The 72,089-nt window shown below is 41.2% G+C and overlaps 3 protein-coding genes across 4 annotated transcripts in view; 1 reads left to right on the top strand and 2 right to left on the bottom strand.

Moving 5' to 3' along the window:
- Window positions 1–23,494: 23,494 nt before the first annotated feature.
- On the bottom strand, window positions 23,495–36,383 carry LOC138982207 (heme A synthase COX15-like). Its single transcript, XM_070355430.1, has 10 exons — window positions 36,162–36,383; window positions 34,833–34,934; window positions 34,020–34,195; window positions 33,369–33,491; window positions 31,943–32,135; window positions 31,253–31,420; window positions 30,185–30,266; window positions 29,641–29,795; window positions 26,402–26,515; window positions 23,495–25,601 (listed from the first exon to the last, which is right to left on the bottom strand). The coding sequence occupies exons 1-10, from the start codon at window positions 36,243–36,245 to the stop codon at window positions 25,470–25,472; spliced, it is 1,329 nt and encodes a 442-aa protein (XP_070211531.1). The 5' UTR covers window positions 36,246–36,383; the 3' UTR covers window positions 23,495–25,469.
- Window positions 36,384–36,414: 31 nt separating this feature from the next.
- Window positions 36,415–50,011, top strand: LOC138982208 (copper homeostasis protein cutC homolog). Its single transcript, XM_070355431.1, has 8 exons — window positions 36,415–36,507; window positions 36,735–36,794; window positions 40,832–41,000; window positions 41,293–41,333; window positions 41,888–41,923; window positions 43,147–43,280; window positions 43,738–43,765; window positions 44,887–50,011. Exons 1-8 carry the CDS (start codon window positions 36,456–36,458, stop codon window positions 45,114–45,116), a joined length of 750 nt encoding a protein of 249 aa, XP_070211532.1. The 5' UTR covers window positions 36,415–36,455; the 3' UTR covers window positions 45,117–50,011.
- Window positions 50,012–71,243: 21,232 nt separating this feature from the next.
- Window positions 71,244–72,089, bottom strand: part of LOC138982212 (uncharacterized transporter HI_0519-like) — a 42,200-nt gene continuing 41,354 nt past the window's right edge. For both annotated transcript variants that reach the window (XM_070355437.1, XM_070355436.1), the window contains exon 14: window positions 71,244–72,089. This exon is cut by the window's right edge and continues 105 nt beyond it. The gene's annotated coding sequence lies outside the window, so the exon portion shown is untranslated.

The raw sequence follows: 72,089 nt of genomic DNA, 5'->3' as shown, positions 1-72,089 counted from the left end.
AGCAACTTACTGTGTGTGATTTGAGTTTATAATGTTGAGACAAGTATGTCAGGTTTGAGGATGCGAAGTTCTGTAGGTTCCGACAACAGAGTGGTGTGTGAAACCAACAGTAAGCGCCTTTGAGACGATAGTGCCCACATGTTGCATTCGAGCGATAGGATTGTCGTATTTCAAACGAGGTGATTTGCTTGCACAGTCAGCGTTGACCATCTCACAACAGATCTGTTATGTGGATTATCGTGCGACGTTCGAGTCGGGGGCAAGGAATCGCAGGAAGCAAAGATGAGTCTTTTTCCATTGTCACCTTTCTTTCCGGTTGTTGGTGCATATAATATTGTGCGGACAAAATGATGCGACGGCGAGTGTTTTTTGCCTCCAAGATTTTGTGGTGTGGGTATTGTTTTGCTCGTTTCATACCCACACCAACACCTGAAACACACCCCACCCCACCCTCCCCCTCCCTCACAATCAGTCGATGAACACAAACACTGACACACACAAATTAATGATCAAGTTACCCCCCCCCCCCCCCCCAACCCTTCACTTGCACACCTGCAACGCAGACGATCATATTATTGATTAAATATTCATATAGGTCAGTGTTGGGTTTGTTCTTGTTTGTGTTATTGCAGAATCGGTTTTCTCTTATTGCTACACGTGTCTCTTCATTACATTTCACCATCGCCCTACCACCCTGCCCCTCTCGGTATTCCACCCCTCGGTTTTCAGTGGTAAATATTAGTAATCGAATATTGAAGAGCTACGTTGAGTCAAAGGTCACAGAAGATTTGCATCCTGCAGCACTGCACGAATTGGGTCAAAGGACACAAACGATTTGCGTCGTGCCGCGAAGGAAAGATAATCGCGATCTTGTTTCTCATTGCCTCTCTGTTTTTCATTAGACTTGTCATTCTGCTTGCTCGGCTTTGTCAGATGTCTTCATTTCTTGTTGCTATGTTCTTTGCTTTTTTATTATTATTTTTTTATTTGCGCTTAGTTTATCGATACAACGTCTTGTGCACGGGTCAAAATGTGTGTGTCAGGGGTCAATTGGTTTGACTTGGATTTGACGTTCGTGTTTCTCCAAACAGAGATACACGCACTCCATGACTTTGTGAGAAGATAAAACATATCGATAGGTTTCATTTGTTTGCGATAAAGCATAAATGTATGACCTTTGATGAGGTAGTTTTGTTTTTTGTTTACATTTGCCAGTTTGCCAGTTCGTATTTGGAACTTGGCGAAGCAGTGTCGTCTGTTTAGGTCTGGGGAAACGCCAATGAAAAGAGCCGAAGAATCCTCGAGCGTTTCTATTGGGTTTGCTTTTGATTATCCATGTAATAGGGCTTCCTGCAACTATGGTAACCGGGGATTTATTCCCCGGGGAACATGACATTTATTTCCCAGGTGCTTGTGAATGAAAACTCGTGAAAATGATGACAACAAATGTTGTTATATATTAGGAATCTCGTTTGGCGTCGGCAGGCGGGAGACGCCGAAATAGACGATTTTTGGAAGTAACTCTGTCACTGCTACATGAACGTTCGGAAGAGTAATGCCACTTGCAGCTCCGACAAATATGCCGACTTCCGCTTCCGGCCACCACGTGTTCGAAGTAAACAAGCGAGGAGAGAAGAGAGAAATCGGTACAAACAGTATGCGATTCTGATAGTCGATACCCTGCGCGCGTATACATAACGTCTTCCCATTTGTGAAACGTGACATTACGTAGAGGTTACATGCCGAGTCTCAGTGATTATCAAAAATAATGGTCGAAGTTAGCGGATCATGAAAAATGCGAGCTTCAGCGAGCTTTTTCATGACCGCGAACTGAGACCATTATTTTTGATAATCACTGAGACGAGGTATGTAACCTCTTTATCCCTCCTTTCTTCAGTTATTCAAAGAAAAGAGGAGTTTTTGTGCGAAAGTTTGATCGAATCATATTCACCCAAACAGTCTACCTGCGCAGGCGATCGATTAATGCGCGGTCAGTATATAGTTCCGTGCAAATCATTCAATTTTGTTAACACTTCTTGTCAGTTTCCATGTTTTGAACTAAAATCAAGTACACAGTTATGTTGTCATTCTGCTGTGGCGGTAAAGGCAGATAGTGTGTGTTCTGTTCATGTTTTGGTATCGCTCAGGAAATGTTCTTTCCTCGAATGTGACTAGCAGACAAAGTTTTAACCCGTGTTCCAACGTTAAAAACTGTATGAAGTTTAGTTTTCTGGGGCAAACTAGTGTATGAAACCGCTGCATGTTCTTTAAGTTGATTAAATGTTTGCAATTGATTGCGTGTGATCTGTTTATAAAATGAAATATTGTTGAAAACTGACCGTCGGATTGCAGTCTCGTCGATGCAGCCGAAATCTGGAAGGGGAACTACTCGTGTCGGTAGACAAAGTATGAGAGTTACTTTTCCTTGGAATCTTGCCAGCGATAAACGATTGTGCACGGCAGATCTGAATTCAGAAAACAACCAAACTCATGGATTTTATATTGAGATTCATGTGTTCAAGCCTGTAGTTGCTGGTTTAAATGCGGCATGGTTGTATTGTTTGCTCCAGAAATGTATATTTTGTACATTAGAGTGTTCTGAACTTTTGAGTCGCAAAAAGTAGATCCACAATGTGTACAGTCTCTACCCATGAGCTATCGAGGATTCAGGCCCGTTGTTGGGTAAGTGATTTTGGTTGTTGGGTAAGTTACCGAAAAATAACTAGCCCTACAAGTTTACAGAGAGAAAGAAGCAGAGGGGGGGATAAACGCTGGTCACTAGCGAGAGGATGTATCTCAAACACGTGTACAGGAACCACGTGATATTTGCCAGTCTGAGTAAAGCATAGGTACTCACTCGAGTCTTTGAAGTCTGCAGTACAGCGAAGACTCTGCAGGGTGCCGAAGATCTTCTCCTGAACTGGTGTGTCAGCAGACCATGTTTCTGCTCGCAGTTTCTGGTGGATTGGACAGTGTTGGAGGAGGTGTTCCACTGTCATGTCTGCGATGCCACAGTGGCATACAGGCGTGTCCCCAATGTGGAATTTTGAGAACATGTGGTGCCTGAGTCTGCAGTGGCCGGTTCTCAGGCGCACAATGCAGACTTCATCAGAAGTTCCGGAGTCCCTGTCTGAGCGATCGAGAAGAAGAAGAAGAAGACTCGAGTCTTTCATAACCCATATAAACCCGATAGAGTTATTCCCGGAATTCGTCTATTTCTCCGTCGTTTCGGAAAACTTTCAAATCGCCGAAACTGAATGACTTCTCCGTCATTTCGAGAGGATTTCCGCCGAACGTTGTCAGAGCCGGTAGGGAAAAGGTGACGCAAATAGTGTCTCACATTTTCCGCGAAAATTGCGATTATTGTTTTCACCATTTCGGCAAATTTGCCGACAACAATAAGTTCTAGTAACATACTTGTTGGTATGATCTTTCGTTTCATGGTGATTGTCTGAATAGGAGTTTCAACATTTTAGCCTGTTTTTTTTGTTTTTGTATTTTTGTTTCTTACACAATTTATTCTATGAGGAAGGCCGGTGTATTAGGAAGAGGAGTGTGGGGTAAAGGAATCCAGCTTTTCCAAGGCAGCTTGGACTGTACGGCAGAGTTGGATACACTGTATGGCTTCCGATTGATATATAAGCCTACTTTAGTAAGTCATCAGGTACCGGTAGGAGGCATCCATCAAAGTTGGTTCTTTTCAGTTCAGCGTATCTACGAATGTCATCATAAATGTCATCTGTTGTTGTTGTTTACATTAAATGATATTCTGCTTTTCTTCGATAGTCTTACTTTTACATCTTTTTTTTCCTGTTCCTTTTTACATTTAGTCAAGTTTTGACTAAATGTTGCATTTCAGCTTGGTGGCTTAAAAATTAATTGAATGACTTTGGTCATTAAAAATCTGAAAATTGTAAAAAAGAAAATTTGTTTTTATAACGATCCAAATTTACGTTTATCTTATTCTTCGTCATTTTCTGATTCCAAAAACATATAAATATGTTATATTTGGATTAAAAACAAGCTCTGAAAATTAAAATTACAAAAATTATTATTAAAATAAAATTTCCGAAATCGATTTAAAAACAATTTCATCTTATTCCTTGTAGGTTCCTGATTCCAAAAACATATAGATGTGATATGTTTGGATTAAAAACACGCTCAGAAAGTTAAAAAGAATAGAGATAAAGAAAAGCGTGCTATCCTTCTCAGCGCAACTACTACCCCGCTCTTCTTGTCAATTTCACTGCCATTGCATCGAGCGGTGGACTGACGATGCTACGAGTATACGCTCTTGCTGTAAAAATGCAGTGAGTTCAGTTTCATTCTGTTAGTTCGACAGCTTGACTAAATGTTGTAATTTCGCCTTACGCGACTTGTGTAAAGTTTTACGCCATACCTATATAATTATGTCTCTTTAAATACTTTGTAAGGAGTGTCAGTCACTTCATCCGTATTTAAATTAAATGTTATTCTGCTTTCCTTCAATAGCCAATAAGTCTTACAAATAAACCAGTGTGTTTTCCCTTTTTTTTAGTTTTAGTTTTAAGCCATACCTATATATGTCTCTTTTAATCCTTTGTAAGGAGTGTCAGTCACTCCATTCGTTTTAAGTTACAGCTACATCCGGTGCGCAGAATTTTATTGTGGGCGCAATTTTATTTTCCGTCGTGCAGTAAAGTTGCATCGTTTGTCATACTTTGACAGCCGTAGCGAAAGAAAACCCACACACCGGTGAAGGGGGAAGTCTTATCCCCACGTGGTGCCGCATGCCTCAACAATGGTCCAACAAAAATCCTTCCGTACATTTGTCAAACGCTTACTGAGGTTTTGCGGTGACGGGGAAACGTGCTTTACATGTAAAGAAACCTTCGCAACATGTGCGTTTTTGTTGACAAATATATATGTTTGTTTTGAAATGACGAAGTATTTTTCTTCCTCAAACGGAACACATTGCTTAATCTATCAGGGGTAAGAGCAGCTCGCATTGTAAATCTTCACCACTCCCTATTATTCCATCGATTTAAATAACAGAAGATCTGGGTTTGTGGTGGGTTTTTTTTAAATGACAAAACAATTGTAAAAGAAAGAAAAAAACAAGTCGCGTAAGGCGAAAATACAATATTTTGTCAAGTAGCTGTCGAACTCACAGAATGAAACTGAACGCAATGCCATTTTTCAGCAAGACCGTATACTCGTAGCATCGTCAGTCCACCGCTCATGGCAAAGGCAGTGAAATTGACAAGAAGAGCGGGGTAGTAGTTGCGCTAAGAAGGATAGCACGCTTTTCTGTACCTCTCTTTGTTTTAACTTTCTGAGCGTGTTTTTAATCCAAACATATCATATTTATATGTTTTTGGAATCAGGAACCGACAAGGAATAAGATGAAAGTGTTTTTAAATTGATTTGGACAATTTAATTTTGATAATAATTTTTATATATTTAATTTTCAGAGCTTGTTTTTAATCCGAATATAACTTATTTATATGTTTTTGGAATCAGCAAATGATGGAGAATAAGATAAACGTAAATTTGGATCGTTTTATAAATTTTAATTTTTTTTTACAATTTTCAGATTTTTAATGACCAAAGTCATTAATTAATTTTTAAGCCACCAAGCTGAAATGCAATACCGAAGTCCGGGCTTCGTCGAAGATTACTTGACCAAAATTTCAACCAATTTGGTTGAAAAATGAGGGCGTGACAGTGCCGCCTCAACTTTCACGAAAAGCCGGATATGACGTCATCAAAGACATGTATCAAAAAAATGAAAAAAACGTATGGGGATTTCATACCCAGGAACTCTCATGTCAAATTTCATAAAGATCGGTCCAGTAGTTTAGTCTGAATCGCTCTACACACACACACAGACAGACAGACGCACATACACCACGACCCTCGTTTCGATTCCCCCTCGATGTTAAAATATTTAGTCAAAACTTGACTAAATATAACAAGAAAAGAACGAAGTAACGAACGAACAAACATACGAACAAATAAAAGAAATAAAGAGGTGTACATTGAAACGGAAAGGCAAACTCAAAAATGTCCACATCTTCCAGAAGTACATCTATGTGCAAATAAAAAAGATTAAAAAAAGAAAAGATTTCAATGTTTTGCCTACATAATGAGCCTTTGTCATTCTTTTTTTCAAAAATATGTGAACAGTTAAGTGGGCAAGTATCCTACTCGTAAGAAAGGTAGCGCTCCAAGTCTGTATGCCACCAACAGTTTATGTGGGAACAAATCTCAAAACCTTTTTAGGAAGCTGCTTTTCAATGTAGTGGGCGTGATAATGTTTTGTCAGTTTTGCGATCTAATGAGCTTTTAACAACAAACGCTGACAACCTTACCCTCCCAGTTACAATTCGGTGTGTGGATAGTTTTGTTTGAAAACTCTCCAACGACCCCAATGTGCTTTTTAAAGCAATGGACGCTTAGTGTTTAAAAGCCGCGACAGAATGAACGCTAGTCCCTAAAGACTTTTTTGAAGCGCCTCATTTCTTTATTGAAACGGAGAGCGGATAGAGAGAGTGAAAAGAGGTGATGAAAGGGAGAGGGGGAAGAGTACTAATCATGCCGTCATGTACCCGATACCGATGGACCACACAAAAAGAGTTTTCCTACATCATGTTTCTCTCAACGCTGTCCATTGTTATTTTCCTCTGACGCTTTTCGCAGTTATTTCCCTTTTACAATTTTTCATTGTAAGTTCCCGCAACACTTTTCACAGTCATTTCCATTATAACGCTTTTCATAGTTATCTCCCTTTACACTTTTCACAGTTGTTTGATGGATGAGCGCGTCTCGGGAGAATGGGAAATGGTTTGTTCCGTCTGTTTAATAAGGACGCCTTATCCTTTCCATTTTGTTTTCCTTTTTTATGTGCCACTAAGGACGAGTCCACCTAACATTGCGTTCAGAGAAGAAAAACAAGGCGCGTAAGGCGAAATTACTACATTTAGTCAAGCTGTGGAACTCACAGAATGAAACTGAACGCACTGCATTTTTTCACAATGACCGTAGTCCGCCGCTAGTGCAAAAGGCAGTGAAAGTGACGAGCCTGTTTAGCGCGGTAGCGGTTGCACTGTGCTGCATAGCATGCTTTATTGTACCTCTCTTCGTTTTAACTTTCTGAGCGTGTTTTTAATCCAAACATATCATATCTATATGTTTTTGGAATCAGGAACCGACAAGGAATAAGATGAAATTGTTTTTAAAACGATTTCGGAAATTTAATTTTAATCATCATTTTTATATTTTTAATTTTCAGAGCTTGTTTTTAATCTGAATATAACATATTTATATGTTTTTGGAATCAGAACATGATATAGAATAAAATAAAAGTAATTTTGGATCATTTTATAAAAAAATAATTTTAATTACAATTTTCCGATTTTTAATGACCAAAGTCATTAATCAATTTTTAAGCTTCCATGCTGAAATGCAATACCGGAGTCCGGCCTTCGTCGAAGATTGCTTGGCCAAAATTTCAATCAATTTGATTGAAAAATGAAGGTGTGACAGTGCCGCCTCAACTTTTACAAAAAGCCGGATATGACGTCATAAAAGACATTTATCGAAGAAAAGAAAAAAAATATCTGGGGATATCATACCCAGGAACTCTCATGTACAATTTCATAAAGATCGGTCCAGTAGTTTACTCTGAATCGCTCTACACACACACACGCACAGACTGACACACACACACACACACACACACACACACACACACACACACACACACACACACACACACACACATACACCACGACCCTCGTCTCGATTCCCCCTCTATGTTAAAACATTTAGTCAAAACTTGACTAAATGTAAAAAAAGAATTTGCTGTGCACTATATGGACGAGTTTGAAGGGCACTTTCAGTTTTTTATTTCTTATTTTTTTCCTTAAAATTTCGATAAAATATAATTCATTCTCTCCAAAAAAAATATAAAGACAAAATATCGCCTTTCAATAACTGTTTTATTGACTAATTGTTCTTGAAACGAGTGATATGTGCTGGTCTCACGGAAACGACAAAATATGAAGAGTTTATGAAGTTAATACTTACATTTGCTACGTTGTACAAGGGTTGTTTCAAAAGTCCTTTTTCCACAATCATTTTGCTGCTTGCGATTTCATAATGTTCGTTATTTTAGGCAGTGACAAGTAGACTACTTTGACAGTTGCTGACGTCATGATTATCATGACTACATACCTGATATTTTGTGTGTGACCTTCTACAAGGAGTTGCTAATGTGTGCCAAGTTTCATAGCAAATCTCCTTTATATGTAGATTACGAACTTTTGGAACAACCCTCGTATGTATTACCCAATTGAGAAAAATGAGAGCGTGACAAGGCCGCCTCAACTTTCACAAAAAGCCGGATATGACGTCATCAAAAATATTTATCCAAAAAACGAAGAAACGTCTAGAGATATCATACTCAGGAACTCTCATGTAAAGTTTCATGAAGATCGGTCCAGCAGTTTCTCTGAATCGCTCTATACACACACACACGTACACCCACCCACACACACACACCCACACACACATACACCACACCCATCCTGAACTCAGGTAAAATGAGTTAATTCCCTTCGGGTCTCATTTATCCCTGACATGATGCCTTTGTTTTCCTTCTCAGGAGAGGAAATCGATTTTTTTTAAATTTTTTTTTTTACATATTTAGAGCTTTTCGTAATGTGTTATTGATGTAAGCAGATTCGCGATCGTCGATAATGATTTTTCATGGTGTTGTGTAATTTTTAAATTACAAAGGAATTGTTATGTAAGACAGTTTCAAGCGAGCTATCTTTCGCGAATGTATTTACTGTGCAAACAACTCTAAATATGGCAAAAGTGTCACGTGATAATCAACTTTGTCACGTGATCATAACAAAATGGCTACGGAGCGGACGAAACTTTTTCCGTAACCAGTTGCAATTGGGAGTGATGCAACAATATCACGGTCTCCTTCCCACAGCAGTCTCAAAATTTCGACTTGTTTTGGCCTTAGAACGATGTCTTTATCATAACTGTGAAGAACAGAACGGAGATCACTGTCAAAGTTGGCCATTCTACAATCACGTTCGCCTTTCATCTTTTGATCAGAAACATTAGCGAAAAACATATGGGAGATAACTCTGTGTTCTTGTTTTGATAGATTTTGGCTTTTAGACACTTTCTTTCCCTGTACACCGCGTAGCAATGATCCATCCTGTCAGAGAGACATGAGCGATAGCGTGGACCGATGATTATCAGAATGACACCACACCCTCATCTCGATTCCCAGTCAACGTTAAAACATTTAGTCATAACTTGACTTAATGTAAAAAAGCAAAATGCTGCTTGCGATATTTGAAATGCACTTGGAGTGCTGCACGCAATACGTATTCAAAAATACACACTCTGCACAGTTTATACATTTTAAAGTTTACTGGCACGGGCCGGTAGATGAGCAGAGGCTGATTGGATATTGGTGATACAAAACTGCTGTACGTGCAAACGTATCGTGTCAAGTCGAGTCGGGTCCGTCTTATATTGCACTATAAATAAAACCATCGCAGCTTGGTATTAGCACCTACTCGCCAACATTGTTCACAATTAAAATGATAAACGGCTTCGCTCTCCCGAACAACAAAATAATGTTCAAAAGAGCAAGAAATGGAAAGGATGCAAAAGGGGGAGGTGGGGGGGTGGTTGGGGGTGAATAATAGGCAGGAGCGATGAAGAGCCATCGAAACTTCTCACAAAAAAGGACAAGTACCAACATGGACAGGAGTGTGTTTGATTTTTATTTTTTTAAGAATTTCTATGCTAGTGTAGCCAAGTTTGATCAAACCCGCACCTCACACGAATTCTCAAAAGCAATACAGCATACCACAAGGGCTGTTCAGTTCGCCGACCACCCGTGCAAGCAGACATTTTGTCGCCGTCTAGCTCTTCCTCATGTGTTGGTCTTATTCACCGTTGTCCTTTTGCCTTCACTTGAAATTCTTCAGCTTTAAATCTAACAGCATCTTCACGCACCCTCAAGAAGACAAAAACAACCACTTACCATATACCCTTCAGTGATTGCTCATAGAAACGTTTAAACGATTTCCGCAACGCTTTCCGGAAAATGAAGAATGCATGACGAGGCTACAAAGCGTGGCAGACAGTGACGAAAAAGAAAGCTCTTCGTTTTGTCATTATGTTTGTTGATTTATTCTCGAACTCTGTCTCCGATGGTACGAAGCGTAAAATAATTTCGCCAAAGACGTATAATCCAGTTAGTCTTACCAACCAAGATGTGGCTAATTTGAATGCCATTTGGCAATCCCTTAATTTAATCGGTATTGGTATCGGTATCATATCGTCTTTTTTGATGTTACCGTGTTGGAAATTCGGGCTGCTTTCTAAATAGGGAAATCGAGCTACCATACAGTACGGCGCTACCTATTTATTTTTCATTGTATCTGCATGCGTGTGGTCATGTTTCCGAGCCCTGAGACTTTCGCTGTGAACTCGGGATCTTTAATGGGTGTTGGGATGGAATTAGCACCATGGGACATCGTTGACGCTGGGAAATAAATCCCTTGCTGGACGTGGGGGTCGAACCTACGCCGACAGCGACAACTGGTTTCAAGCCAGCGCCGAGACCGACTGAGCTATCTCACTTCACCTGATTCGCAAGTGATGAGTACGGTATATAGTCATAGTTTTTTGCCCTGTTAGCGTCCCATGAGGTACAGTTCCACAGGACATAGTTTTTACCCTGTTAGAGGCGTTTTAAAGGCAGTGTCATGTTGGTCCTAGTTTTTGCCCTGGTAGAGTCCTTTCAAAGGCAGTGCTATTGGGCATAGTTGTTGCCTTACAAGCGTCCTTTTGAGACACAGTACCTTATAAAAGCAGTGTCACTTGACAATATCCTTGTCCTGATGTCGTCCTTTCAAGACCAGTGCCACTGAACGTATGTACGAGTATTACCGTCCTTCGAGACACAGTACCTTATAAAAGCAGTGTCACTTGACAATATCCTTGTCCTGATGTCGTCCTTTCAAGACCAGTGCCACTGAACGTATTGAAGAGAATTACCGTCCTTCGAGACACAGCATCTTATAAAAGCAGTCTCATTGGACATAGTTCTTGCCCTGTTATCATTCATGTTTAAGCAGTGCCAATGGACATATGATTTTCCTCATTAGCGTCCTTTGGATCACTGTAACTTGTATCTTATTACAACTGTACCATTGGACATAGTGTTCGCTCTGTCAGCGTCTCTGAAGTTCAGTCTCTCAGTACCAAAGGACACAGGTTTTGCCTCATTAACGCCCTTTGCAGCACTGTAATTTGTATCTTATTACAACAGTGCCATTGGACATAGTGTTCGCTCTGTCAGCGTCCTCTGAAGTACAGTCTCTTAGACAAGCAGTGCCATTGGACATAGTGTTTGCCTAGCTATCATCGTTCACTTTAAAGGAGTAGCAAAGGACACATGTTTTGCCTCCTTAACGCCCTTTGCATCACAGTAATGAGTATCTTATGAAAGCAGTGCCTTTGGGCATAGTGTTCGCCCTTTCATTGTCTGAAATAAAGTCTCTTAGAAAAGCCGTGCCATTTGACATATTTTGTGCCCTGGCCGCGTCCTATTTCCAAAAGTCTTTTACCTTTATAAGGCAGTGCCATTGGACATATTTATACTATTAGTATTAGCGTTCTTTGGGGTACAGTCTCACAGAAGAAAACTTCCATCGGACATAGTTGTTGCCCTCTAAGCGATCTTTGAGTTACAGTCACCAATAAAAGCAATGCATGCCACTCTACAAAGTGTTCTGAATTTGCTCTGTTAGAGTCTTTTGGGTTGCAGTCTCGCTTTTAGGCATTATTTTTCTGAGAAGTTGCATATGAATATCAGGGTATGACTTTATTTTAATCTGAAAATTAGAGAGAAAAAATACACTGGTGAAAAGCACTCCTACAAATCACGACGGGCTCACTTTTATTTTATTTTTTTTTATTTTTTATTTTTTGCACTATAGGCGACACATCACAGTTCTTCTTGTGTACACTCAACCTCGACATGCATTTCATAAAAACATACAAAAACGGGAATTTTTGGGTGAACCAATCTAGCTCATTGTTCAACTGCTGAAATGAAATTCTTCATTTCGTTTACTTGAGTCTGACGTCTCGTCTCGGTCAAAGCGTCACGAGAACACTCCGGTCTCGGCGAGCAATCCTCCAGGCGGGTGGGTCTCCCTAACTCGAGTCCCTCTGGTTCAATATCTAGTTTACACTTTTTATTGAATCGGCTGCCACGAGAGTCATGATTGTAAACGCACACGACACTTGTAAGTTTATACTGGATTAAAAAAAAAATGAATGAAAGAAAGAAAGCACAAGGGAGTAGTGGGAAGGTAAGGTAAGACAGGAGAGTATCGGGTAGAGACTGAGAAATGCACCCTTTTCTTGACACCGCCACGTTCTTTAGCGAAGCAAATTTTGTCACTAATCACATTATCTTCACACCGCTTACCGAACTGGTTTGAATGGACTCTTTCTCCCTGCGTCAGGACACGCTGAATGGGACCGCATTACACCTTCCTGTCAACCTCTGGGACACGGTACGATTTCACCCAGTGAAAATGTTTGCCCTCCGCGCGTCGTATGAATGTCTTCACAAAAACACACACGCGTGGAGCAGACAAAAAGAAAAGGTAAATGAAATATTCTCAGTTGTAACCCCATATTTTTTGTTAGAGAGCGAATACGCACGCATGTTTATCATGGCCTGCACTGGGTTCCCCGAATGATTTGAACAGAGTGAAGGTTCCGTGTGTAGTGATGCAAATAAAACGTTTCAATTAATTATTATTGTAGTTTACAGTTTTTCGGTTTTAAAGATGCCTTCCTTCTATTGTAAATTTAAGCTATTATATTTAACCACCATTATGTTTAGATTTGTCGAAGATTGTACAGGGGATAACAGCACCAAACAAAAGTGTTCTTCAATTTTAATACCGTAACATAATTATATACAATAATTATAGCATTTAAGATCCACACTCAAGCATAGTGCTTATGTTAGCTAATCCCTACATCATTTCACTTGGACACATACAAAATATCAAAAGCCTTGCTGTTTCTTGTGCGGAGTTCGATTTTCTTTTCTTTACTGAACTTATTTTGTACATGTGACACTAGACGTACCCGTTAAACAATATATCAGGAAGAAGTTCCCGCTGAGCACCAAAAACAGCCTGGCTGGTGATGATGTTGTATGTGTCAAAGTGAGCGGATGCTCTAATCGCACACACAAGCTTGCACGATTTATGGGGATTCACTTTACAAAACAGCAACAACAAACAAATAAATCGAAATAACTTGCAAGTCTCTGTCTTCAAACTTATTCTTTACAAAAATAGAATGCCCAACAACAAAGAGACAGAGGCAGGTAGAATCTTAAACATTCATAAAAAGAAGAAAAAAACAACAATAGTGTGTGCCTTAATAACGGTTTCTTTCCAGAAAGACACGAACATACAATTCAGAGATAAACTGTCGTCGTCGTCGTGTTTCAAGTCCGACAACAGTTACATCCAAGGGACGCAATATTTCACAGGGCCAACATTTTAAAGACAGCAAAATACGGGTATCATATAATACGACAATAAAGATATTTCTCAAAAGACAGCGAGACACCTTCGTGTCAGCAACCTGCTTACCAATAAATCTTCTATTTCATCAGATAACCGTGTAGAAGCGTAAGAGTTAGCGTTTATGATTGTCAGTGAGTGCTGTCCCTTTGTCTCGCGAGATGCGTGGCGAGATTAGGATCAGATACACGCGGAGTAAGCCATAGAGGCCATAGAGGTCAAAGGTCTTCCGGTACAACAAGTTAAAGGGGTTTGCTGAAACAGAGTTGAGACGTTCACTCAAAACGATAACTACTTTGAATACAGATTCTAAACCAAGCGTGTTACCATGTTCACAAAGATAGTCTCGGGGATCTGACACTGAGAAGGCGACCGAGGTTTAAAAAAACAACAACACATAAATGAATTCCAGAGTGGAGAAAAACAACTGCTATAATTTAAGCAGAGAAGAATTTACAAGGTATATATTCTACTGAGACTTTGCTCTGGGCAAAGCAGGCTGAAACAACACCTGGCCACCAATATGAAGTTTCTTCCTTCCCTCACTCTGCTCACTGGGCCAAGAAAAGCAGACGATATAACATACATAACACTTGGCGACGAACGATGGAAGGAAGACCCTGAACCATAATGGGCCGGGTACCATCCAGAGACTGGCCCAGACCAGCCGGGAGTGGAGGTCCTTCGTTGCTGCCCTACATGCCAACCAGCATAACGGGCAGTACGTAGGTAAGTAAGAACATACATAACTTCCAGAGATGTGGAAGCAAAACAACAAGCAAATACTCCAGATAGAGACAGGCATCGGTAAGAAAAGGCAGACAGCAGAGCGTATTCTCCAATTAAAGGGTGAAGAAGGTTCTTCAGACAGAGGCAGTCTTCAACCAAGACGAGCAGACGACAATATCACCCATAGGTGTGGACATGTCTCCAGAGAGAGGTAGCTAGACCATCTGGTCTGGGAGACCTCCCTGCTACTGCAGGCGGAGCAAACCGTATAGTACGGGCAGGATCTGAACTGCTAGCTGGATTGATGAAGTTTTGGTTATAGTTAATGCAGCTGTGTACACCACAAATAGCTCTTCTTCTTCTTCTTTTTCCCCCTCGTTTGCTGCTCTTATATGACAACTAAGCTCATGTGAGGGCCTTACCACCCCAACATTGATCTTTTTCAATCAGCCTTCAAGTGTTTAAGGTGTTTCTTTGTGCTTCAAGTCCACGCACGCAACAGGCTTTTTCTCCTTTGCCCCATTTCCTTCGTGCTGACAGTGCAAATTAACATGGCAAAAATCTGAATGAAATAATTAGTGTCGGACATCTGTATAAAAAGCTCATAAGTCTTCTTCACCTCCCAAGCATACCGCACATGCAAATCCAGGGAGACGAGCTTTATATTAGCATCTATTTGTCTTACTTAATGGACGCTCAGGTCGACCTGTAGTTTTGAACTAATTCCATGGTTATGAGTTTTGAAGCTTTGAAAACATTAGCTTATTCACTGGATCCGTTCCTTCACATAAGAAAGCGTGCGTAGTTTGCGTAATTTGTCACCGTCTACTAGTTGTTTGCTTTACGAAGCGAGCGAGCGTGGATGATTTCTCTCTCTCTCTCTCTCTCTCTCTCTCTCTCTCTCTCTCTCTCTCTCTCTCTCTCTCTCTCTCTCTCTCTCTCTCTCTCTCTCTCTCTCTCTCTCTTTGATAACATCCTGCACCACCCTCATCACCACCACCACCACCAACAACAACAACAACAACAACAACAACAACAACAACAAGGAGGAGAGTACGTTTGTAACAAACATGATTCTCACAATTGTGTGTGTGTGTGTGTGTGTGTGTGTGTGTGTACTCCGCTGTGTGTGTGTGTGTGTGTGTGTACTCCGCTGTGTGTGTGTGTGTGTGTGTGTGTGTGTGTACTCCGCTGTGTGTGTGTGTGTGTGTCAGTGTGAGTGCGTGTGTACCCGCGGACGCATCTCTGCACGTGGATTGTTACGTGCGCAGTACGAGCCTTGACGCACGCCACCAGAAGCTGAAAGACGAAATCAACATACCGTAGAAAGTGTGATTAGGCTACGTATATAGTCATTCGCATAAAAAAGCAATAACAAATTCCAATTTGGTCGCCTATTCCGGTGATGACCATACCATGTCAGCCATGCTGTCACCTGATGTCACACAGTGTCATAAAACGTCTGGCAAGCACGTGACGGCTGACAGGTGCTACTACCCCATGTGACAGAGAACTGCCAACATGGCGATCAGTAATCACTTTGTCGTGGAATGCTGTCTCATCCGAGAAAGAAAACGAAAACAATGTGCGCAGAGAGCAGGGCCGAGGTACACGAACCGAAAGTGGGTGCCACCCAAACAGGAGAGAACTAACCTTTGGGTCTGATTCGTTGAAATCACAACAAATCGCAATGTCAACCAATCCAACACCGCGGCTGGCTCCCACCCGTTTGGTAACTTTCTCGTGCACCACGGGCCAGATCACGGTTGATTCTGTTGTGTCAGACTAAGGTGTAAGCTATGTAGTAATTAAGTGTTATTGTTACTGAGAAATGCTGGCCATTTCCGTAAAAGATGAGTACCTCATCGACGTCATTGTTTTGATTTTGTTATGCAAGACAGTAAGTGTGCTGTCCAATTCTCGTCCAAGAAGAAAACAATCTGTAAGATCAAATAACTCTTGGTACTGTTATTTCGGTTAGTTCTCGTACTAGCTATGTGTGTGTGTTTGTCTGTCTGTCTGTGCGTGTGTGTGTCTGTCTGTCTGTCTGTCTGTGCGTGTGTGTGTGTGTCTGTCTGTGTGTGTGTCTGTCTGTCTGTGCGTGTGTGCATCTGTGTGTGTCTGTCTGTCTGTGCGTCTGTCTGTCTGTCTGTCTGTGCGTGTGTCTGTGTCTGTGCGTGTGTGTGTGTGTGCGCGTGTGTGTGTGCGATTTTTCTTTTGGAAAACCAAACGTACCGCTCTAAATTGACGTCTTCCGATATGCATGACTTGCAAGCACCACTCTGTTACTCTTATGATTGCCCATAGGCGCCTGACATTGAATTTAATATCCGGCGTCTACGGGCATCCATATAGCTAAATGCAGCAGCAAAAGCTTTGACTTGGGGGCGATCGAGGCCACTGGACCCAGTCATATTTCGTCGCCACTTCCGGTGTGGGTATTTAACACCTAATTATGAACTTCCCTCGCCAGTTAATGCTCAGTCTGATATGTGATGAGCTGCGAGGAAATGGGGGAGGACTAGTGGCCGGGCCCGGGTCGGGGTGGGGTAAGGATGGGCAATGCATGAGGGGTCAAGAGAACAGTCGTCACTGAAAGTAAAACACCGATTCCGGACAGATGCAGCAGGTCATCCCAGGAGGAGAAAACAGATGCAGAGCAAAAGCGCACAGAAATCAGATTACATGTGGAGGTGTAGGCTTATATACAACAGCAGACAAAACCTCCAGGAGAAAGATACCATACCAGTGGACCTTCTCCCTGTACGGTTCTTGTAACTCCGACCTGTGATTCTTATTTCCGTGTGCTGATATCGTCTGTCCTCTTAATTCTTTTTTTAGTGTGTGTGTGTGTGTGTGTGTGTGTGTGTGTGTGTGGCTGTTTTTTCTCTGAGTAACCTGAAGACGACCTCAGGGTCAAAACTGGCGTGTTGTCCAGCTGTGTTGTCACTTCGTATTGAATTGGGTACGTTCTTACGTCGTCTTAACTTTTTATCCGATAAAATGTACATTACAATCGAGTGACACAGACAAAAATGCGTACTTTTTTTGTTACACAGTACTCATTCAAATAGAATATTTCAACCCAGACAATAAGCGCGCGCGAAATAAGCAGCCGTATACGTATCAAAGGTAGCCTACACCACCCGCACCACCTCCAGCACCACCACCACTGTTCTATTCCCTCCTTCTTTTATGTTGTATCAGGTTATATCAGTACTCCCAACAGCAACATTCAACGTTTTCATTAAACACCAACATTCATGGGCCCATGTCAGGCCACGTAGCACCATAGTCTACGCAGGAAATCATTTGTGATCTGTAGAGCCGAAGATATGGCTTTTGAATAATCGTTAAAATTCATACTACGCTGGTATTTGGGTCATTATTAGAAGAACCCTAAAATTCGACTTTCAAGCGGTCGTCGACTAGGAGACCTAGACCATTTTAAATACTGGCCGAACACATTTCGAATCCACGGACCTATTTTTGTAATCACAGATTTCTCCAGGGTTTTACATTTAAACAGAACATTCTTCCGATTAACACAAACACTAAAACATCAACTGCCTGGCTGTTTTATGTGCGGGGTGGGAATTGTTGAGTTAATGTTGCAGATCATGTTGACAAAGGTGTCAATCACGACAGTTATTCATCACTAACAAATGCCCACTCCAGGGCCGGATCTGGGGGGGGGGGGGGGGGGGTTCCTGGTTTCCCGGCCATCCGATGTACCTCTCAGAGAAAAGAAAAAAAATATATGTGGACTTTTTAAGCTCTTCCCCCAACTCCCTTAGTTTATTTGGTCTTCTAAAACTTCTCCTTTGTATTCCAGATGTTGAAATCATTGCTTGTTTGCTTGAATTTAAGTATTCAAAGTAAAGAGTCCTGTCAGACTTATTTACTAGGCATATATGTCTTTGGGATTATTCCACTGAACCACTATGGTAAATGAATATCTGAAGTATTTTGTTACTGTTGAAAATGTGTAATTTTGATTCCCAGTTGCAAGGAAAGACCAAAAAATGACCTCACAAATGCAAAATTTTCTCGGCTTCTGGGAGGCTTTGCCCCTCCAGACCCCCCAGCGGGGCGTTGCCCCTGCACCCCACTGATCGGGGCCTCGGCGGCCCCTGGACTCCTGCCTTCAGTTGGAAACCCCCCCCCCCCCCCCCCCCTCTAACGAACTTGGTCCGGCCCTGCACTCCGCACACTGACTCCGGCTAATGCAGACAGGTTGTAGAATGTTGGTATGTGTAATGGAGGTAGGGTCGTATCATCCCATATGTAAAAGCCTCAACAGATCTGTGGTTGTGCACATGGCCGCTTACTAGCACCAGAAGGAATTCAATGAACCTTTAAAGATCTCTGACCTTTAAGGTGAGTACGCACTTGTGCTATGTTTCAGTAACGGCATACCATACAACATATATCAATTATCACTACGCTATTTCTGTATCGTGTGCTACACTGAATGGCTTTTAACTTGACCACATTTCTTTTTGCTGCTTTACAACTTTGGCTTTTTCTTCGTTTCATCTCCGTGTGAAAGACGGCCTTCAGTCGAAGGTCAGCGAGGGGAGGGAAATCTCGGACTTTTACCACAGTTTTGCATTAGTGGTTCAGATACATTTCTTTATGTTGTGGAGAATTCGTGTAATGCTTTAGAGATGTGTCAGCAGACTCCAATGTGGTACTAATGTACGTAATTGTACAGTTCTTTTTTTAAATATGTTATCTCTGATATAAGCTCACAAAAACAACGAAATATAACACACACACACACACACACAGCCACACACACACACACACGCACACACACACACCACACAGAGACACAGATGCACACACGCGCGTATACACACACACACACACACACACACACACACACACACACACACACACACACGCGCGTACATGTATACACACACACACACTCACACGCGCGCACGCGCACATACACACACACACATGCGCGCGCAATTTATGCTGATTAGTCTGCTCAAGACCACTGATAATTTTCGTTAAAAGGTTCCAGGACTCTCTCTCTCTCTCTCTCTCTCTCTCTCTCTCTCTCTCTCTCTCTCTCTCTCTCTCTCTCTATCGTCTCCCGGCCTCTCTGTCTCTTTCTTTTACTTTTCTCAGCTATTACAGGAGGGTTAAAAACTCAGCATCCCGAACTTTCGCTCTCCCCTTGACAAATCGGAGTTGGCCAAAATAGGCCATGCAAAGACATCCTGCCTGTTGTTCTCACGTGTAGTAGCTTGAGAGGGACATTGCGACATTTAACAGGTACATTAATCACTTCCTCTTCTTGATTCAGTTGTGACAGGGGAGGCTACAGCTCCTTTCACAGCAGACTCTGCACCCGAGTTGTAGGCCTTTAAGTCAACACCGGTGGATTGTGGAATTCTGTTTGTGATGGGGTCTGGTGGTTTCCGATTGTCTGTATGTTCATGGAAACCTTCGGGTTTGCATAACAGTTTTTATAGGGCTAAGAAATTAGCCCTAACATTTTCAATCCTGTTTGATTGCACTTCGCCTCCCGAGGTAATCGTAGTGTTACGGCGGCACTCGGTTACATCGTTAAAACGGATGTCGAGGCTAAACCCCAAACAGGCGGACTAAAGCTTTATTATTCTGTAAGTCTCTCACTGTCCTTACTCTCAGAGAATTCTGAACTTTATGAAGTGCCCTTCTTAATTCATTTCTTGTTGATGAAGGTCTCATCGACAGTGGTTGACTTGTCGGTTGGTTTCCTTACTTGTCTGCTTCGTTCGTTGTTGTTGTTGGTGTTAGTGTTAGTGTTGTTGTTGTTGTTGTTGTTGTTGTTGTTGTTGTTTGTTTGTTTGTTTGTTTGTTTGTTTGTTTTCGTGTGGTTTGTTTGGCTGGTCTGCACAACAGAAACCTGAAATGACAAATCCTTAACACACAAACAAACACACACACACACACACACACACACACACACACACACACACACACACACACGGCACAGATATAAGCCTACACACGCACAGACACAGACAGATAGAAACATAACGAAAGACACACAGACACACGCGCACGCTCAAGTATGAAACAAGGTAAGATACATGTACAAACTGAAGGTTGATAGCGCCTTTGGAAAGAAATGCAATGACACAATCACAATAAAACAAAGCAACAACTTGTTATTATCACACTGATTTACGTCGAGTGTAAGAGTCATTAGATCTTATAAACTGGTCAAATTTAACAATTCTAGCTACAGAAACGTTCAACTTTGATAAAACTTAAATGTTCACTGTTTTCGCCCCCGCTGTGACCTTGCGGAAAATCGACGAGGGTCAACCAAACTGACGTCGTATCTGGAGGTCATCAACCACAGGAAGTGTAATAATATCCGAGAAAACCGGCCTCAATGTTATTGATTTATTTCGGACGGGCGCAATGGCTTGGAGGATAAGACGCCGGTGTAACACGAGAAAATTACTCCCACGAGATTTTTTACTCCGGAGTAAACATTTTGTACGAAAAAGTTACTCCCTTTACGAAAAAAGCACTCCCCCATTACACGAGAAAATTACTCCCCAAGACAGGTGAGTTCCGAGTAAACATTTCGTACAAAAATGTTACTCCCCTGACGAATAAATAACGAATAAATTACTTCACCCAAACACAAGCAATTTAACTTCCCATGCCAGGTGTACGAAATGTTTACTCCCTTGTCCCCTGTTAATTTTGGTGGTGGAAGGAGGGTAGCGCGACATTCGTGTGCGCGATATCACTTATTGGCATTATCCCTTCGCCCGCATCCCATTTTTGCGTACGAGATTTTTACTGGAAGTAAAAAAAATGGGGAGTAAAAATTTCGTGGAGGGAGTAATTTTTTCGTGCCTTGGGGAGTTCTTTTCTCGTACGAAAAGTGTACTCGGAGTAAGAATTTCGTACGAAATATTTACTCCGGAGTAATTTTTTCGTGGAGTAAAAATTTCGTGTTACACCGGCCTCACAAGCGGGGTCGAATATCCAGGCCACTCCTAAGGGTGGAGATTTTTCCGATCTCCTAGATCAACTTATGTGCTGACCTGCTAGTGCCTTATCCCCCCGTTCGTGTGTACACCGGCGCAAGCGCAAGACCAAGTGCGAACGGAAAATATCCTGTAATCCATGTCAAGAGTTCGGTGGGTTATAGAAACATCAGTGAAAATACCAAGCATGCATCCTCTGAAAGCGGCTTATGACTGCCTAAATGGCGGTGCAAAAACGTGGGAGTTTCAGCCCATGAATGAAGACTGAGAACAAGAATTGATTTATTTCTTTATTTGTTGTGTATGCTCGGGTGAGAGGCACAAACCGAACATAAATCCAAACGAAACTGCAACTCAAACTGACTGCAACAAAAACGACTAAAAAATATATATTTCTTTCCAGGAAACAGACAAACAACCACGAAAACAAACAAACGAATAAACAAAATAGCGGTGTGTACCAACTAAGGCCCTGCCAACGATGTCAACAGCTAAAGCTGACATTTTTCTTTCCTCTTCACAAAAATTAATCCTCGTTACTTAATCTAATTTACTACCACGTGCTGCGCGTGAAACGAGGCGGCCCCGTGGATTATGAATGTCTGAAAAAGGTCTTCGCACACTGTAGTCGTTTATTCTGCCATGAAAAATGTCTTTTTCTCCATCTGGGTCGGGCTGTCACTTGCGCTCAGACAAATTATTTTATTCCGGGAGCTGGGAAAATATAATTAAAAAGGTTTCTGCATGCTCAGTTGAGCAACAGCGAAGTCGCAGTTAGTGTGTAGATTTTAATAAGTTTGCCAGTAGGTGTTGCGGTTCAGTTTCCGTTTGACAGAAGAGAAAGAGAGAGATTGAGAGAGAGACAGAGAGAGTGTGTGTGTGTTTGTGTGTGTGTGTGTGTGAGCGCCCTGTCAGTGTACCCGTGTTTGTAGACTATCAATCAATATGAGGCTTATATCGCGCGTATTCCGTGGGTGCAGTTCCAAGCGCAGGGATTTATTTATTGTTTTTATTTTTATTTTTATGCAATTTATATTTATGCCGTGTGAGATGGAATTTTTTTACACAATACATCACGCATTCACATCGGCCAGCAGATCGCAGCCATTTCGGCGCATATCCTACTTTTCACGGCCTATTATTCCAAGTCACACGGGTATTTTGGTGGACATTTTTATCTATGCCTATACAATTTTGCCAGGAAAGACCCTTTTGTCAATCGTGGGATCTTTAACGTGCACACCCCAATGTAGTGTACACGAAGGGACCTCGGTTTTTCGTCTCATCCGAAAGACTAGCACTTGAACCCACCACCTAGGTTAGGAAAGGGGGGAGAAAATTGCTAACGCCCTGACCCAGGGTCGAACTCGCAACCTCTCGCTTCCGAGCGCAAGTGCGTTACCACTCGGCCACCTAAGCTGTGTTACATGAAAACATTGAACTTGTCGACTCTCGGTGTTATAAAGAAAACACACGAGGAACCATTGTCTCGATATTTCTTCCCTTAAATGTCGCCAGCTGTTGATAGCTGATTTCTTCATGATGGCATGAAAAAGGACGAACGACCTACGTTTTGCCAGCTTTTGATAGCTCACTTCTTCATGACATGGAAACGGTAGAACGACCTAAGTTTTGTCAGTTGTTGATAGCTCACTTCTTCAGGATGATATCGAAAAGGAATGACCTATATTGGCGTCAGGTGTAGATAGCTCACTTCTTCACGATGACATGGAAAACTGAGGAATGAGCTTCTTGCTCCTATGGTCCCGAGTCCCACACCAACAACCGTTTATACTGAGATATTATGGCAGCACCCAGCACCTCGATCAGTCTCACCCAACTCCCAAGAAAGAAAGCAACTAAAGAGATATTTCAGAAGACTGGTTGAACTTTCTCAATTTAATTTGCACGCCCTTATTTAGTTCTGACACACTTTCCCACCTACACCACCAGTATAAGGCGGAACAGTCAACACACGCTGAAAGGGCATATCCGTAATCCAAGGGAGAGAACACCGATCTTCACAAAAAATATCAGCCACAGAAATGTGTTTATCTCCCCTTCTAACTCTTGTTGCTACAAGCACACCACACACACACACACACACACTGAGATTACTTCAAGTTTTATTCTTCAACCTCAAGTTAAGTTAGACATTTGTTGGTCGTTTATAATTAAACTTAAAACACATTTTGTTCAAAGCAAACACATCAGTCAAAATTACAACAACATCACATATTCACATCATTAAGAAAATGAAAGCATAGGCAGTAACTAAATTAGGCATTATACAAGAGCAACACTGAATGGACACAAATTTAGAATACAGTGGAATCCAGCTATAACGAACCTGGGTATAAAGAAATCCCTCTTTTAACAAACTGCCATTGATTTCCCGGCAGACAGCCTTCTATTTCTTATTTGTTACTTTCCGGCTACATCGAACCTTTTGAACTCATTTGCATAACGAACCCCTCTTTTAACAAACACGTTTTCATCGCCCCAGAGCCGTTTTGTCTAAAAGTCACAAGGCTACAACGAACTGATGTCAATAATTGTCTCCAAAGACAAAAATACACAAACACAAGTGCACATCGCGTGATGAGTGAACTCTGAACAAACAGCGGGAGGTGCACGGAACAGCCACCGCCGCTGTGTTTTCACTATTCCAATCAGACCCAGAACCGCTCCCAACACCAAGTGCCACAGAAGCACGTGTTGCTGCCAATACCCTACGTCGCTACTTGCAGGCAAAGTGCAGCGATGTCTGTGACTTGGATATGATCTCCAAATTGGAGTGTACAGTGGAGAAGTGTGCCAGTTCTGAGCAGCGTCAGACAAACATTCTGGACTTTTTCAAAACAGCTTAGTACGTGTGTCGCGGCAGTGTCAGTGTGTGCAGTGTCTTTTTTGACGGACACGGAGATTGATCAGAATGTACATGTACATGCTTTTACACGACTTTTTAAATTTTACTTCTAAAATTGTGACAGTAAAGTGAACATTTGAACTATGCCTCTCTCTATGGATTATATTATGAAGCTGTTGAAAACATGCAGAGATTGTACTCTCCAAGGAAAGATCGATGGGACGATCATTTGAAGGTGAGTGGGAAAACTTGTCTTAAGGCCATTTAGGGTTGAAAACTCTACAGCGAATTGCTGATATAACAAACTAAAATGTATCTCCCTTGAGATTCGTTGTACCCGGACTCCACTGTAGTTCATGATTCTCGAAAACGTTACAGTGACAAAGTAATTTTTCCCTTGACCCAACTAATTGTCTTAAATGGCGAAACACAATGTGTATTTTGTTCAACAATTTTTACATCAGCACTGTTATTGGGCTGCCAGACCCTTACTATTGTGTGAAATAAGGTTAAATCACACCATAAAAGCCAACTGTCACTCACCATGTCAGCATTGTGATACCAGAACATTGAGAATGAACTTGACAGCTGTCCCTCACAAATTGATTAGGGATGCGCAGACGGTAATTAAATAGAAAAAATTTGTTTAAATTCATGCATCCGAAAAGACAATTATGGGAGCATCAGACCTGGGAACCCCTGTTTTGCACTTAGAGTATTCTCAAACAAACTTGGTGTATTTTCAGAAAAATTAGCGTACTCCACACAGCATTTGAACATCCATGATTCAAACATGCTTCACACGCGTCCGCCACATCGTTAATTAAGTTTACCTATACATGTACATTTAAAACAAATCCTTTTTTCAATTTTTACTGACAAAAACTGTAATCATGTGTCAAAATAGTGGATCGGCTTCAAGATGGGTTTGTGAATAAAAGTAGTCTAGGAATTTTTCTCGTCGTATTTTTTCCCACTGACCGTACTGATCGTATTCTCGACAATCATGCGTACAGAATACGGCGAAATCGTATGGGTTCCCTGGTCTGGAGCATGTTGGTGACCTTTCCAAATTAATTTCAAACTGTGTGCTTTGCAGTTGTATGCAAGACAGGCCACGGTTAACAAGCTCCACTTCACACAACAGCAAACCATTGATATTTACAAGAGGTGGGGAGCATTTTTCCACTGTTGTTCAGTAAAAGAGGGATGCAGTTTTCACTTGGGCAGGCGTCGGAGCTCATGGGCAAACCACACGGCAAAGCTGAGCAGTACGAGGGACCCCGACTGGTGAGTGGCTGCCAAATGGACGGGAACATACGTCAGCAGAGTCGTTATGCCCAGAGTAGCCTGCAAATGAAAGAAAAAGATTCATCAGAGATCGTCACTGCTCTGTGTCTGCAACAGGCGTGTACTTACATCAGCAGAGCTGTTTATTATACCCAAGGTGCCCTGAAAATTTAACAACTGTTGAATGTATAGTGAACCCGATTGGTGAGCACATGGTAGCCTGCAAATGAAAGAAAAAGATTCATCAGAGATCGTCACTGCTCTGTGTCTGCAACAGGCGTGTACTTACATCAGCAGAGCTGTTTATTATACCCAAGGTGCCCTGAAAATTTAACAACTGTTGAATGTATAGTGAACCCGATTGGTGAGCACATGGCCACCACGCCGACGGGTAGATACTACAGCAGCGTCGTTATACCCAGAGCAAATGAAACAAAAATGTGTTCACTCTATTTTCACTGAACTCTGATTAACTCTTAAACTGTTTGCTGCCAGATATGTATATACAAAGCATAATACCTGTATTTACCTGAATTGACAACTTACAATCAAACAAAGATTGTTGACTCTATTTTCACTGACAAACTCTTAAACTGTTCGCTGATAGTAAATATTTGTATACAAAGCATTATACCTGTATTTATCTGAATTGACAACTTACCATATGCCCTTAATTTATAAATGAATACACCAAACACGCAACTCGTTTTTGCTTGTTGTTGTTCTTTGTTTATTGGACGCCCGTTAAAGCAATTAAGTTAACAGGGTCAACAGCTGACGTCCTATATGCAGCGAAAGGCTTCATACAGAGGATCTAAATAATCCAGAATCAACAAATTGGCAAGTGCATGGACACATACCTGAAGGATGGCCATTCCCATCATGCAGTTGACGGCCAGGCGAGCTCTGCGAGGGATCGGAGCTTTGCGACACATCCACCAGAAGCCAGCGATCACAAGCACTGTAGACTCAGCCTGTACACACAAGCAACACATTCAATTCATGAAACCTATAGCTTCTAGCCTGCGCCATGAAAGGAACTATATGTACACACAAGCAACACATTATATTCATTCCTTTCATGAAACCTATTGGTGCTTTACTGGCCTGCGCCATGAAAGGAACTATATGTACACACAAGCAACATTCTATTCCATTCCTTTCATGAAACCTTAATAGCTGCTCTACTGGCCTGCCCCATGAAAGGAACTATGTCTATGAAAAATAACCAAGCAAGACAGCTCCAATGATGAGATCTTAAGAAAACAAGAAGAGCAAACGCTCGATCGAGTCACTTTCGCAGTTCTGAATATTATATGAGGCATCAGATGGACAGGAAGAAATTGCTATTCACAACACAATGAGTCACGTTCACATAAAATTTGAGCCCGGTCACTTTTATAGTTTCCGAGAAAAGCCCAACGTTAAGTTGTGTGTTGCCGAACAGAAAAGGCTAGTTATCTCCCTTGTTTTTCTGATAACGTTCGTAAAAGGCTACAGATGTAAATACTTTGATGTAAAGAATAATCCTACAAAGTTTCAATCACATCCGATGAACTTTGACAAAGATATAAAATGTCTAATTTTTCCTTTGACGCTGACCTGTGACCTTGAAAAAGGTCAAAGGTCAACGAAACCATCGTTAAAGTGTAGAGGTCATTGGAGGTCACGACTAAACAAAATATGAGCCCGATCGCTTTGATAGTTTCCGAGAAAAGTTTGTCAAAGATATAAAATGTCTAATTTTTCCTTTGACGCTGACCTGTGACCTTGAAAAAGGTCAAAGGTCAACGAAACCATCGTTAAAGTGTAGAGGTCATTGGAGGTCACGACTAAACAAAATATGAGCCCGATCGCTTTGATAGTTTCCGAGAAAAGTCCAAAGTTAAGGTGGTGTCTACGGACGGCCGGCCGGACGGCCGGCCGGCCGGCCGGACAGACTAACACTGACCGATTACATAGAGTCACTTTTTCTCAAGTGACTCAAAAAGGGAAGTAAGAGCTCTAAATATATACAGTCGAACTCGCTTAAGACGAATCACTGGGGATCGGAAAAAAAGTTCGTCTTAACCAAAATTCGTATTAAGAAAATTGATTGATTTTTTTTAAAATTTTTTTTTTTTAAGTCTTGTAGTTGTACATTTTATGGTGTTTCAATTTGTTTATTTCGCAACTTTCATGCTGCTTCACGTTTGGACAATAAAGTGACATATTCAGTTACATGTTCATGTGTGTCTCATGTTGAGTGATGATTGTTGAGTTTGAGTGAGAGTGAGCACACAGATGTTTCATCCAGTTGTTACGTTTTTGGTCACACACACGCACACACTGACACTGTCCACATTCGCGGTGTTCCTATCATTTGTCCGGAATCACTTACCTTGGCGACGGGTAGCAAACCTTGGCCAATTTAGTTTTTTTTGTTGTTGTTGCAACATGATGTTCAAATCCAAATCGAAAGCACTGACTGACTGATAAACTATCGCGAACCGGCGAACGCAAACGTTGAGAGTGTGGTTTCCCTTGTCCAAGGGAAACCACTCTGGCATCTATATTTTTTGGCAATGGCTCCCGTTCAAAACATTGATGTTTCGTTTTTGGTATACTCGAAGGAAATAAACGTCAGTCAGTCATTCATGTTCAGTGTCTGAGCTATCAATCACTTTGATTCTAAATTTGAAATTGTTTTGTGAGTACAGTGTAATCAGTTTAACTTTATTCAGTGATCGGTTGAGCAATGGTTCAAGCAGTCGACGCAAGGGAAGACTTTGACACATGTATTCAAACTTCTCAAATTCCCATGATATGTCGATCTCGGGACGAGTTTAAAGATTTCGTCATAAGCGTGAGTAAATTACAGACATTATGCATGCTTGGGAATCCAAAAAGTGCTCGTTATAAGCATAAATTCGTTATAAAGAATTCGTTTTAAGCATTTTTTTTAAGCATGAAGAAAGAGGTATTCAGTTGGGAACTTAAAACTAATACGTTATAAGTCAAAATTCGTAAATAGCGTGTTCGTTTTAAGTGGGTTCGACTGTACTTTAAAAACAATTAATTTGTGAAAGTTATGCACAATCAGTTTCCTGTCACCTGAGAGAATAAGAAGCACTAAAATGAACAAACAACTATCATCATCCTCAACACTCTCACAGTTGTTGTATATTCAGAGCGCTTGCATGCTTCCCTTCATATGTCTATATGGTTTTGAAATGGACTTAAATTTTGATTGCCACCACAATATTCACCACATCTAAAGCCTCTATACTCCCCTGACACCTATCAGCCCATTACCACCCAAATCCTTCCTTGTTTCCAGTCTCCCTAGATCTAGACCTCCCAGACCTTTATCAGCACCATGGGATAGGAAAAGGGTTTAATTGGAGCTCTACAAATTAATTCACTTAATTATATTAGAAAATAGCTGATTTAGGTGGGGGATATAAATAACCCTTTTTCTGGCATCAAATTTACGCTGAACGCAGGGCCATCACTTCAAATTCGCGTGGTTTACTCACTCACTACGAACCACTGCTATCCCATGCACACCACTTCCCCACGAACCACTGCGATAGCAGTGTTTCAGCACGTGTACTGGTAGATGCCATTGTTGTTTTGCAAATTTGCACAAAGCCAGCGAGTACGAAACCTCGCGTCATCGTTCTACAGCAGACAGAAGTGAAACTAGCTTGGTAATTTGCAGACGATTGGTTAAACTTGAGAGCCAGCCTCTCTATTTTTGTACAAAAATTGACGTCATTGAGCTAAAAAAATCCAAAGGTCAAACACTGCTATCGCAGTGGTTCGTGGGGAAGTGGTGTGCATGGGACCACTGCGATAGCAGTGGTTCGTAGCGAGTGAGTTAAACGCACACAAACATGCACTTTTTTGTTGTCTCGGCTGGCCGCCTGAATAAGAAGCTTTCTCTGCCTCTGACGTCACATGGCTCAAAGCAGAAAAATCCAGTGTTCAATCAATACACTGCAGTTTGACAGGAAAGAAGCGACAAAGTATATAACCACAAGATATCTAGCTCCTCATACACAAGCCATGAATAATTCCCTCATCACCATCAAACTTTGTTTTCCAATATAATTACCAGATGCCTGTGACTGAACTGTACAGTGGTGGGATTTTCAAAGACATTCTTCCACTTGGGGTCAAAGGCCACAAGGTCATCTGGCACCCACTTGTCCGCCATCTTGGGCCAGGAGTTGTAGACCAGACCTGCGTCCAGTCCAGCAACAAATGCACCTGTGCAAGATAAAAAGATAGTTATAGACATTAATTTTCATAACCTCTTCTTTTCTGCTTTGCATTAACGCACACAAGTCATAAAGCTGTGCACTGTGACCTACCTGCACTCACACACAAACACACACACACACGCACACCAACACACACACACTCAAATATCTTTAACACCATTCTCCCACGAGGGAACACATATAAATGTACAAACATTTTATCTCTCAACAAGTAACATTTTATGTTTTATCAAGTAATACGATCCTCTCTCAAGAACTGTCATATCTGCTAACCTTCTCACATAAAGGCACAGTAAAAGTTTAATCTAAAGACAATATCAGACTGGTACTGCACACAAAAAAGTTAGTCAAGAGAACTACAGAAGAAATCCTCACCAGAGAGTGCAGTAACAAAGACCAGAGTCATCACGCCGTGTGACATTCCTCTCAGCATCGATATCTGTTTTGTGCTTGGCAGCTGAAAAAAAAAAGCTGTCTGTTATTTTTACATTTCCACAAAACTCTTCCATTCTAGCAGCTTATTAACACCAAACTTCAGCTTGTGTAGAACCCCCCACCCCCCCCAAAAAACAACAAAAAAAAATTAAAAAAGAGGACTAGAGCATTAAAATTCAAAGTGCATGTATCTATTCTATCAAAGACTCAACGGAAAAAAGGATTAACAGCATTCGGATCTGAACACAAAAGAAACAGAGATGATAACACCCAGAATGTATTACCACAAAACACCAATAAGATAAGACATGCGTGTAAGCAATTAATGAAACTTAGTGTACATTGCAATTTCATGTACTCCCGAACTTTAGATATATTTTTTTCTAAGACAGAGCCTGCTTGAACATTTATCATGCTGCTGGAAATCCGGCTTCAGACAAAGCCACATGCATGCACCAATGACTGTTTTTCAAGGTTAGTAATCTCTACACTATAATGACACTGCAAACACATGACAGAGATCGAATTTCATCTGACACCATAACAACTTCTTGACTCTCCAAAGTACCCATTCGCTATAGCAACATGGACCCAAAAAGCAATACAGACAAGGGAGACAACGGCTGTAAATCACACAATGATTACTTCCCCTGGAGACCCTTTCCTTGGATTTTGGCTGGTGGCTGGTGTGTAAAAAAACTAAATTCTTATCCGATTATTAATAATAATAATAATATGGGAGATTTATAGAGCGCTTTACGTTCTCTAAGCGCTTTACAATGAAAAAAACAAAAACATACATATACATACAAAGCAAAGCAAAAAAGCATGTGCAGCAGCATTCAGCACACACTTTGAACTACAAAACACTACATCAATACAAGCTGCAAGCATACTAACACAGGCAAAACATTCCAACATTATTCTTTTTAATGTACTTAATTCGGGTAGTCCAAGGGTTACAAGCCAAAACTTGCGCTGCATGAGGACATGAGAAAAAGAACTCACAGCCTGTGGCCTGGTGAGGTGGGAGAGGCCTTGCCACAGGAAGAGAGTGTAGAGCAGGAAGGCCGAGCCCAGGTGTGACGCCAGGCGGTACTGGGACACCCTGGGGATGTCGTTGGGTCCTGGCTGCTCCTGCAGGCCGCTCTTCACCATGTACCAGCCCAGGAAACCCTGTGGTTAAAGTCAACAGTGATATTGAAACAATGTCCAATCATTTGCTTTGTATTAAGCTACATATATGCAAAATGATAGCAGTTTCTTCATAAGCTTCATGCATATCTTGCATGTGTGTTGAATATTATCAAGAACTCTCTCAAAACTTCAAATGTCGTTAGGTCATGGCTATACCTGGTCCTGTAAGCGGCTCTTCATCATGCACTAACCCAAGAAACTCTAGCTGTAGTTAAAATCAGCAGTGGTATTAAACAATGGAGGAATGTCTGCACAAAGTTGACTCTTCAAAATAAATTCCTCGCCAAGACCCGTGTTTGAACCCAGACCAATAGCATCAAAGTGACAAAGCCAGCGCTCTACCGACTGAGCTATATGTCCCTGTCACCTCAAGATTGACACATAATGCTTATCTGACGCAGTGGCTGCATCATGCCAACGTAAATGCAAACCCTTCTGCCAACCAATCCTCATGACAAAGACAAATACACTTAATTAAAAAGTGAACAATATCCTGCATACCTGAAATCCTAACAAGCCTGCAAAAACAGCAAGACGAGGCTTCAGAGCCTTGGAAATCCATCCCTTGCGAAGGAAATACAGGGCAGGCAGAATGAAGGCCAGACCAACACCTCGCCCCCACATGCGATGACCCCATTCCATGTAGTAAATAAACTTGAAGTCTGCCAGTGTCACCTCTTTCTGGCTGGCTTGGCTGAAAAAAATGATAAGGTCTTCAGTTAGGATAGACAATATTTTAGTCAAGTGTATAAGCTTATGTCGCCCCTTACATTTGTCTGAGGTGATCAACCAAACTAAACGCAAAACTGCAAGATCAGCACACACTCGGCACACATATGCAGCTATGATCGGCTCAGGCACATCACTCATTCTTTGGCTTGCAGGGGTGATTTTCAAAAAAAATTCCAATACTGAACCTTTTTTTTTAACCTAGCCAGCACCTATCCTCAACCTCGGTCCACCGTATCACGACTAACAAACAGATTGATTTAAATGCAACTTGACAACAAAAAAAGAAGTCAATACGGAATTCCGTACAATACGGAAGGAAAATCACCCATGGGCTTTCTATAAACACAATTTACACAATCAATTTGCTTCTCTTGTTTTCACGTTCAATGCTTAATTTTTCTTCTGCATTTCGGGCAGAATGACCAGCCTGGCCTTTTACATTCAACAGTGCATGGTCAAACAGGCCTGGAACATGCATGGGCGACGTCTTCACATTAGGTTGACCCATGTCTGTCCCAGCCTGGATTCGCACCTGTGACCTGATAGAGAATCACGAGTCCAGTGCTCTTCCAATTGAGCTACATAACTTTCTTTGGCTTCTCACATTGTGTTAAATTGTATTTGTAACTGATGGAAAGACAAATTTAAGCAACACTGCATGGACTGTTACCACATGTACTTGTATTCTGTGAATGTCTTATAATTGAAGTGTTCAAACTCTGCCTGCCATTCAGTCTCTGTGCGGGGCGGCTTCAGTTGGTAGCGCGCTGGATTTGTATTCAGTTGGCCGCTGTCAGCGCGAGTTCGATCCCAGGTTCGGCGGAAATTTATTTCACAGAGTCAACTTTGTGTGCAGACTCTCTTCGGTGTCCGAACCACCCTCCGTGTATACTACATTGGGTGTGCACGTTAAAGATCCCACGATTGACAAAAGGGTCTTTCCTGGCAAAATTGCTTAGGCACAGTTAATAATTGTCTACCATACCCGTGTGACTTGGAATAAGGCCGTGAAAGGTAAATATGCGCCGACATGGCTGCAATCTACTGGCCGTATAAAATTTCATCTCACACGGCATCACTGCAGAGCGCCTAGAACTGTACCCACGGAATATGCGCGATATAAGCCTCATTGATTGATTGATGTCTTTCAATAGCCTCTGGTCTACCATAGAGAGATGACACTTCAATGACTTACTACTTGTACTCTGGAAATGTTTTGTAGCGTTCAAACTCTGCCTCCCATTCAGCTTCTGTTTGGGGTGGCTTCATGTCTTTCAGCAGTTTCCAGTCCACCATAGAGAGGCCTGACTCGGTCAGCCTGAAATATACAAGTTTCAGCCAAAGTCTTATGCAGAACAAACAGAGGAAGCAATAATAAACATCAAACAGAAAAATAACACTACCTCAGAATTAAATTTAAAAATAACTGGTTTGAACACTGATTTTATAATATATATGATACTTTCCTAATTTCAAGATGAATATTTAGTAACTACAAAAATGCACTCAAAGGTTGGCACAAAAACAAAAAAAACACACATAGACTCAAATACATAACACACACTCATGCCTGCACATGGCACACACACAGCGACGTTGATGGAATCTAAACAGATTGCGCCAGCAAGTCGCGGCTTCCAGCAATGTTGTTGTGATCATTGCGGGTTACACAGCAAGATCGCAGCAACATATATATATATATATATAAAATGGGACCGATTTATCAACTGCCAAAATCTGGGGGGGGGGGGTGGGGGGGGGGGGTGGTGTGTGAGGGGAAGGGGGGGGGTGGTGTGAGGGGAGAGGGGGGGGGAGGGGCTGTTACTTTATTTGTTTGCTTACTAACCTTGTAACACCCCCCAGAATGACAGCCCCGAAGACCATGGCAGAGCAGCCGATCAGCCAGCCGCCCACAATCTTCTGTCCGTACAGGGGGATGGTTTTGGCCACTCCTGCCTTGCTTTCCACTGCATGCGTTGCTGACTGCCTCAAAGACTGCAGGCTTCGCACCACACTTGGACTCTGCAAGTTACATCAAAGAAGTTTTACAAAATTCAATGTGCAGCTTGAAACTTCAAGATGATGAAGCTGAGGTGCTTCTCTGCTATTTTACATGAAGATAAGTCTCAATTATTGTGATAATTAAAGCTGGAGCCAATAGACGAATTCCGTAAATGATTCTGTCGGGTTTGTATGGGTTCTGAAAGAGTGCTAGAACCCTTGCATTTGCGCAGACAAACATTGCCATGTGCTTCCTGTACACGTGTTTGATACACGTACGCCCTCTCGCTAGTGACAGGCCTGTAATGTCACGTGGGAAAGTTTCCCTATGTGACATTATTTTCCACGTGACATTACAGGCCAGTCGAACACTAGAGAGAAGGCTCAAACACAGGTACTACTGGAAGCACATGGCAATGTTTGTCTGTGCAAATGTAAGGGTCCTCCTCTTTCCGAACCCAGAAAACAGAAAACACAATATCAACCTTCTGATCTTCAATACAAGCTCATTGTATCACTCTGTTGATCATTTAATGATGAAGCACATGCATTATGCACATGGAAGACTTGGAACCAAACGAAAGTTCTAGGGTCGTTTGGGGAACAAGAAGCTCTAATTAATCTTTTCTTTTTTTTCTCTCTTTTTTGTCCACCTTACCCATTTGCCAGTGTGGGTTTTTGCTCCAGTTTTCAGCACTTGACTGAATGGTGTAAATGCTCTGGCAAGTGGCACAACTTTTTGGCAGTTAGGACATGTCACCTGCAAGACAGAAAAACTCTGTTTCACTTTCAGGAATGTAAATTATTCAAATTCTGAGAGGGCATATATATATATATAATATAATGCGAGTAAATGTTAGAACTGACCACAAACAATAAGCAGATCTGCAGTTGGCATAAAAGCAACAAACACCTACCGACAATGGTACATCTTCATCTATCTATCTATCTTCTATCTATATATGGTCAGGAATCTGTCAAGGTGTCCAAATGCAAAAATCCTGTTCTGGATACTTTTATTACTTTGTATTTTATTCTGTTTTTAAATGACTACAAGTACAATATAAACAATACAGTTATGAAGTATTCCTAATGCAGATTGTATCCATACCAAATTTATGTCTGTCAGTCGTCTGGATGCTGAGAAAATTGACTTTGTTCAAGAAAAAAAGCACCTTTTTGGGCACACAAGGCGTTACGCGAAACGCATGGTACATTGGGCATTCAATAACCAAGTTACTGATAAGGGTATCATCTCAATCTCATTTTTAATAGGTCCAGAAATGGATGGAGAAACATGTTAGATTAATGAAAGTTTGATCTGAACATAGGTTTTGGATTTTGAACGTTCTTTTTTAGCTGGTCAGTACGTTACATTTGGTGTAAATAATCATGAAAAAAGGGAAACTATCTTAAAAAAATGTTTCTGGTCAAATTTACTTAAAAATCATTGCAGAGGAAAGTCATTAGGTAGGATGATTGTATTTTTTTTTAAATTGAGCGAAAAAGTTGTGTTTGATGTGATTTAATTGTACTTCTAAGTTAAAAATATGCGTCTTTAAATAATGCCATAATAGTTAATACACAAAAGTGTGTTTTCTTATACCTCAGACACCTGGTATAGTTAAACTATGGTCACAGGATTCCTAGTGCTTGCACCTGTTGGCTTGTAGAGAGACTTAAGTGAGGCCATCTGACAAGGGTGTAAATGTAACGTACATACTGAGAATACTTGAAAATGACAATGAATTTGTTTTAGAGACAGAAGATAACTTATCAGCAACCAGCAAGACCAAACCTTTGTTTCAACATGAAAACAACCCACTGAATGACAAAATTTACCTCAGAAGGACCACTGTTGGGACAATTTTGGTGTAAATGTAACATACATCACCTTGTTTTTTTACTGAGACCATATGCAGCACATAATAATGCTAAAAACAACCTGCGCAGAACAAGTTTTAAGTGAATACTAAACATGACGTACGTGACGAAGGCCATGTCTTGTAGCAGACGACAAAGGCTGGAGAGCACGAACTAGCTGTTGCCTTGCAAAAAGCATGGAAAACATTTTTTTGAGACTGTTCTTCCGTCCACAAACGGAAGAGTTCGAAATGATGATAACGACACTGGTGTACGTGCACGCAAGTTGTGTATTCACAGAGCTTACTCTCGTAACAGGTTATCACGCATTACGAAAGTTTCCAACAGGAAGTCAACGCAGAGTTGTCTCGCCGGGAAGTAAAGGGAGGGAATCGCCACACAGTCGCTCAACTTCAACATGGAAGTGTGTGTGGAATCTGTAACTTCTGCGGTAAATGCTGAAAAAGGAGGTGTGCTAGAATTTATCTGTTGCATTTTAATTGTTCTTAGTAGTATTTGATTGTCTTTCTGTTAGCGGAGGAATGATAATGGGTAATAGTGTCGGTGTCACAGGTGTATTTTCTATGTTGCAGTTTCACATGGCGCAAGGTGTTGACTGTTGTTTATTTTTTTATTTCCCAGTTATTCGGTTTATTAACTGTGCTTTTGTTTTAAAATGTGGTGTTGTTTTTTCTAGGTGCGAACAGGTTGGAACTATGTTCAAATTTGTTGGAAGGAGGCACTACACCCTCAATCGGTGAGAATAAAAAGAGTGCGTGCGTGCCGGCGTGCGTGTGTGTGTGCGTGCTTGTCAATGTGTGGCTGGGGGGGGGGGGGGGGGGGGGGAGCGGGGGCAGGAGACAGAGCCAGTCAGATGCGTGTTAATAAAAATTATATATATAGTGAATTAAGGTTGCTTTTAAAAGTGCTTTAGTCAGTCAGCTGTCTGAGAATCTTTATATTTCATTTTAATATAGGCCTAGGCTTTATCAGTTTATGTCCCAAATTTAAGAAAGCTTTCAATTTCATAGTGTCCAAACTTTTCAAAGCAGTTAAACCCCAGTCTGCCTCAAATGGTTTACAGAATGATTTAAATCTTCTCATGAAAAAAGCAGTTCTAACCTTATGGAACACATACAGTGATTGCAATAGCTGCTTATAGCATTTTAACAGCATTAAATGACACAGTTCGTTTGAATGGCTATTTAGCTTGAGTAAACCACACACCAGATTTCATGGTTTATTTTACCCCTGAGCCATCGTGGACCCGTGTCACACTTTCCTTTTTCACAATTTCGTCGTCAGTTCGTGATTTCTATGCGATTCGCTGTATCTGCAATAGCACATTATTGTGTACCTCTGAATCTAAAATGTAACAAACGACTGCGAGTCATACAAACTTATCTGCGGTGGTTGGTTTCAAAGAAGTAAACGATATGCAAAAAAATTATCTGCTTGGGGAAACACGACCTTTTGTGACCTGCTTCCGGGTTCCCTTTTTTCAAACTTTCAAAACTTTGAATTTTACTGATCTTGTCTTGATGAAAAAACAAATCTTTTATGATAAAAGAATGCTTGTGTAACAAGCTGACAATTTATTATTTACATCTTAAAAGTTAGTTCTAGCGTCCGATTGTGGTACTAAAAAATCCGGCTTGCCACTCAAAACAAAATTCTTTGAAAAATGCTCGCTCTTTAAGGAGGGCACCTAGGAATAGGATGTTCTCAAGCGGTGAATGTTTAAACGAAAAGGTGTTTGTACTGTGTGTAAAAGCCTGACAGTGTCTGTGACCAGAAACTGATGGTTTACTTGAAGCTGAGTGTGCCTTTAAGCTGAAGCACCCTAGCTATGCTGCCAGTTTGTTGCACTGGAGGTCGACCATTGTCGAAAGCAGTTAATATCTATATATAGATTTGAAGCTGCATGAAGTTTATACAGTGGAGTCCAGGTACAACGAATCTCAAGGGAGATACAATTTAGTTCGTTATATATCAGTAATTCGCTGTAGAGTTTTCAACCCTAAAATAATGGCCTCAAGACATTAGTTTTCCCAATCACCTTCAAATGATCGTCCCATCGATCTTTCCTTGGAGAGTACAATCTCTGCATGTTTTCAACAGCTTCATAATATAATCCATAGAGAGAGGCAGTCAAGCGGCTATAGCCGCAAATAGAAGGGTGAATTTACTAGGGAAGGAAAGGAGAAGCATGCAGACAGGCAAATGTGAATGTCATTACCTGCTATTCCGACTTGGTTGTGTGACAGACGTTTTCTTCCACACGAGATTACGTCGATTGTCTAACGAAGCCGTCGGGCTGAGTTAGACATCAGCTAATCGAGTGTGGAAGAAAACTCTGTCACACGACCAAGTCGGAATAGCATTTATGTCTCACAGCTTCAACAGAGGAGAGAACAAACACGTTTTGTATACTCAAGCTTGACAAACCTAAACACAGGAGCAGCCATTGTGGAGAGATCTACTTTTTGACGGAAGTGACCGAACAACTGTGAATGACGTCTCGGTATAAGTGAATGACGTCATCGTCACAGTCTGTATCTTTTGAAGCATCACATTCTTCATGACGTCTTTCTGTGTCTGCATCCGCGAAATGTTTGTTCATTCTGGAATCTTTGTCATCTATGTTCAGAACTCTGTCCTTATAGTGCAGGCATGGTACTCTTCCGCCGATCGGCGGAAATCCGCCAAAAACGAAAATCCAAAAAAAAAATAAATAAAAAAATAAAAAAATCTGCTGATTGACTTGAGATTATTATTTTTTCTTACTCAAGCCTTGTTATCTTTCACTTATATCCCTCTCAGCTTCAAGGAGAGGGCACTAAACACATTTGAATTACTAGTAAAAAGTCGTCAGCTTCAGGGGGCGTTGCCCCTTGACCCCGCAAGGGGGCCTGAGGGGCCCCCTGCACCCCCGGCTTTATTTCAGCTGAAATTGCCATTCCTTCAGTACCATGCCTGTAGTGTCAGACTAACACTAACAGGCCTCCTGAGCGAGCTACTTTCCAAGGGCAGCTATATTCGCGTATGGAAACAGTACTGTCGTCTGGGATGCCGTTTTCAGTATTCTGAGCGTTGAAGAATTTGTAAAGAGAAGAAACGATAACAGCAGGAGAAATAAAAGTCGTGTGTGCATTTTGGGGCTTTTGGAGGGACGAGTTCGAGTTTCAATCCGTTCTTGCACATGCTCCAAAGCGTGTAACATACAATCTTGCACACGTTTGCTTTAGTAGTGGCAAAGAAGGAAAGCGTGTGACATATATATATATGCCATACATGTACATACTTAAACACACACGCATGCATATTCACACACACACACACACACACACAGTGACACATGCACACACACTACACACTAAGAACACAGACAGATGTATAGGGCCAAAAAAAAAAATAGGTGTGGTTACGGTAACATAGCCCAAAAAAATAGGGTAGGTAGGTAGGCAATCACTTTTTTTTTTTTTTTACTTTTTTTTCTAATGTGTAACAAATTAAACCTACTTGACAGGGAAATAAGTGTGCGACTCGGGCGCTTTCGCTTTCATTGCGTGTTTTGCACTCGTTTTTTTTTTGTTTTTTGTTTTGGTGGCAAATGTAATAAAAAGTTATAGGGTCGGCCCCTAAAAATAGGGTAGGTCGGGTTACCGTAACCACACCTATTTTTTTTTTAGGCCTAGAGGGAAAGGCAAATAATGCAAATACCAATTACAATAGCAATGTCTTTTTTGCAAGGCTCAGGCATGAAAATTCTCCGTATTTTCCGTATTTTCCGTATTTTTGAAAAAAATAAACCGTATTTTTTTTTAATTTCCGTATTTTTCCTTTTTTTTTTTTTTTTTTTTAATTTTTTTTTTTTTTTTTTTTTTATTTTTTTTTTTTTTCCTAGTCATAGTTATAGTAAAATAGTTTTGGGGCCATGTTTGAATCCAATTTTAAGGCTCAGATAGCCCCAGATTGCACCAAATTGCACCCTTGAAAAAAAATTTTTCCGGGGGAGCATGCCCCCGGACCCCCCTAGAAGTCTTGGCGCTTCGCGCCTGCGAAACTTGGCGCTACGCGCCTGCAAAACTTGGCGCTATGCGCCTTCGAATTTTTTTTCAGTATTTTTTTTTCTTTCAGTTTTCATGCCTGAAGGCTTAATTAACTGCAGCTGCATTGCACATGTTTCTATGCTATAAATAGTAACAAGAACATGACTGTATTATGATTTGCTACTACTTTTGTTAGTCCCCCTTTTCTCAACCTTTCCATCTCGTTTTTTGCTGCTGCATTTTATGTGTGCATTCAGATTTCAGTTCTTCCTTTGCTGAATGTGGCAGTCCCTCCCTTAATCTTTCTCTACACACCTGTTCTTGATAAAGACATCACACATTTTCCAGCATTTTATTGTGAGTCAGTAATTTACCTTATATTACAAACCCATTTCCTTGGAACTTATGGAAGATGGATCAATTGAGAGATAGACTGGGACACAAATACGAGAACGTGGGAGACTCTTCAAGATCTTTTCGTCTTTTCAAACCTGCACTTTTCCCAACTACCAACTGTTTCTTTTTTTCTTTTGTTCTTTCTCTTTCTTTTTTTCCCCCTCTCTTTCTTTCTGTTATTCTGTCTTTCCTTCCTTCTTTCTTTGTTTCTTTTCTCTGTTCTCCCAATTACTCAATACTGGGTGCATGCAGGCAGATGGCAATGAATATAATTATAAGGGGAATTTTCATGTATTATTTGTTTGTTATCATTACTCATCAAGTTTGTTTTCTTTTGAATTTTTAGGTTTACTGACGGTGGTAAAGTCACGAGTTCAGATTCCCATCATGGTAATGATCAGACCTCGAGGGGGCGACTTCCTGTACACAGATGCTGAGATAGAGGTCATGAAGACAGACCTTAAACTTCTCAAACAGGCTGGCGCTGATGGATTCGTGTTTGGATTTCTTGACATGTGAGTTCTTTTTTCTTGGAAATGTACACAGTTTGACAGAGATCTGTTTTCCTTCATTGCAGTGTTAATTTAAAGGTGGAATGATATGATGGTTGACACTTAAATGTATGATATACTCATAGAAAGTGATCGACACCTGCCATCGCATTTCTTGTGTGTCTGATATTGTGATGTGTGTGGGACTGCATGTGTAAGACTATATATAAAGACTCACATAGAGAGGGAGAGAGAGACTGTGTATATTTAAATCTTGACTGCTAACACATTAAACAAATCCTTTTTCTGTGTTTAGAGACGGGTGCATTGATGTCGAGAAATGCAAAGACTTTAAAGGTAACCAAACTCGTAGTTTCTTGTTCTATTTTTGTTGCTTTCAGTTTCATGGGCTGCAACTCCCCTTGTTTTGCATGAGAGGGCTTTTACATGACCATGGTTTTCCTGCCATTAAGCCAGTCATGCTCCGCTTTGCAGGGATGTGTGCTGGGTATAGTTGCGTTTCTGAAATGAATACAGGATCTTGTCCATGCCTACTTCGTCTTGGGCTTGCGTGTACACACAATAAATTACTAGCAGGTTAGTTAGCTTTTGCTTTTCGGGTCCAGCGGACCATAATAGGCCAAATCAGGGCCCCTTTCTGCACGCAAGTTGACCTGGGAGATCACAAAAATGTCAACCCAAAAATCTCAACCAAATAATGATCACACTCACAGCCAACTCAGTCGAATTCTTCTTCTTCTCGTTTTCCGAACCTTTCATGCAGAAGGCTGGCGTCGTGACCACTTACACATGTACTTGTAGGCTATTGCGCCTGTTGAATTGTAGTTTGATTTGAATTTGTTTTGTGGTATAAAAATAAAACATTCACAGTTTTTCCTCTTGCTTTGCAGAACTGGCATCACCTCTTCCAGTCACTTTTAGTAGAGGTAAGATCTAAACTACTGTATTTGACCGATTACAAGACGCACGCACCGTTTTATAAGCCGCACCCCTGACTTTTAACAAAAAAATTGGAACGAGCCATGTATAGGCCGCATCACTATATTAGCTGCCGTCGAAAAAATTATAATCAGATCGTGTCAATCAATCAAAACAACCAGGCTAACGAAAGTACGGTGTTTGTCGAAATCGGCTCTGAGAATAAACAAGTGAAACAAAGAAGAAAAGTGACAAAGTTTGAAGAAAAATATCACACACACAATTTGTAACCAACACACACATGTAGTCCCGCCCGGAATAAGCTTTTTTGGGATGATTTACGACTTTTGCGCACATTTCGAGCAGACGAAACCACAACATGGCGGCTCTCACTCCTCCAACTATCGCGGGACACAAAAAAACGAAATCTCGCACGCGCGAGATCCTGATACATCCGGTGTTTCTCTGTACGCTATCTTGTCACGACGACTTGTTGACAAACGAAGATTCGCAAAAGAAAGAGAAAAGCGCCGAGTCTTGAGTATAGAGCTAATAAAGTACCGGTAATCGCTAATCGAGCGAAATGAAAATCCGCGGCGACTTCCATTAGGTGAATGCTATTCAAGTTTAGGTAACGTTTTAGCCGCATCTTTTTATAAGCCGCTATGCGATATTTTTTTTTTTTAAAGTCGCGGCTTGTAGTTCGTCAAATACGGTACATGTACAATCGTTTACAAGAGAAAGTCTCATGTTTTATTCTGCTCTTTTTTTCCAAGTGAATGAAAGAAGCCTCTGTGTGTGTGCGCATTTTTCAGACTGAAGGGATCTCCTTGGATCAGCAATTTTCTAGAAAAAATGCTTGAGAAAATGTTCATTGAAGAAATATCTAATATGAGCAACCATTCTGGCATTCACTTCCACATCCACTTTTCAGTTTTTTGGCTACAAGGGGAGCTGGCAATCAAATTGCGCTTAAAATTGCTAGTTTATGTGGATGATTATTAAGGTTCATGAGGATGCCATTCATTGTGACAATATGGGTGGGGAGGTATTTTTGTGAAGTTCATGATGATGGTATAATGACAGCTCTGACGTTTAAAAAAAATGAGGATTGTTGTTGGTTTAAACAGTATTTCATTCAAGAATTTAGGGATATAATTATATAAGAAGCATGTTTTGAATCAACAACAAGCTATAAGCTTATAAGGATTTTTGTTGTTCTTTTTTACAGCTGTTGACATGAGCAGCAACATATTCTCTTCGCTGCACACTCTGATTGAGCTGAAGATTGAACGCGTCCTCACAAGTGGAGGGTCAGCCACAGCTCTGGATGGTGCTCCTATCATAGAGAAAATGGTCAAAGAGGTAATGCATGGAAACAGTATTTTTCAGTCCAGCTCTTTTCTCTGATTCTTTTTTGTTTGAACATTGGGCCTCTTTCTTTCTTTCTGTCTTGCTTCCTTTCGTTTCCTGTAAATGTAAATGTAAAATTATACTTTCCACAGACTGAGAGATTTATGTGTTTGTTATTTTGCATAGATTTTTATTGGTTTCTTTTGACCAGATAATGGGAGTGATTGCATTTGTGTGTGTGTGTGTGCACATTTAGTGCTCTATTATTCAAGCATCGGTTTGTATGGGTGCTAGCTTGTGTGTGGGTGTATGTGCGTACTTGTGTGCGCTCACTTGGTTTTATTTTGGACAACATTATGCTTATGTCTTTATTACTGTTAGTAGATTTTTTGCGGTTGATGAAAGAATATCAGTGATTTGTCTTGTGACCTAGAAGTTTTTTTAAGAGTGTGTTTTATTTTTCTTCCAGTCACGTGGACTCATCACAGTCATTCCAGGTTTGTTAAATTTACCTCGATAATGTTTACCTCATTGCAAATAAACTACAATATTAATCATGTACGATTACATTTAGTGTTACGATGAAATTATTATTTGTGTGATTATTGATATGGGTTTGAATAATTTGCTGAAGTGAGTGCACTTTATCGAAGCTGTACTTACTGATGCATAACATAGATGAATCGAAACTCTATAGAGTCTAGTAGTCTTTTGAAATTGATTTACAGGCATACTTAGAGAGCGCTTATTAGTGAAACACGTACAGCATGTGTGTCTTCAGTAAGGTACAAAGAACACTGCATATTGTTTTCAAGCTTGAATATAACATATATAACTTTGCCAGACAGTACTAAATAAAACCTCAAGACAATAGCAAGTGGGAATTATCTGGAACCATTATTTGTTTGTTTGCTTAACGCCCAGTCCACCACGAAGGGTGATATCAGGGTGGTGCTGCTTTGACATTTTAACGTGCGCCACACACAAGACAGAAGTCGCAGCACAGGCTTCATGTCTCACCCAGTCACATTATTCTGACACCGGACCAACTAGTCCTAGCACTAATCCCATAATGCCAGACGCCAGGCGGAGCAGCCACTAGATTGCCAATTTTAAAGTCTTAGGTATGACCCGGCCGGGGTTCGAACCCACGACCTCCCGCTCACTGGACGGACGCCTTACCACTAGGCCACCGTGTTGCGGTCTGGAACCATTAGCACCTTGAGGAGCGAGGAGCATTTTATGAACAAGTAACTTTCATTGTCTAACTCAGAGATTGAAAATGGACTGTTTTCAGAAATAACTCTGTCGGGTTTGTATGTGTTGTGGAAGAGTGAATACCCTTGCCAAAACCTCTGACAAACATTGGAGGGGCCAATCAGTAGCGAGGGGTGTGTTTGAAACATGCGTTTACTTGTTTTTGACATGCCTTTCGTTAGTGATTGCAGGCCTCTCCAATGTTTGTCAGATGTTTTGGCAAGAGGATTCACTTTTCCACAACCCATATTTATTACAAACCCGAACGAGTTATTTTCAGAATTCGTCTTTTATCACATCAGTTTCCTAAAGCCTCTTGCCAGCATGGAATCTTTATGATAGCATTTTGTTGTGCATCCAGGTGGTGGCATCAACGAAGACAACCTGGAGAGAATCCTGGCGCTGGGTGTCAGGGAATTTCACTGCTCTGCTCGCATCCAGCAGGACTCGGAAATGCTCTACCAAAGATCTGGAATCGCGCTCGGGGGTACCCTCTCCCCGCCTCAATTCGGCCGCAAGATCGCCAGTGTGATGAAAGTGCGGAACATGGTGAACAAAGCGGGCATGCACTGGGACTCCAGCTGTCCATGATGATGTGGGAAGATTAGTATATTGGATGGCATTCTGAAGGTTTTGATTCATGATCATGGTTATTGTGATTTTTCTCTATCTTTCAAATTTTCTCTCGTTCCTGTGCCTGTCTGTCCCTGTGTGTCTCTCTCTCTCTCTCTCTCTCTCTCTCTCTCTCTCTCTCTCTCTCTCTCTCTCTCTCTCTCTCTCTCTCTCTCTCTCTCTCTCTCTCTCTCTCTCTCTCTCTCTCTCTCTCTTTATTTATTTGTATGCATATCTGCACTGTACATTTTGGCACTGCAGCACCAATGTGCTTGTCTTTGTTGAATACAATACTGTAAAAGTGATGATGAAATGTGGAGCGGAAAGTACAGGGCAGAATGTTACCCATTTGTTGTGATCACGGAACTTGATGGGTAGATGTTAAAGTAAGTGTCTCTTCTGTGGTATAGGTGGTATTGGAGTCATCTTAATGACAGATTGTGACAAGCTGGGGTTATTCGAAAGTGTTCTTATTCAATCATTGTCTCATACATAGTGTGCATAAAATTGTATGTCCTAAAGTTAACTACTTTCTCATATGTAAGAAATCATGGCACACAGATGTGTATACGCGATAACCTTGGATAAGAGCACCCTTCCACGTGTTCACATACATGTACCAGAAATCAACAGTCTGGTTAATTTCTGCGCAGAGTGGATTTTTTTAGTTTTTTTGTTACTGCATTAATTTTACATTGATTATAATAGGTGTCAGTTACGAATTTAATTCAGCGCCTCATCCCTGCAATCTCCACTGAAAGCAGCCAACCTGTAGATTTTGGGTATGTGTCAGAGTGAAAGGAATGCTAGCTCTTACCCCATTTAAAAGCTTTGATTGATTGTGATTTACAAGATGCTCTACAAGGGGTGAAAAGTACCTTTGACCAATCCTTTCAGCTAGTTATTGTTAGGCCTTTTACTCTTAGGCTCGTGTACACTAAAGCAATTTAGAAAATATGTTATTGACTGATGTTTTGACATTTAAATTGGCTGATTTTGTAACTTTGCTGTGTGTTTTTTACGGGAAGAATATGTGCAACCTCTTTACCATCCTTCAGAAAATGTTTTTCTCTCAAACTTTCTTCTTTCTTTCATTTTTGCATCAGTTTTTCCTCTCCTTTCTCATACATGTTTTAAACCTCCCAGAAGGATGTCATGCATTTTAGTGCTTATTTATTCAATGAAATTCCAACATGTTTTGCTAAACAGTTTCAGAAACAAACAAAATTCTGCTGAATGCATGTGATTGTTAAACTTTAAATATCTTTAAACAATTTGGTAACTGTTTTTTGACGAGTGTTATTGCACTGGTTATGTCTACAATTCAATCTGTCATATGTGCTTCTTTTTGATTACTTTTCATTAATGCCTGCATAATTTATTCTCACAGCAATTTGCCTTATTCTGTTTTTACAATCACCTTTTAAAGGCATCTGCTACAATTGTTGCTGGAGGTTGTTTTGAAAGGAAGAGCAAATACTGAACAGAGTTCAGGTTAGAAAGATCTCTTTAATGAGCACATGTGTAATATATTTCATCTGCACAATATAACGATATATCTGTCATAAGAGGACAGGAGAGAGCGTCCCTTTAATTGCACTGGCTTCTGCTCATAATAGTGAGACTGTTGTTAGTGATGAGGTGTTCTCTCGTCAGGAGGGACTTGCATTGCAAATATGATGGTGTTAAACACTGATTTGATTAAATTGAGAGAGAAAAATATTTATCACAATTAATCCCTCTTCAGGCATGATGTTTACAGTGCCGTGTGCCGGGCTTGTGAGCAGTGCCCGCCAATGTTTAGCTCAGGCACCGTCGCTGAAGACGCGCCTTAGTTATATGCAAGAAAATGCAGCGCGCTATTCTGGCCATCTGGCAAACTTTCGTCCTCATCTCTAAGGCAGACTGATACCAAGAGGTGTAAGTTACACCCGCCTTCGGGCTCAGGCATTTTCAAACTCTCGACTCAAGACTATCTTCTGATTTCTTTGGTTGCATTTACTCTCTTTGCTGCAATAATTGTTAATATTTTTTCTACATTTTGAATGCTTGAATTGTCTACAATTAATATGTGTGGATCAACTATATATAGCTGTTTCATTGTTGTATTTTGTATGGGATTTCTTGTTACCCTTATATGACCTTTCAAATTGACTGGATGCCTTTGATGACACTGTTGATTTTGGTCACTGTTGGTTTGTTTAACCTTCACCATGCTTCGTGGGTTGTGGACGACCCATAGCCTTACAAAATCGTCTTTATCTCTAAAACTCTTTGGAGTTTTCAATTGAGACTTCATGTAATCTCTAATCACAATACGACTTTTCCATCACCCAATTTTTGAAAGATTATCTTTTTAAACAAACAAATAAACGATGACGTAATTTGAACTACACAGTCCGGATGATGTGGGTCGTGGACGACCCGTATGGAATTACATAAGGAATTTTACGGTGTTTATCCTTATTCGGATGGCATGGGTCGTGTACGACCCATACTCTGCAAAGAGGCGGCAAAATATTTAACCCTATTCGGATGGCGTGGGTCGTATACGACCCATACTTTTTACGTTGAATCCTTCTTTGGAAACTATGGGTCGTACACGACCCACATCATCCAGACTGTGTAGTTCAACGCGTGATCCGGTGAAGGTTAATTAATAAGCTCCTGTCCTGTTGCTCATATAAAAATAATAAGGAACATAAAAACAACAGGCAGTCCAGGACAGTTAATGTTAATTGTGCCTTGTGAAATCCAAAGAACTGTTCATTTATTTTATGGGCCTGATGGAAAGTGTGTACTGACCATTAGACAATTTTATTTTTTATTTATTTTTTGCCATCTACTGACTGTGCTATATGACAACTGCTAGATGAGCTCAACTGATGCAGGACTTTTCTTGGATAGATACGGCCTTATGGAAGTGTTTTAGAATTTCTTAAGGACGGTAGCCATATTTTTGGTAATTGTAGGTCTGGTTCAGAATTTCTGTTGCCATGCATGCATGCATGCTCACCAGCTGTTTCAGGAACCTAAATCATTGCATCTGATCATGACAATCCACCCGCTGGTTACTTAATCTTTAGTACTCGATAAAAGTGAGGTTTACAATGCAACATTTTTCTCTCTCCAAGTTTGCAGTCAAGGGATAATGGTCAAGTCAAAGCCATGGGAAAGGCTAAGTACTTAATTTTTGCCAACAAATTGAATTTGAGCCAAATCCACCGTGTGACCTTCAAGTTTTTTCTCTTGTCAACCTTTTTTTATACAGTGATGGTCATGCATGCTTATCAGAGTATTCCCTGAATTTCTAAAAATACACTACCTAGATAATATAAATGGTTCTGCTAGCAACAGGTGTTTTTTCTCCAGCCTGTAATAATTACTTGAATGGCTCTTACGTGTATCTCTGTTTACTTTTATCAAACTATGTTATTCCTCACACTTTGTTGAGAGATAGCACTAACATATCAAAAGCAATGGAACATTTGTGCCACCAACATTTATAATTCACTTTCCTTGCTATGATGACAGTGGACTCTCCCTTTTGAGATCTCCACAAATCTTAGAAAATCAAGTCTTCAAAGGCAGAAAGTTTTAAAATGGGGTTAAATTACAGAGGTTATAAACACAAACTCTGGAAAACTAGGTCCTGAAGGGGGGGGGGGGGGGGGTGTCTTAAGAGGTTAGGTTCCAGTGAGTATAATTGTCCCCAAGGTCTTAATTTCGTGAGTGACAATCAAGTGACATTATGGTGTTTCAGAAAAAGGCATACAAGCATCAACGTGACCTTATCATTATGTGTGTTGATCCGCTGCATTATAATTACATTTTTTGTTATAGCTGGATATCAATATGTAGACGATTATGTTAAACTGCAAGCATGTTTCCCTTTTGGGAATGCCTTCGTACGTTTTACACAGTGCAGTCTTGTAAAATGATATTATGTATTATTAACCAGATGTTTCTCAAACCTTTTCCATATTTTGATCTCGTTGGTTGTAATGTTAACTAGTACTCACCTGTGCATTCTTTGTTCCATTCTATCTTTCTCTCTTTGTTGTTGTGGTTGTTGTTGTTTTCTTCTCTTTTTTTTTTTAAGGTACATGTAATGATCTATCAAACTCACCGTGCATGCAAAAAAAGATATGGACAGTGTGATCTTTGTCATTGACAGGTTATGAATAAATCAGTGTCTGTCTTTGCAGCTTTCATTGGGAAAGGAGACAGGATCATAAGTTGCAAATAAAAAAACTGACTTTTCAGCAGGGATAAATAATAGTTTCAATGTTTAATAGTTTTAAAAAAACTTTGTTTTTTGTGGGTTTTTCTCCAGTGGAGGACTAATGATGGTCATGAGAATAATACATGTACCTGTTCTCCAAAGGAAGACACCTTATCACATGCAATTATCTTTCTAATGGATAAGTAGGACTGGCTTTCAGATTTAAATCTGTAGATTCCAGATTGTATCCCCTGCGGGTTAGGAGAAAGAATCTACCCGATGCTCCCCAGGATTATTATTTCTGTATGCACCCAAGATTCCAGACCTTCTACAGGTTCTTCCATGAAATATCAATTGTGACTCAGGTTCACTTTTTTTTTTATAATAGTCTGAATTTGTAGGGTTATGCATTTGTTTCATACATGTTAACTCTACTGCAGCCTTTTATTTTTTTGTATGTTGGTGTCATTTTACTGTCCCATGTTCGTTGAATAACATGTGCATTCAACAACAGTTCTTCAACATGGCTGTGCATTTTTGATACATGTACGTAATTTACAGTGTAATTTGTTTGTTTGTGAAAGTACACAGTTGATTGATAATACAGCTGAAAGAATTGTCTTGGAGTAAACAATGATCAAAGTCAGAATCTGAGTCATGGGTTTGAGATGTCATCATTGATCAGAGATAAGACTGATTTTATTTATACCTTTGAGGGCATTTCAGTTTGCAGCTGTTGTGTGTGTGGGTGTGTGTGTGTGGGTGTGTGTGGGTGTGTGTGTGTGTGTGTGTGTGTGTAAGAGAGAGAGAGAGAAACAGAATCAGACAGACAGACAAGAGTTTGTGTGTGTGGAGTCTCAGTCTCTTTTATTTCAACTATTCGTTAAAGTTGACTGATGGTATACACAGTAACACACACTGGCATATATTTCATATATATGTATAGGTTACAACACGAGTGGTTTTTTATATGGCTTGTATTTCAGTCAAGACCCAGCGGATGAATATCATCGGGAGACACGAGCCTCTGGCGAGTGTCTCTCGATTGATATTCCCGCTGGGTCTTGACTGAAATACAAGCCATATAAAAAACCACGAGTGTTGTAATCTGTATATCCCATTCTACCATCAAACACAAAGTGTAGACTACTAGCGGCACTGTTGCGATCTGTGCAGGGTAAAACTGTTGCCAGCGAGACTTAGCCCTTTTGCAACCTTAAACTAAGTGACCGTCGCTGAAAAAATAAAACGAATGAGTGCATCGATAAGTACGCGGTAACACTACTTTCAGACCATTTAAAAGCTTTAAGTAAAGGTTCATAAGTTGCAAGAAAGTAATGAAGTCGAATAGAAATTAATTTAGTTGAAGCGCACAATTCTTTTGTTTTGCGTTTCAGGTCGGCAGAACGGGCGAAACGGGTTTGGGACCCATTTGGCTTACTCGATTCAGAATTGATTCCACGTTGTTTTTCTCGAACGTGTGTAATTAGGCTTATTGACAGAGAAGCAAATCTTAGGGAACAAATATGTAGGTTTAGATTTAACCATTTGCTCCCTATTTGAAATGTATCTACGTGATAAACTGTTTTGCGAGTGTGTTTGCATGGATGAACTTAAACTGGTATGGGTGAGAGGAAAACGCGACCGACACGTCTGTCACCGCCGATTGATTGCATTTTGAAGGAATATGACTGGATTACGGAAAAATATGTGGACTTACTGCAGAGCCAGGCAAAAGAGTAGACTTGCTCGCAAAACACGTGAAACAGCCGATGTTTGATAGCTGTAAAGGCGCACACCGGCAAAACACACTACCGACAGATTCTCAAAAGTCGTCTGCTAACGATGCAAGGGGAGGGTACTCGTGTTTTTGTTTTGGTTCGCTAGCATCTGGTTATCTTGTAAGTTGAATGTTCGTTTTTTTCGACCTGCATTGCTTTCATAATGAAAGAAACTTTTGCTTATTGCATCTCATACATCAGATCAGTTCTGAGATTCATTTTTGCGTGCAACTGATATGGTTTTCTGAGCCGTGCAATGCGATTTTAGAACTTCATACAAATGTGTCACATTGTTCGGCGCGAGGTCAAAGGTCGGGAGGAAAGTAGTCCTTTGCCCAAATCGGAATCTGCACTATCATATATTTTTTGGAGTCCATGATGTATTTATTGAGCTATAAAAATACAACATATATACCCATACTGAAGTAACAGAGACAAAGAAGGGAGGTCATGGGATATAGATATATATTCAACACTAGATGAATACCCGCTTCGCCGGGTACCCGGCTTCGCCGGGAAGAAATGAAGCCGAATACCCGGCTTTGCCGGGTAAAGCCGGGAGCCGGGTGTACACCGGCTTTGCCGCGGCGCACCGTACGAAGGAAGGGAGATAAACGCGCAAAACACTGGAGAAGATAAGGAAGAGTAATACCCGGCTTTGCCGGGACAGTGACCTTCTAAAAATAGTAATGGGAATATGGATTGAGCGTTGTGTTCTAAAAATAGTAATGGGAATATGAATTGACGCCACACAAAAGAAGGGAGATAAACGCGAAACACTGGAGAAGATAAGGAAGAGTTACTGGGAATGGATCTGGGAAGATGAACAGAAAAACCAAAATCGGTTCAGCGCTGCGCGCTGAGAGCACGTGTGGAAAATTCTCATCGACCAGGTTGTGTCCGGGGTCTACCTGAATATGCCCACCAAATTTGAAGCAGATCCATCTAGAACTTTGGCCGTGCATCGCGAACACACACAGACACACAGACACAAGTAGTATATATATATAGATATATATACAAAACACTGATATTCAGGCTGTCTCCTTTTCATGCACATGATTCTTATTTTCTCGCCCAGGCCAATTAACACCACCGCCACCACCACCCCTAATACCCATCCCCACCCACCCCACGTCCCTGGCACCAAGGAACATGCAAAATATTGACTGACATATACATCAAACACTATGGATGATCTGATTCATGAAAAGCATTTTAAAATGTACAATCGAAAATGTATGGGTACTAACTCAAAGTTAAACTGAGGCACTGAGTTCTTTCTGTATTATAAACCAATTCATCTCGCCAACTCGGATCGGACCAAAATTGTATGCGAAATAAGACCATCCCTGTACTTGGACACATACCAATAATCAACAGCCAGGAATGTTTTGTATGAACCGCTATTGGCTTTTTAGAAAAATAATTCATACACAAATCTCCACCAATGTGCAGGAGGAAAGGGTGGCCGAGTGCACTTGCCTCGGAAGTGAGAGGTTGCGAGTTTGACCCTGGGTCGGGGCGTAAGCAATTTTCGTCCCCCTTTCCTAACCCAGGTGGTGAGTTCAAGTGCTAGTCTTTCGGATGAGACGAAAAACCGAGGTCCCTTCTTGTACACTACATTGGGGTGTGCACGTTTAAGATCCCACGATTGACAAAAGGGTCTTTCCTGGCAAAATTGTATAGGCATAGATATAAAATGTCCACCAAATACCCGTGTGACTTGGAATAATAGGCCGTGAAAAGTAAATATTCGCCGTAATGGCTTGAGATTTACTGGCCGATGTGAATGCGTGATATATCCAGATTTCCCAATTGCTTCGTTTCCGGCCGATTTATGTGGAGCACGTGATGCGCACAAAAAATATTGGCGGTCTAGAAGTGTCGTCTGCGCAATGATCGCGGCAGCTTTCTTGACCGCCAAGGACGACCACGCACCTTGTGAGACGTCATTCGTTAGACCTCAATTGTGTAAAAAATTCCATCTCACACGGCAGAAATTAATATGTAAAGCGCTTGGAGAACGTCAAGCACTATATAAATCTCCCATGTAAATAAATAAATCCGGCTGTTGATTCTGGGTATGTAAGAGCGTGGCCAGATGTGAGATAGTGAGCAGAGCGGTTTTCACGGGAAGGGTTGTGTCTTTATACTATCTAATCAAACAGAAAGAGCTTGCAAATTACTGTGTTCAAATGTACCCCCCGCGGGTTAGAGGGGAGAATTTACCCGATGCTCCCCAGCATGTCGTAAGAGGCAACTAACGGATTCTGTTTCTCCTTTTACCTTTGTTAAGTGTTTCTTGTATAGAATATAGTCAATGTTTGTAAAGATTTTAGTCAAGCAGTATGTAAGAAATGTTAAGTCCTTTGTACTGGAAACTTGCATTCTCCCAGTAAGGTCATATATTGTACTACGTTGCAAGCCCCTGGAGCAATGTTTTGATTAGTGCTTTTGTGAACAAGAAACAATTAACAAGTGGCTCTATCCCATCTCTTCCCCGTCGCGATATAACCTTTGTGGTTGAAAACGACGTTAAACACCAAATAAAGAAAGAAAGAAAGTGTTCAAATGTTGGATGGCGTTTGGATGAATACATATTTTCTGGTCGCTGCTTGGACGGGAAACGGTTTCTCAGCAGCAAGATCAAATATTTATCGGCCAACACTTTGCTTGTCCGTACTTCATTCACATGATAAACCTGAAACACACGTACATACGCAAGATAGCACGCAGGCACACACACACACACACACACACACACACACACACACACAGGAATAACAACATTAGCATTCTTAACAAAACGGGAAGTTCAATCAACAGGCAATGGGACGGCACAAAATGTCCTTTACGTATTGGGACCATCAGTGGAGGAGGTGCCCCATCATCCATAGGGGTCTATGTTTTTTGTTTGTTCGTTCATGGGCTGAAACTCCCACGGCTTTTACGTGTACTCGAGGGTACCTCATCCGAATCAACTACAGTAGACTCTGGCGTCCCTCAGGGGACGGTGCTCGGCCCACTACTCTTCCTTGTCCATATTAACGACCTGCCAGCCTCCGTATCGTCCCACGTCCGCTTGTTCGCCGACGACTGCCTGCTCTATAGGGAAATAAACTCCTTCACGGACCACCAATCCCTGCAACAAGACCTCAGACACCTCGAAGAATGGGCGGTTACCTGGGGCATGCGCTTCAACGCCTCTAAATGCTATATCCTCAGTATAAACAAATCCTCTGACTTCTACTACCAACTGGACAACAGCATCCTCCAAAACGTTAGATCCACACCCTACCTTGGCATTCTCCTCTCAGACGACATGAAATGGAGCCCCCACATTTCTTCTATCACTAAAAAAGCTAACTGTACCCTTGGCTTCCTTCGCCGCAACCTCCAACGCTGCCCGCCTCGTTGCCGTCAGCAGGCCTACCTCTCCCTTGTGCGTCCCCTCCTGGAGTACGGGGCGGTTGTCTGGGACCCCTACCTGAAGAAAGACATTGACTGCATCGAACGCGTACAACGCAAAGCATCAAGGTTTATCACAGGCGACTTCAGGTCGTCGACCCCCGGCAGCGTCACCAGACTCCTAGAGAAAACTGGACTTCAACCTCTGCAACAGCGACGTCAACAACTCCGTCTGACGTTCTTCTATAGGGTGGTTGAGGGGCTGGTACCGGCACTACCATCACACCAGTTCTTAACTGAGCAGAAGCAAGGCCGTAAAATCAGGCCAGTGAGACATCCTGACCATCACACATCCAACATCGTCTCACAGTTTTCAAGAAACAATTCTAGACCCTATTCAGTGCCCCAAGGCCGCACTGATCAGTTTAGGAACTCCTTTTTTGTGAAGACGGCACAAGACTGGAATCTACTTGAGGACAATACTGTAACCTCCAAAAGCATTGGCATCTTTAAAGCCAAGCTAGCAGCCGTACACCACCATTAGGCTGCCGCACTCTCCCCCGCTGCATTTACGCCAGTCTTCTGGTATCCAGCAGCGTAATCCATCAAGATCAAGATCAAGGTGTATGACCGTTTTTACCCCGCCATTTAGTCAGCCATACGCCGCTTTCGGAGGAAGCATGCTGGGTATTTTCGTGTTTCTATAACCCACCGAACTCTGACATGGATTACAGGATCTTTTTCGTGCGCACTTGGTCTTGTGCTTGCGTGTACACACGGGGGTGTTCGGACACCGAGGAGAGTCTGCACACAAAGTTGACTCTGAGAAATAAATCTCTCGCCGAACGTGGGGACGAACTCACGCTGACAGCGGCCAACTGCAAATCCAGCGCGCTACCGACTGAGCTACATCCCCGCCCATAGGGGTCTATAATAACATAACATTATTTACAGTGCAATCACACACATATCAATGACCCCGACTCAATCAACGGAGCTCTATCTCAGTTGGGATTTTCAGCATTTACTCAATGACCCAGAAATACTGTAAATCGTCCATCAACAAGGAATGCCGAATGGACCGCCCTGATATGGCCCTTCGTGGTCGGCTGGGCGTTAAGCAAACAAACAAATAAACAAACAAACAAGGAATGGCACTGGAATTACACGTGCACCACAAGCTATGCATGTTCACACTCACGAGCGAAAAAAACCCATACATTTCTCAGGCCGCTTGGAAGTACGGTGGTACATGTACCTAGCTTTGATGGAAACCATAGAGCAGACCACCACTACGTCCCTCAGTCGATCCCCAAGAACATCACACGGTGAAGACTGACAGCAGAACTATACTCTTCAGGGAAGGAAGGAACAGGAACACTGAGACCAGGGTCACCATGAAAGCTCCGGGCATAAAGGGTCACAAGACCCATGACAATTTTTAATTTTGGATGATTGATGAGATGAGGATCATTATAATGATGATGCTTTGGATTTCCAATTTGGTTTGAGATTATGTGATATGATTTCCAATTTGGTTTGTGATTATGTCATATCTACGCTTACTGTCATAATATGTCCTGGCGTCAACCAGGCCCGAGAACTGATGCACCTGCAGTGACATTTATTTAAAACTATCTTCCAGTATTTTCCAGTATACATTATACGTTATTGTTATTGTTGTTTTAAGGTTGGGTGTGGTTGGTGTTAAGATTATTGTAGACTTGTATTATTCATTTTCGCTATCCCAAAAAGGTCGCAATGTGCAGCGGCTTGAGCATTACAAATGACTTGAATGTCCTTGTTTGCTCTCAAATGTCTCCCGGAGAGAGAGATAGAGAGAGAGCGTGCGTGCTTGCGCCCTCGCGCGCGTGTGTGTGTGTGTGTTGCGTGCAACTTTGAAAACTTACACCCGTCAAATATCTTTCGATTATCGATGTACTTTGAGAGCTGCACTGCGTACGCACTGAACTCGTTGAGGATGGTCTTGATGGCAATCAGTTCACTCATCTTCAGCCTGTCTTCCGCATCCACCCCCAGTAGCAACGATATGGGGTAAAACAAGTACTGAGGAACATCAGTATCAACTGCAACACAGGAGCCATAGGGGAGATCAGGACTGGTTTGCAACGAAACGTATCTTCAGCCTTTCTTCCTCATCCACCCCCAGTAACAGCGATAATGTGACGTGGACACAAATTACCACACGTTTATTATACTTATAGGGGAGATTGGACGACCAATGCCGAAGAAGAAAAAGGAGAAGCACGTAGGATTTGCAGAAACAAATGCCGAAGAAGAAGTAGACGAAACACGTAGGATTTGCAGCTCACACATGCCCAAGAAGAAGAACTTAAAAAGAAGCACGTAAGATTTGCAGCCCACACATGCCCAAGAAGAAGAAGCACGTAGGATTTGCAGTCCACACATGCCCAAGAAGAAGAAGCACGTAGGATTTGCAGCCCACCAATGTCGAAGAAGACGAAGAAGAAGACGAAGCACGTAGGATTTGCAGTCCACAAATGACGAAGAAAAAAAAAGAAGAAGCACGTAGGATTTGCAGCCTACAAATGACGAAGAAGAAAAAGAATTAAGAAACACGTAGGATTTGCAGTCCACAAATGACGAAGACAAAAAAAGAAGAAGCACGTAGGATTTTCAGCCCACAAAAACCGAAGAAGAAGATGAAGAAGAAGCACGTAGGATTTGCAGCCCACAAAAGCCGAAGAAGAAGATGAAGAATATGCATACATTTTGTCACAGTGTGCGTGTGGTTGTCGCACTAATCTCGTACTGAAAATGTGAGTTTAAAAAAGTTGACAGGCAGGTTAGAATAACTTGTTTGTTACTGATATGGTTATTGATATTGTCATTGAAACTGTGATTATAAAAATCTTAAACTAATCAGGCAGAGCGCTATTTTAAGATCTGACATACAAAGGGAAGTAAGCGCTCTAAATGCAAACGACATGTGCAATAGAGAAAAGAAGTGAGAGTTATTCGGAACCGATCTCCTGGCACCTGAGAGAATTACAAGCAGCGACTTTTGTCCTCTTCAATGTCGCATGCAATTACAGCGCTTACTTCCCTCTGTTTCTCAGATTTGCTCGTAAGAACCAACATAAAAAGTGATTTTTGGGTCGAGAAAGCCCACGCGGTCGCCGAACCACATAACAGTGGTATTACAAAAATCCAGTAGAGCGACGAAGGCGACGATGTTGACAGCAACGTTGGCTATACCAGTGGGATGGCTTGCATCGCCCCGACAGACGCTGCCTCGAAGATGTTGTTCTCTGACCTGTGGAGAAAATAAAGGTGTGATGATTTGTGTCCAAGTCACAGTTCTTCCCCGTGTAAACGATTCGGATCACCACCTCAGACCTTGCCGCCAGGTTTAAGGACATTACTTCACTTAAACAAATCCCCAAGACCAACAAACCGTCTGACTGCTTCCTGTGCAGGGTGGGAGTTATTACACCCCCGGTATAGGGGTGTGTATAGGATTCGGTCGATGTGTTTGTTTGTGTGTTTGTGTGTTTGTGTTCGCATATAGATCTCAAGAATGAACGGACCGATCGTCACCAAACTTGGTGAACAGGTTCTATACATTCCTGAGACGGTCCTTACAAAAATTGGGACCAGTCAAACACACGGTTAGGGAGTTAATGGTGGATTAAAATTATACAAGGACTTATAGAGGGACATATTAATGGTCAAAGGGAAATAACCATTCTCACTGCCACCAACTGAGGTTATTTCCCTTTGACGGGGGTGTTTTTCCTACCTCGGAGGAATTTCTTGTTCATGAGTTAATTTCACAGAAGCGACTAGTGTCTGTTAAGTAATTAATTCATCAAATTCTCACTCAATACAGTCAGAACCCAGATTGTTGATTTTTGGTATGTTTGCCAAGTGGACGGATGGTCTCATACCATGTAAAACCATGACCAGAGCTGAGATAGTAAGCAGAGCGGTTTTTCCACGTAAAGAGTTTTGCCTTTAAAATAGTGCATCTGTGCTAGTGTGTGTTTGCCCGTTTTAAAGGTACACAGTCCTTCTTGTCATGTCCCCATCATATCAACCATCGTGAATCTGTTTAGGCTGTACACGGGATGACACTCCATCCTTAAACTTGAACACATACTAACATTCAAAGGCCTGGCTGCTCTCTGGGCGCAGTGGAGATTTTTTTTATGAATTAATTTTGTGAATGACAACCATATCAATCTGCGACATTATTTCAGAAAAGCGATTCCGACTAGTAACAGGACTTAAACAGGTTCTAGCTTTTTGATGTGCGACGGTCAATCTAAGTGGAAGGATGCTCATATTTCGTTCAACACACTGGGTAGATATGTATTCGTGTTAGGCCCTACTGGTCGTTTGTTTGCTGTCTACTATCGAAGCAGAATCTGTGCGCCGTCATATACCGTTGAGGTCGTTATGAGTTATCACGCTTCAGTCTAACAGAAACAATTTAGACTGCTCAGTTTGGAGATCATTTGTTGAAACCCTTGAGCATGGACTCTTGATCAAATCTGCTTCCTTTCCATTGTGTTTAAAACTACCACCACCACTGACGATTATACTATATTCTTGCCAGGCAGTGAAGTCTACTCTGTCATTAGAAATGCACCAGTATAGAGCCTGCCGGTAGAACCACAGAATATTCAGTACAGAACCAAGACAAAGATGACGTCATTTTTCTCATCAGGTTGCTAGTGTAATATTCGTTCTATCCCCCACGGAACGTATCCCACTAGATAAGCAGGGATTAAGTGCACGAACCGAAAGTGGGTGCCACCCAATCGAGAGAGAACAAACCGCAGGTTCTGATTCGTTGAAATCACAACACATCTCAGTTTAATTTCAACAAATCCAACACTGCGGGTGGCACCCGTTTTGATGGTAACTTTCTCGTGCACCACACCCCTGGGTCCGTATGCATGAGGAGGAAGTGAGAAACACTGTACACTACTCAAAAGAATTCAAGGGCCACTTAATTGGTCATTCCCCATTCAAAGCAATTAAGACAAACAACAGAAAACATATATCAGAAGTTTAATTTATTCACTTGTTGTTCGATCGGTTACAATTTCATTAACCAACACGAATTATTCATCGAGAAAATTTCATTTGAATGGACATACCCCCATTTTCAAAATTCAGAACAGAGAGCAATTGGAATCACAAGAGTCAATAACGAGTGTGACCTCCATTGGCATTGATGCAGTCGAGGCAACGCTGACGCATGGACCTGACCAATGTCTGAAGAGTATTCTGAGGGATCGCCTGCCACTCCTGCTGCAGAGTGTGGAACAGGACGTTGAGGTTTGGTGGAGGAGAATGATTCGCTCGAATCAGTCGCCCCAGGACATCCCAAAGGTGCTCGATTGGGTTCAGATCGGGCGAACGGGAGGGCCAGTCCATCCTGATAACTTGCTGCTGCTGCAGAAAGTTATTGACGACTCGAGCTCCATGTGCAGGCGCGTTGTCGTCTTGCAGTGTGGCACCTGGTCCGATGGCCTGAAGGACTGGTGTGGCTATGGGACGCAGAATGTCATCCCTGTACGCGATGCCAGTCAGGTTGCCTTGGACACGGTGTCGGGGTGTCCTGTGGTGAAGACTGAATCCACCCCACACCATCAGGGAGCCGCCACCATGTCTGTTGTGCTCCAGAACAGTAGCGTTGCTGAAGCGGTCTCTAGGACGTCTCCAGACGCGAATTCGGCCGTCGTTGAAGGACAGCGTGTAGCGAGACTCGTCGGAGAAGAGCTCCCTGGACCACTGCTGCCTTGTCCAGGCCAGATGACGCCGGGTCCAGGCCAGACGAGCTGCACGATGAGCCCTAGTGAGTGGAGGTCGTACCGCTCGCCGCCTTGATCGCATGTTCACCTCGTGCAGACGGTTGCGAACAGTTTGGTCACTGACCAGGATGTTGGTGGCTGTTCGCACTTGCCCCCTGAGCGTGTTTGCAGTGGCGGTTCTGTTACGCAGGGCTGACACGATGACGTAGCGGTCTTCTCTCCATGTCGTCATTCGTGTGCGCGCAGCCCCCCTTGGTTCTTGCACACTTCCGGTGTTGTTGAAGCGATCTCTCAGCCTCTGTATGACAGAATGTGTCACTTGCAGTCGCCTGCCAACTTCCCGCACTGCTACGCCTTCCTGGAGCCAGGCCACGGCCATCCCTCTGGCAGCATCACTCAGTCGGCGTCTTGGGGGCATGGTTAAAAATGCTCAAGAAACGTGGCCTTAAATACCCGTTGGTCTGAAAAACTGGTTGACGTCTGCTCACAAAAGCTACGGCTTTCACGTGCATTGCAGTTTTCAGTCTGCGCAGGTGTGCTGCGTCAGCTAGACGCGTTTGAAAAGTTGGCATTTTCACGTAAATTTTGCGTTTCTTTTGTGGCCCCGTGTAGCACTTTGAATAAACGCTCATCTGAACCCTTTTCAGAAACACGTTGTCTTGAACATTGCGTAACACTGTTTGTTGCTTATTTGGCAAAAAAACACATTTTGTTCAGTCTGCACTTTATTTTTCAAACCATGTCAAAAATGACACTGGCCCTTGAATTCTTTTGAGTAGTGTAAGTAGAGGCCTCCGTTTTGGAAGTGGGAACTCCCGAAGTTAACTTTCCAACTGTTCACTATGCATGAACGCCGGAGTGGTGACTTCGAGAGCAGTATTCGGTCAAGGTCGCGAAAATTGGGGGAATCCCAACTAGTACGCATGCGTTTGTTAACGGTAGGCTTGGCGACCAGAAGAAACAAATCTCATCGCGAGTTCAAAGAGGCGAACGTTGAGCGCGCTGTAGTACTAATTCTAATAGCATTATTACACCCCCGGTATAGGGGTGTGTATAGGTTTCACTGGATGTGTTTGTTTGTTTGTGTGTTTGTGTTCGCATATAGATCTCAAGAATGAACGGACCGATCGTCACCAAACTTGGTGAACAGGTTCTATACATTACTGAGACGGTCCTTACAAAAATTGGGACCAGTCAAACACACGGTTAGGGAGTTATTGGTGGATTAAGATTAAGAGTGACATATTAATGGTCAAAGGGAAATAACCTTCCCAGTTGGTGGCAGTGAGAATGGTTATTTCCCTTTCACCAACGGGGGTGTTTTTCCTACCTGGATGTACCCTTTCGCAATGGACCCTGTGTTTACATTCTGACTTCTGACTTCTGACTTCTGACTTTTGACTTCTGACTTTTGACTTCTGACTTTTGACTTTTGACTTCTGACTTCTGACTTCTGACTTTTGACTTTTGACTTCTGACTTCTGACTTCTGACTTTTGACTTTTGACTTTTGACTTTTGACTTCTGACTTTTGACTTCTGACTTCTGACTTTCTCTCTTCTGACTTCTGACTTCTGACTTCTGGTAAGGACGGGGTACCCTTTCGCAATGGACCCTGTGTTTACATTCTGACTTCTGACTTTTGACTTTTGACTTCTGACTTTTGACTTCTGACTTCTGACTTCTGACTTTTGACTTCTGACTTCTGACTTCTGACTTTTGACTTTTGACTTTTGACTTCTGACTTTTGACTTTTGACTTTTGACTTCTGACTTCTGACTTCTGACTTACTCTCTTCTGACTTCTGACTTCTGGTAAGGACGGGGGTGTTTTTCCTACCTCGGAGGAATTTCTTGTTGCTGTTGTTTTTTGAATGGTTAAACAAAAGGGTCGGTTCAAACCTGTGATGATTGTCTTGGAATCGAATGACTGCCTATGACAATGACTTTGTTGGCCTGAATGTTAGGGAGAAGAATAAATGATTATGTTGAACTTTATTTTTTGTATCTCAGTTGCATGCAGGCAGCATCAATCCTTTCTTTTTTGCCTCTCTTTTTTATTGTTTTTTTTTGTTGTTGTTGGCGGGGAGCGAGCATCCTTCTTCATTGATCTGTTTTTTCTTTTCTTTTTTCCTGCTTTTTATATTAATGTTTCTACTTTAAATATACCTATATCATTAACAATACTATTTCTAAATGTATTTTAAACAACTTTTCTATGTAACAATTCACCGGCACGGTTGGCCTAGTGGTAAGGCGTCCGCCTCGTGATCGGGAGGTCGTGGGTTCGAACCCCGGCCGGGTCATACCTAAGACTTTAAAATTGGCAATCTAGTGGCTGCTCCGCCTGGCGTCTGGCATTATGGGGTTAGTGCTAGGACTGGTTGGTCCTGTGTCAGGATAATGTGACTGGGTGAGACATGAAGCCTGTGCTGCGACTTCTGTCTTGTGTGTGGCGCAGGGGCGGACGAGGGGGGGGTTTCTGGGGTTTCCGGAAACCCCCCCCCCCAGCCAAAAAATAAAAATATTTTTGTGTGTTTTTTTGGGTTGAGTTTCAATTTTGTGGGTATTAATCAGTGACAAAATCTGCTGCCTGGAACTGGTAATGATCATCCTCAGAATGCACCAGCTTGCACCATTTTGCATCCTTTTTTTCAAAATTTTCCGGGGGGGCATGCCCCCGGACCCCCCTAGCAAGCTAGGCGCTTCGCGCCGTCGGCTCGGCGCTTCGCGCCTTCACACCCATATCTTCACAATATACTTTTGGAAACCCCCCCCATAAAATGAACTGATCCGCCCCTGTGGCGCACGTTATATGTCAAAGCAGCACCGCCATATGGCCCTTCGTGGTCGGCTGGGCGTTAAGCAAACAAACAAACAAAATCTTTGTTTTTAGTAATCGTTCTTTTCTCCTCATTCATCATCATCATCATCATCGTCATCTCGTCTTCTTTTACTTCTTCATTCACATTCTGGAACACACATACACTCGAAAACACACACAAGCACACACACACACACACACACACACACACACACACACACACACACACACACATGCAGATACACAGACAATCACACACACACACACACACACACACACACACACACACAAACACACACACCCACTTGGGCTCACGGGAAGCCGCAGACAGTCAAGTCACGGTGAACGTGACCAAAAGCGAAAGCTGCCATGTGCGTGCATCCATCAGTTTTACAGAACAATTACAGCAGTGCGCGCAATTATAGCAACGACAACATTAGAAGACCTGAGGGGTTCCTCTGGCTATGTTTAGTGACTAGAAGTTTTACAGGAATGTGGCCGGGGGTTTTACGGGGGAGCATCTAGTTTTGCATGACTTTGTTTAATTCTTTGTCTGTGTGCGCTTATGATCGCACCAGTTCAATGGTTGAATTGAAAAAAGAGAGACTTCTCAATTGTTTGTGCTTGTTGGATGCGTCTCTGCAAATTCAACAGCGAGAAATGAGCATTTCCTGCAGCTAAACATGATGTCTGCAGTTAGGCGGTGACATACGTCTTTTCTCTTTTATTTCTCCTTCAAAACTTTGTTTTCTAGACTAATTTGTATTGTTGTTAGTATTCTACGAGATTTCTACTCACTCATTGTCTCTTACAGAGATTATTTTAATGACTGTATATACGAATTCCTGGCCTGTGAAAGATGGCCTCAGAGTTGGACATCTGAATATTAATCATGCCATAAATAAGCTTGATGTCAGAGGTAGCAGATATTCTTCTCAACTCGTGAAAATATTTTCACATTTTTGGACTCTCTGAGTCGAGATTAAACAGCAATATCACAGATGTGGAAGTTAAGATTGAAGGATATAATGTCGTACGTCGAGATCCATCATCAACGAAAGAAACTGGTTTGCTTGTTTATATTCACGAGTCTTTATCGTTTCATTGACTTCCTCACTTAGAGCAGCATTCAGTTGAAAAAATATGGCTGGAATTAAAATTGCGTAAATCAACACCAGTCTTGACCGGTTTCTGCTACAGGAATCCAGCTGAACATGTTAACTGGTTTGATAATTTTGATAACATGATGGACGCTGTCAGCCTTGAATCCAAAGAAATTATACTTTTGGGTGATTTTAATCTTGATCTCCTAAAACCCAACAAGTGCTGGATGGAAAAGTTATCCTTTCATAATTTACAACATTGTTAACGATTCCAACAAGAGTTACAGCTACCTCATCTACGCTTATAGACCATATCTGTGTGTCAACCCGAGCTAACATTATTGAAACCTCAGTTCCAAGTATTGGTTGTTGTGATCACTTTCCAGTATGCCTAACATGATCGAAAAAAGGGGTTAGAATCCCCAAACGAAAGCATAAATTTATAACATAAAGGCTATTTTCAAAACTTGATAAAGAATCATTCCTTTCTGATTTAAGTTGTACAGATTGTTCAATAATTTATAATCATACTGACCCCGATGAAGCATTTAAATTATGGTACAACTTGTTCATAAAATTACTGCGATTTTCTTAAACGTAATGGCAAAGAAGAAGAGTACAGAAACTAGAGAAACGAAGTAACGTCCATAAAACGTGCTGCTCACAGAAGCTATTACCGTGAGCTCGCTGCATCAAATACGAAAAAAACACTCAAAAGCCATCTGGAAAGTAATCAACCAGTTAACACGTAAAGAAACCGTAAAATCTTCTGTCATTGATGTACCTGCTGATGATCTTAACATTCATTTCACTTCTCTTGTGAAAAAATAATTACAAATGATAGATCAAAACAGAATAATCTGGACAAGTTTAAACAGTTTTGTGTTTCAAAAAATATTACACATAATTTAGACATCCCCCTGTTATCTGTGAGCGAAGTCTTCCATTATCTGGTGTGCTTAAAACAAGCTGGTATACGTACTCGTGGTCTAGATAATCTTGATGGGAACATTTTGAAGTTGTCTGCCCCTTTTATTGCAGAATCTCTGACATATGTTTACAATTTGTGCCTGGACAAATCAGTCTGACTTTCCCGCCAAATTAAAGGAGGCAAAAGTAATCCCGCTATTTAAATCAGGTAATTCTTCTGACCCTGCCAATTACAGTGAGGTTTCAGAGAAAATCATTCGTGCCACACAGCATTAATAAACCTTCTTGAAAACTTGCTTAGCAACATTAACAATAATGATTTCTGTGGTGTCCTATTTGTCGATTTTGCAAAAGCATTCGACATCATTAATCATGAGTTACTTTTAAGAAAATTAGCTGAGTATAGATTGTCACCCCAAACCCTATGCCTCTGTGTTATATGGAGTCCCCCAGGGTTCTGCCCTTGGGCCACTTTTCTTCTCCCTGTATATTAACGATTTTTGTTTGTTTGTTTATTTGTTGCTTAACGTCCAGCCGACTACGCAGAGCCATATCAGGACGAGGAAGGGGGGGATGAAGGGGGCCACTTGTCAAGCGATTCCTGTTTACAAATGCACTAACCCATTACTTGTGTCCCAGCAGGCTTTAGTAAAACTAAATTAATACCTACTGGAAGATTACCAGTTTCCAGTATGTTAAAATAGGCTTAACCTATCTACTGCTGGACTTACATCAGAACACTAACAGATTAAACTATACATGAATCGCGAGACAAGCGGCAAGAGAAGAGATTTTTGGAAAAAATACAGGTGAATGAGCAAGAAGGCAGAAAAAAGAAAAGAATTCATGAAGAAAAAGAGAGCATGACAGGAAAGAGGAACCAAAAATCTACCTAACAGCAAACTAGAAAGCTCCTGCGGTTCCAAAAACAGGAGGGGCCTTTAATTTCATAACCGCAGTGCCCCACTGCGGGAATATTAACGATCTTCCGTTTAGTATTAATGATGATTGTGAACTCTTTGCTGATGATACGACCATACACACTTCTGATAAAAAATTAGACAAGTTTATTCATCATTGCAAAACAGAGTAGATGATCTTATAAATTGGACGGAGTATAACCACATGAGCCTTGGTTTAAACAAGTTTATTCAATAAATTCCATTGGTACTATTACCGCATACATGAAATAAGGAACATGGAGCACAACAAGCTAGGCTTATGAGCGTACTCTTAAAAGCAAATGAAATTTGGCGGACGATTTTAATATAACAAATTTGAAATAATGTCAAAATGGTAAATTATGGTAGACAAGCATGTAACAATAAAAGGAAACAAGTCGCGTAAGGCGAAAATACAATATTTAGTCAAGTAGCTGTCGAACTCACAGAATGAAACTGAACGCAATGCCATTTTTCAGCAAGACCGTATACTCGTAGCATCGTCAGTCCACCGCTCATGGCAAAGGCAGTGAAATTGACAAGAAGAGCGGGGTAGTAGTTGCGCTAAGAAGGATAGCATGCTTTTCTGTACCTCTCTTTGTTTTAACTTTCTGAGCGTGTTTTTAATCCAAACATATCATATCTATATGTTTTTGGAATCAGAAACCGACAAGGAATAAGATGAAAGTGTTTTTAAATTCATTTGGACAATTTAATTTTGATAATAATTTTTATATATTTAATTTTCAGAGCTTGTTTTTAATCCGAATATAACATATTTATATGTTTTTGGAATCAGCAAATGATGGAGAATAAGATAAACGTAAATTTGGATCGTTTTTATAAATTTTGATTTTTTTTTACAATTTTCAGATTTTTAATGACCAAAGTCATTAATTAATTTTTAAGCCACCAAGCTGAAATGCAATACCGAAGTCCGGGCTTCGTCGAAGATTACTTGACCAAAATTTCAACCAATTTGGTTGAAAAATGAGGGCGTGACAGTGCCGCCTCAACTTTCACGAAAAGCCGGATATGACGTCATCAAAGACATTTATCAAAAAAATGAAAAAAACGTTCGGGGATTTCATACCCAGGAACTCTCATGTCAAATTTCATAAAGATCGGTCCAATAGTTTAGTCTGAATCGCTCTACACACACACACACACAGACAGACAGACACACACACACACACACACACGCACATACACCACGACCCTCGTTTCGATTCCCCCTCGATGTTAAAATATTTAGTCAAAACTTGACTAAATATAAAAAACAAAGGAAAAAAACCCAATGATAAACTAACAACAGTACTCACACGCGCTCGCACACTCACTCGCACACACACGCATACAATGACTTCCACATGGTTGAAAATAGAATACTACCATCCTTTTGCATCAGGCATGAAGTCATTGTGGACAACAACAAACTACAACAAGCAAACAAACCAACAATCAAACAGACACACAATCAACAACGTCGACAGTTAAAGTCAACAATCAAAAACAATCGAAAACAAAATATTTAGACACGCAGTCTCGCGTGTTAATGTAAAATATAGGGTAAACTAAGGTATCAATCAAAGGTAACTATTTCGAAAATAACTAAAAAAATAACTAAAACAACCAGAGATAATAGAAGAGAAAGTACTGCCACTTGCTCTCTTGGACAACATTTAATGTTCACATGCAAGACAAAGGGTAAAATGCTGACCGCATTAAATTTTGTCGTTTGGCCTGTGGTCTTTTAATACGTGCACAAACTAGGGCAGGCGTGGCACACCTGATGAGACACGCAGACCAGCTTAAAAGACACGTGAAAATACGTGAACAGTCCTCGTGCGAAAACGTGCACAAATAGCTGGTGGCAAAAGGAAACGAGGCACCGAGTGAGCAAAGGCAAAGTTGTTTGACACAACGGGTGCAACGGGTACATGGTTCATAGGTACATGATTTTATCATCAATTTTGTTTTTGTTTTTTTTGTCATCGAATCAGGTACAGTGTACTTGAGATATATGACATAGTATTTTTTATGTTACGCTATTGTGTGCATACCACAACTCAATTGTACACATTGAGCCATTATCAAAAGAGTACAAAGTGGCGCAGGATGTTTGTTTGTTTTTCACTGCATGTTTTATAAATGTTTAAACTTATCATAAGATGTGCATGCCATGGCTTAACTATACTCATGAAACCATCATCAACATAGTGTGTAGTACATAGTACATAGAAGCGCAGAATATTTAATATGCATTACTGCATGTTGTATATTATATATATTGTATATAGGCTATATTGTAGATACTCGTTTAGTCACTATACATATAATATATTCTAAACAATGCATCGCACTATGTGAGGAAACTTGAGACAATGCATCTAGGTTGCCTATATCAAAGCGAGCAGGTTGCGCATGGTGGTCACTCTGGTGACTGCACTACCGCGCTTCACAAAAATTGTCCCATCCCGTACCCACGTCTCTTCACCCCCTAAAGACCAAATACATGTTAATTACAACAAGGCAAAAAAGACAAAACGTCAAGAATAATCCTCAATCCTTATTATTTGGCAACGACTCAATAGCGGAAGTAGGAGGTCACACATTTTTGGGAGTCAATATCGATAATAATTTATCTTGGGCCCATCATGTTAGGTCGTTGTGTAAAACCATGTCAAGGAAAATATATCTGTTGAACAGAATGAAACACTTTCTTGATCCACACTCAATGTTTTTTTTTTTTTTTTTTTTGTTTTTTTTTGTTTTTTTTTTTTTTTGTTTTTTTTTTTTTTTGTTTTTTTGCACACTCCTCCGGACACTTCGGCCTACCATTTCAGATCCTGGCCAGGCCTTCACACTCAATGTTATTATTTTTTAGTGCATACATACAAACCATCACGGATTATTGTTCGACCATCTGGGACTCTGCCAGTGCAAATATTTTAAAACCACTGTATAGTCTACACAACCCAGTCTCGTTTTAGACGATAATAAGAAACTTAAGATGTTGCCATTAAAAGAAAGATTTAAATCAAATAAAGGCGTGCTCCTTCACAAAATCCTTTCCGGCCATGCATCACGTGCTTTCATTACAAAATTTTAAGTCAAACCAAACCGAAAATTCAATGTTCCTATTCCACGGATAGATCTCTTTATATCAAGTTTAGCTTATTCTGGCAGCGTTTTGTGGAATTCTCTCCCGGAATCAGTTCGAGTCCCAACGAGTCTCAATACTTTCAAAAAACACCTCTCATCTATATATATATACGACTAGTGTCTGTCTGTGTGTCTGTCTGTCTGTGCGCGATGCGCGGCCAAGGTTCTCGATGGATCTGTTTCAAATTTGGTGATCATATTCAGGTACACCCTGGACACAACCTGGTCGATGAGATATTTCAACACGTGCTCTCAGCGCGCAGCGCGGAACCGATTTTGGTTCCACCTCAGCTATTTTGGTTCCACCTCAGCTTACCCGGGCCCCCATACCGACACACCATAGCCGCTACACCACATCACAACGCCAAAGTTCTCGGTGGTTCTTTTTCAAATTTGGACACCGTATTCAGCTACACCCCGGACACAATATCATCGATGAGATATTTCAACACGTGCTCTCAGCGCGCAGCGCTAAACTCATGTTCGTTTTTGTGTTCATTTCACCATTATAAGTAACTCTTCCTTATCTTCTCCAGTGTTTGGCGTTTATCTCCCTTCCTTCGTGTGGCTTTCCCGTTCAGTTGTAAGTTACTATTTATTTTTAGAATGTCACTGCGCTGTCCAGAACGCTTCCCTTGCACCCGTAAGTTGTTCTTACTGTCAAAGTGAAAAGGTCGAATCAATTTATAGCCACGCGAAAAATACACTCTCACCTATCTCTATATATTTATAGATACAGATATGCATATATATATACGGCTTCTCTGTGTGTGTGTGTGTTTGTGTGTGTGTGTAGGCAAAAACCTATGTATTATAGAGTTCTGTTTGTGATGGGGTCTAGCGGCTTTTGTCTGTCTGTATGTTCTGGCATGTGAGAAGCCACAGCAGATAATATAGGGCTAAGAAATAAGCTCTAAAATTCTCAATCCCGTTTGACAGGACTTCGCCTTTCAAAGGTGATTGTGGTGAACCGCCACGCTGTCTGTCTCCGCGCCGTTCACCCCAAATTCCCGTTTCTGAGAGTGACTATTTTTAGAATGTCACTGCGCTGTCCAGAACGCTTCCCTTGCACCCGTAAGTTGTTCTTACTGTCAAAGTGAAAAAGTCGAATCAATTTATAGCCACGCGAAAAATACACTCTCACCTATCTCTATATATTTATAGATACAGATATGCATATATATATACCGCTTCTCTGTGTGTGTGTGTGTTTGTGTGTGTGTGCAGGCAAAAACCTATGTATTATAGAGTTCTGTTTGTGATGGGGTCTAGCGGCTTTTGTCTGTCTGTATGTTCTGGCATGTGAGAAGCCACAGCAGATAATATAGGGCTAAGAAATAAGCTCTAAAATTCTCAATCCCGTTTGACAGGACTTCGCCTGCAGAGGTGATTGTGATGAACCGCCACGCTGTCTGTCTCTGTCTCGCGATTCACCCCGGCGAAGCCGGGTATTCCTCTCATTACATATACATTTAATGTCATATTACGAAAAATCACAGTGATGGAAGACTTCGTCTTGATTATTTTCATATTGATCATAATATTATCTGTCCATATACCATCAGTGTTTCATCATATTAAAATTCTATTTGATAACACATTCACATTTTTTTTAATTAAACATGATCTGTAAATTCCCAATTTTGATCATAACGTAAGAATTTGTGTACTGTGTATAGTCCTGTGAATAGTTTTTCTGCATTTCTATTTTTTATTTGTATGTTTATCTTTTGTAAATGTTTTACGTGTGTATATATATGTATATAAGATTAGAGTATTCCCTCTCTGGCTCGTTTATATTGCTTATGCCACAACTCTCGTAAAATTTGATTTGATTTGATTTGATTTGACAACTCTCACTCTCTCTCTCTTACTCTCGTCAATACAAATATTTCTTAATGTATCTTATATCTTGTTTCACACACACACACACACACACACACACACACACACACACACACACACACACACACACACACACACACACACTGTTTTAAAACTGTTAAATGCATGAAAAACATTAGCTACAATTGAATGGCACTGGATTCCACCGTTCACCTTCTTCCTCAATCACTGTCATTCAAACAAATCGTACGCATTCTGCAGGAAATAGACTGTATTTGTAGAATTTCACAATACATTTCACAGGTTTCACAACAGCTTCTCAAACAATTACGCAGCTGTTCATAAAGATTTAAAAATGATAAGACTATATTTGAATTTAGAAATATCAAATGTCTAGACATTCTTTACAAAATTGGTTCAGTAGCACACACACACACACACACACACACACACACACACACACACACACACACACACACACACACACATGTATATTTCCCAGGTAGAAGATGCAAGCAAATCCGTAATATATTGTCGTTAAGTTTCAAAACAAAAATTCGGCGTTTTTTTTGTTAGTTTTGGGCACCACTCGTGGAATGTATGGTACTGCACATAATCATACTTGCGTCATTTTGCTCTCAATTTAAGCTTTAGAAACATGCTTTCGTTTCTACCATTTAGTGATTCACAAGCAAATTTAGAGTCAGAGCATGATAACTTATTTCCAAAACGGTGCAGTGATTCACAAGTAAAGTTAAAATCAGAAAATGATCACATCTCAAAAACTTCACTTTCACGAGAACATTTTTTTTAATGATGCTTTCACGGTCGATATTCTCGTCACAAAAAGTCTCAACTTATATTTGTGAGATTATCACAAATCATCTTGACGTGCACCATCGCAGAACAGCAGCTCCATGTC

This window comes from Littorina saxatilis, linkage group LG12 (assembly GCF_037325665.1).
Source record: "Littorina saxatilis isolate snail1 linkage group LG12, US_GU_Lsax_2.0, whole genome shotgun sequence".
NCBI classification, from domain to species: Eukaryota; Metazoa; Mollusca; class Gastropoda; order Littorinimorpha; family Littorinidae; genus Littorina; species Littorina saxatilis.
This window is presented reverse-complemented; position numbering and strand designations above follow the sequence as displayed.

Coding starts and splice junctions, on each gene's coding strand:
- LOC138982207 (XM_070355430.1), bottom strand. CDS start 36,245: ATGTTTTCCATGCTTTTTGCAAGGCAACAGCTAGTTCGTGCTCTCCAG. Junction 34,935..36,161: donor CAAGACATGGCCTTCGTCAC/GTACGTCATGTT, acceptor TCTGTCTTGCAG/GTGACATGTCCTAACTGCCA. Junction 29,796..30,184: donor CTTTGTTACTGCACTCTCTG/GTGAGGATTTCT, acceptor TATCTTGCACAG/GTGCATTTGTTGCTGGACTG.
- LOC138982208 (XM_070355431.1), top strand. CDS start 36,456: ATGGAAGTGTGTGTGGAATCTGTAACTTCTGCGGTAAATGCTGAAAAA. Junction 36,508..36,734: donor GGTAAATGCTGAAAAAGGAG/GTGTGCTAGAAT, acceptor TGTTTTTTCTAG/GTGCGAACAGGTTGGAACTA. Junction 41,924..43,146: donor TCCAGTCACTTTTAGTAGAG/GTAAGATCTAAA, acceptor TCTTTTTTACAG/CTGTTGACATGAGCAGCAAC.